This window comes from Gossypium arboreum, chromosome 6 (assembly GCF_025698485.1).
Source record: "Gossypium arboreum isolate Shixiya-1 chromosome 6, ASM2569848v2, whole genome shotgun sequence".
Classification (NCBI taxonomy): Eukaryota; Viridiplantae; Streptophyta; class Magnoliopsida; order Malvales; family Malvaceae; genus Gossypium; species Gossypium arboreum.
Genome location: NC_069075.1, coordinates 135,597,227 through 135,669,315, shown reverse-complemented (window position 1 = coordinate 135,669,315; position 72,089 = coordinate 135,597,227). Strand labels below are relative to the sequence as shown.

Here is a 72,089-nt window from a genome sequence, read left to right as displayed (position 1 = left end):
ATCATGATGGGTTAACCAATCCATACCCAAAATTACATCAAACTCATCAAAAGGCAATAACATCAAGTCGACCGGGAAATAATAACCTTTTACCTTCAGTAGACAATTTTTACAAATTTTATCCACTATAACATACTAGCCTAGGGGATTTGAAACATTAACCACAAATTCAATAGATTTAACAAATAATTTTTTAACAAATACCAACTTTAGACATACATATGAATGTGGAGAACCAGGATCAATCAAAGCAGTAATATCAGTGTTAAGTAAAGAAAATGTACCAGTAATGACGTCGGGTGTGAAAGCATCCTCTCTAGCACAAATGGCATATGTCCTTGCCGATACTCTCGCTTCAGATCTAACTGTAGAGTCTATTGTAGCTCCTCGACTACAACTGACATTTCCAGAAGGTCGAGGCGGTCTACCCCTCGAAACTGGATTACTAGGCTTTGCAGTCTGATCAATGTCTTTTTCTACCCTCTCTAGACAATCTCTAAGAAAATGATCAAGTGAACTACATTTGTAGCATGCCCCGCTTCTCAGTCGACACTCTCTAAAATGAGATTTATTACAATATCTGCACCTCGATTTAGGATTACCAACACTACCCATACTAGACACAGATGGAGTGGGAGATCTCGGATTAAAGCGTTGGGAGCCTTGTTCTTTTCCAAAATACACCGTAGCTGAAAAAGAACGGTCTTGATACATCTTTGATTTCTTTGAAACAGAGAACTGTGATTTTCCCATAAGTCTTTTACTAAGAACTCGAGCTTCTCTTTCAGCCTATTTCTTCTATTTACTCAATTCTTTAGCTTTGTAGGCTCTTTTTGCTAGAACTGTAAATTCCCATAATTTAAGGATTCCTATCAATAATTTGATATCTTTATTCAGCCCCTCTTCAAATCTTTTACACATTTCAGTTCCGGTTTGGACCCATTCTCTGGCATATTTGCTCAACCAGACAAACTATCTTTCCTACTCAGACACTGTCATATTTCCCAGTTTGAGCTCAAGAAATTATTTCCATTAAGGAATCTCTGACTGATATATTTCTTTCTGAACTCTGTTTGAAAGAATTCCCAAGTAACCCCTTCTTTCGGTACCACAGAAATTTTATCGTTCCACTATTGGTAAGCTATATCTTTTAACAATGACACGGCACATTTCAAACATTTAACCAATATGCAAGATATTTCATCTAAAACCCGGATAGTATTCTCTAGCTAGAACTCAGATCGTTTGGGATCATCTTCAATTGATGCTTTGAATTCCTCTACCCCGTATTTACGGATTTTGTCTATTGGAGCTTTACCTGTTCTGGCAGATTCAATACCTGTACCCTGTGGTATCTCGGGAACCGGCAGAGGAGCAGAAGAGGGAGCTTGTTGCACCACAAGGTTAGTTCTCATATATTAATTAAACCATTCATTCATTATTTGAAAGAATGTTGTTTTTGCCTTCTCCCCTCGGCCCTCTGTCCCAGGACTTCTACTGCTATTTTTTCTCTTTGTGCTGAAGCCGGAGCATGACTCTCAGCTTCCTCGGATCGAGCTCAGTCAGATTACATTACTATAAGAAAAACACATTTAAAATGGTTAGAAAATATCACACTATCAAAAATAATTTAATGGCTTGTATAGCTAATCTCGTATTTGCTACGTTGGCCCGAGAACTGACTAAACCGTAGCTCTTATACCAACAAATATAACAGCTCTAACTTGTATTCATCGCCGGAATAGGGTTACGGGGCATTACTGGAGTTTACAGAACATTTACCCCTAAATCTAGTCAAATACTTTTCAAATCTTGAAATTCATCATAACATCCCTTAGATGGGTCCTCAAGGCCCAAAAATAAATGTATTAGAAATGATTCAGGACTACATTGGGAGGACAGGGAACTTTTGGTAAAATCCCTAAAAAAATTTATTATTAAAGGTCTCACGCCTATGTACTAGACTGTGTGTCACACACAGCCTAGACACACATCCGTGTCTACCTATGTGGACAAAAACAAGGCTATATTCAAGCCTCATTTCTCACCCGTTTTCATCTAGTACTTACACCAAATTGTTTCAATACCAACCAAGCAAATTCAATATTGCTTGAAACCATTTTAAACATTCAACGGTATGTGTTTATGCATAATCATAGTTCGACTTTTTAACATTTCAAAACCAAGTTCACACTAGCTATGCCAATAGCTAGGTTTACAACCATATACTTTAACATTAACATTAGTATATTTTTTTTAGCCTATACATGCCATTAACTCAAAATGAAACATTTTTATATACCAAAATGTGATGGTTGATAATGTGATGTGGCTCCGACCTATTTCCAAGCTTCCGAGCTTTCGAACGCTATAAAACAAGAAAAATGAAAAGGAGTAAGCACTTAGTACTTAGTAAGCTCATGCAACAAGAATTAAACTTACCATATATTTCCAAGAAAATTAAATCAAACATGTACATGTCCATAACAATAGAATACTTGCCTAACACATACAAACTCAACAAATGGATTAATCAAATAACATCATATAATTTCAATACATAGATGAATGATGAGCTCATCAATTTCATAATTTCATGTACTTGCCATTTTCTATATTTTTCCCGTTGAATTGCTCAGAATTTCGATGGATTTCTAGCAGTACACTTATAGTGTACAAGTTCAAGTCCGTCAATTCATATTTATCCTTTTCAGGGAGTACACTCTAGAGTCTCATTTCACACAGCGAAATTACCAGTCCAGGCTAAATCCCATGTAACATATGCTCAAAGAGTATTTGTCAGGATTACCAGTCCAAGCTAAATCCTTTTGAGTGACAAAATAATCTATTAAGCTCGATTTGGATTACCCGTCAGGGCTAAATCCTTTTATTTTCCCATGTAACATCATTTTTCAGTGATCCATCGAATTCTTTTTATTCACGGGGATTATTTTTCCTTTTTATCAAATATGTTCAATCATTTCATCATTTACCATACATTAAACATTCAAATCACATTCATGTCACATAAACATACAATTCAAGCATTAAAGAATTCAATTCAAGTTACACGAACTTACCTCGATATTCGTTTGTTAGTAAAGTCTACTAATTCGAGACTTTTTCCTTGCCTCGATCTAACCTCGTATTTGAGTCGTTCGGATCTATATAAATAAATTTAATCATCAATTTCATTCAATTTATATTCTATTCAGTTCAATCTACACTTTAGGCAAAATTATCATTTTGCCCCCTAAACTTTTCATTAATTCCAATTTCGTACCTAGGCTTGAAAAAAAATTCATGCAATCTAATCCTTTACCCAATTCTAACTTGAAATTCTATTAATTCAACCCCTAATTCATCAATTAATTCAACATAAACCATGTCCAAAAATTTACTAACTTTCAAAATGCAACATATACTAAGTAGTATTTTGTTCTAGGATCATAAAAACTCAAATATTACTAGACAACGAGTTAAATTGACTTACCAATTTGAGTTTGAACCTTAAAAATCCGTAATTTTCCCTTTCTTTTTCTTTCTCCCTTTTTCTCCCCTGTTTCGTCCTACCTATTCTGTTTCTTTTTTTCTTTCTTTTCATTTCTTTCCTTTACTTTATGTTTTATATATAATATTAATACTTAAATATTAAGTTAATATATTAATATATATTTTAACTAAATATCTCATATTTTTCCTTATTAAACCACCTCAACCATAATAACGGCATAATTGTCTATTTAGTCCATTTAGTTTTTCTTTAATCTATAATTAAACTTTTACCTCTATCGCAATTTAATCCTTTTACCTAGTTATTTTTAATTCAAACAAATTTACTTAACTAAAACCTAATTGACTACACAACTAAATTCCTAAATATTTATTAAAAATATTTATGAATCGATTTACCGAACGAGTCCACGGAATGTATTTTTTTTTTAGTCATTTCTCTAATTAACCAAATAATCAATAGAATTTTCTTATCAAAATTTTCACGCAACCTTCCTATCATAATATATATCATGCCATAATATTAAAATAAAAATTTCTTTTTAGCCTAGATTTGTGGTTACGAAACCACTGGTCTGATATTATTAAAATTAGGCCGCTACATGGTAACTTTTTTTTGGTAAAATGAAACAAGTTGGAAATTAAACTAATTACACAAGAATACTCGAAGCAAGATTATCTCTTGCTTGAACAACAATAGAAATAGCTAGTACCTTCCTTGGAATCTTTTTAAATACCTTCAGGCTATGATTCACATAAAAGGCCATTTCAACCATGCCATCAACAATTTTATTGTAGTCCCTAGGAATATATTGCAAATCCTCAAGTCCTATATTCACCAAAAGATTATGAATACGCCTAATAAGGGCAAAGTTTGAATTCATTTGAAAAGATTCTTGAATGACCTTGACCACCTCCAGGCTATCTGTTTGAATTATTACTCCAGCATATCGCCTATCTTGAATTAGATCTAAACCATCAAGAATACATTATAGTTTAGCATATAAGACAAAACATATACCCAGATACCTATTATATCCCATAATCCACTCCTCATTTCCATTCCTCAAGACTCTTCTCATTGCAGCCTTTCTAGAATATACTTGAACTGCACCATCAGTACAAAGCTTGATCCAATTCTTCAGCGTTTGGTCTATTGGCCTAGGTACCTATTGCCTAGGCAAGTCCTTCCTGTAAAAAGAAGTGAATTGTTTTTCTCAAATGTATGATACTCTAACTATCTCACTTGCAGTCCAAGAAACCCTCTGAAAAAGAAACAGATTTCGATTATTCGCCATGTAAGTAAACCAAATAGACTCGATCAAGTTACCTCACCAATGGCAAATTTAGCAGAACTATTCAAATTAGACTTAAACCATTGAAGAAGGTCGCCTACAAAGAAACGCCCATTCGCTCTATCCGGAAGGACCTGCCTCCAAATTTCTTTACCTGTACGATAGTCTTTGATAACATGCAAAATATCTTCACTGTCACACCCTGCACCCCACTTAACCCGCACAACATTGGTAAGTAAACATTAATTTAACATAAGTCATATAAATAATGTGACGCTCCTAACCCGAATCCGTCACCGGAATAAAGTTACGGAACATTACCGGAGTTACCGATTCATTTATCAGATATTTCATTAATCCGATATCTTTTCTTTTCCACGTTCAAGTCTCGTATTCAAGTTATCTGGATCTTTATAAAGAAATTTAATCGTCGTTTTCATTTATTTCATGTTATAATACATTCAACTTCTAAACAAAATTATCATTTTACCCCTAAACTTTTAATTAATGACGATTTCATCCTTAGGTTAAAATAAAATAAAATTATTGCAATTTAATCCTTATTTCCAGCCGTTTTTCTCACACAAATTGATAACAACCTATGAATTCTATAAAAGGTCAGAATTTTCCATAATTTCAACACTTTTCAATTTAATCCTTAAAACATGTTTTTCCCCGATCTTGAGCTAAATTAATAATTTCATTCAATTTTGTAATTTAAATAATAAAATAATCCATTTCATGCAAATTGATCATTTCTAACATTTTTTTTTTTGCAAAATTACCCATAAAATTTTACTTTTATTCAATTTAGTCCATGAGCCTAAAACATACAAATTAGCCATGCTAGCTGAATATTCATACATATTTTCCTCCTCCTCCTCTCCATTACACATCCTTAATTTATATAACATGCAACAAGTAACATTATCAATAATTTCACTATTTACTTATGTATATTCAAAACTGTCCATTTGCATCATAGTCACTAAATTATTTATATATTAAGCTACAGAACTCGAAATTAAGATCCGCTAATTTTCCCTGAAACTAGAATTACTTATCTTATTACCATAAAATTTTCAGAATTTTTGGTTTAGCCAATAAGTACAGTTTATTCTTTAAAGTTGCTCCTGTTCTGCTGTCTGACAGTCCCGACCCTTCTTCACTAAGAATTAATTATCTTATCGTACGAGATTCGGATGATGTTCCCGCTTATTTATATTGAAAATAGACTCTTTAAGGATTTTAAACATATAAATTTAATCCCTTAATTATTTTTATCCAATTTTTTATGATTTTCCAAAGTCAGAACAGGGGAACCCGAAATCATTCTGACATTGTCTCACAAAACTTATTATATCTCATGATTTAAAATTCTATTGCTTACACCGCTTCTTCTATAAGAAACTAGACTCAATAAGCTTTAATTTCATATTTTATTCATCCTCTAATTATATTTTTACAATTTTGGAGATTTTTCAAATTTAGACTATTGCTGCTATCCAAAACTATTTTAGTGCAAAATGTTAATTTTCATTTTGCCCCAAATTTCATAGTTCATACAATTCAGTCCTTACTTAATTAACCCCTCAATTAAACTAATTTTCTCAATTAATAGTTTTACTAGACATTATAACTTATTTCATAACTATTGAAATTCAGAATTTCCACATAAAACTCTAACTTCAAACTCTTTTACAATTTAGGTCCCAAACATTCACTTTCTATTCAATTCTTTCAATAAAATCAACATATAAAAGCTCTAATTCTATGTCAAATCATCATATACTTCCAGCACATATTCATAGAAACTTTCAATTTCTTTCATAGAATCAAGAACTAATGAATTCAACAAATGGACCTAGTTGTAAAAGTCACAAAAACACAAAAAGTTCAAGAAATAATCAAGAATTGAACTTACTTGCAGTAAAAATACGAAAAACCAGCTTAAGGGAACTCTTCCATGGTGTTTTTTCTGGTGAGAATGCAGAAAAATAAAGAGAAATCTAGATAATTCCACTTTAGTCCTAGCTTTATTAAGTAAATTTTGCAATTTTCCAATTTTTCCCTTAATTCCCCTTATTTTCTTGGTGATTTCATGCTCTTGCCGTCCAGCCCAAATAGACCTTGAGTCTATTTGCCTTTTAAACCCTCTTTCTTTTATTATTTAAGCTATTTAATCATTTCCCACAATTTTGCATTTGATACAATTTAGTCCTTTTTGTTCAATTAGCTATCAGTACTTTAAAATTTCTTGACGAAACTTTAATACTAACTTATTAACACTCCATAAATATTTATAAAAATATTTATGGCTCGATTGAAAATTCTCGAGGTCTCGATACCTCGTTTTCAATTTTAATTATTTTAATATATATATTAGTACATTTCACTATTTCAAAATTTTTCCCAACTTCACATTTAACTTATACTTACTAAATTAATAATATTTCCTACTCATTTGTCAGATTTAGTGATCTCGAATCACTGTTCCGACACCAGTGAAAATTAGGCTGTTACAAATAATCTAACTCTATGGGGTCCTTCAAATTTCCACAGAATATTTCCTTGTCCATCCTTCGGCCTCCACGACCTTTCTCGTATCTACCAATAAGTGTTTTTGAGAGAAAAGATACCTGTTGAAGTTTGAGCCTAAATGATCCTGTCAAGACCTGTAGACGAATATGGTGAAGGAATACCGACAATACGTCTAATAATTTCCTTCGCGATCCAAAAAAGAAAGAGATCCATATTTCAAGAACCCTCTTCGTTAATTTTCTCACTAAGAAAACAGTCTAAATTGATATTAGCTTGGGTCGATATTCTATGAATCAAAGGGCCTACGAACCAACATCTAGTAGTGTCTCCATTTCCAACTGACCACAACAGATTCTCATGAAGTAAAGGCCAAATCTTGGAAATAGCCCTTCAAAGAAAAGAACATCTTCCTCGTGATATACTATCCAATAGAACCTCTTTCATACCATACTAGATTTAAGAACTCGAACCTATAGAGCATTATTTTGGAGACTAAATTGTACCCCAAATTTATCATAAATGAAATATTGTGGTCTTTTAAGTGTTTAAAACCAAGTCCTCTACAAGAGTAGGGTTGACAAACAGAATCTCAACTGATTAACGACATCTTCTGTTGGCCGTGAAAAGAACCCTATATGAATTGTCAAACGATCCACTCAATCTCATCACACAGTCCTTTTGGAATCATCATGGATTGCATAAAGTAATTAGGAATAGACAATAAAACTTCTCGTGCTCAAGTAGCTCTGCTAGCTATAGATAATTTCCTAATATCCCGTCTATTTAATTTACTGCGGATCTTATCTACAACAAAATACAATGTACTATTTGATATTCTTTCATAAAGGAAGGGTACACCCAAATACATGCCAAGATTGTGCACCTTATGAAAATCAAGAACATTACTCAATTGGGAACCAGTGACATCATTTACTCCTTTAGAGAAATAAATATCAGTTTTTCTACCATTAATCTGGTGACCAGAATACGCACAAAATCTCTCTAAGAGACCTTTAAGGATCATACTTTGTTGAAGATTTACATGCCCAAAAATGAGAAGATTATCTGCAAAGAAAATTTGTGACAAAATAGGACTAGATCTCAATAATCGAATAAGTCTCCAAAGAGCACTATCGATGGCATGTCGAATGTTATGTCCAAGCCATTCTATACATAAAACCAATAGATATGGTGATAATGGGCACCATTGATGGATGTCCCTCATTGGTCTAAACTTCAGCATTGGACTCTCTGTAGCACCCCTAACCCAAATCCATCATCAAAATAGGGTTACGGAGCATTACCGGAGTTTACAAATCAAACATACAGAAAATGCAAATATTCATATCATATTGCATTCATGTTAAAGAAAACAATTAAAATCATACATATTGTCTCTTATACAAGCCCTCGAGGCCCCAAATTACGCATTAAAAATAAATTACGGTCGTGTGGCCAGGCCATGTGACTCACACGGTCAAGACACGCCTGTGTCTCAGGCCGTGTGGGCATTCGAATTAGGGACACTCGGACGTGTCCCAACCCATGCCAATGCCTGTGTGAGTATACTGACTTGAGTCATACGGCCAAACCACACGTACTTGTGCTAGGCCGTATGAACATACTGACTTGCAAACCTTTACATGCTACAAGGGACACACGGCCGTATGTCACACATGACTGAGACACACGCTCGTGTCTCTATCCATGTGAATGAAAATAAGCTATTTTATAAGTCATTTTTCTCACCCAACGAGGCATGTACATTAAGTGAACATTGTACATATAAACAAGTCATATTATGATATCCAAAATAAGTAAAAAAAAAATAATCCTTAAACATATAATATATTCATACATGAGCATATTTGTTCAAACCTTAACCATACATATCTAATTAATCTCAATACTATTTCCATGCTATATCACAAATAATCTCACTACATTTGACCATATTTATCCCATTTACCAACTGACTTGTTTCCATGCCAATACATAACACAATTAACACATACCAACCTTACTATTTCAATCATGTAGTGAAATTAACCATAACCAACAAGATATCTATAGTACCTTAAGTACCTCAAATTCAAGGCAACATTTCTTACCATAATTATCAACCAAATGACATTATAACCTTAACCAAGTAAACATTAGACATAATCCACTAATACATGACATTATAACCTTAACCAAGATATCAAAATCTAGAGATATAACCGTTGGATAGTGTGATAGATCTCCAACAAGCTTCCAACCTGATCAAGCTTTCGATAATCTGTAAAGTAAGGGATAAATAACTATGTAAGCAATGAATGCTTAGTAAGCTTGTAAAAAATTTAAACATAATATTTTCATTCAACAATAAACTTTATATGATAAATACAAAGCTATACCAATACCTCAAGATTTATCAACTACATAATCACTAACTTATAAATGAGAAAGTCTATCAACATCATATATATGTTCATTCCTAACATAATAAGATTTTATAAAACATTTTACACCATCATTGACATTTTCATAAAACTATGAATAAGTTCCTTTACTTATTTTCCATTCTATTTACTAAACATAAACTTAAATAAAAACATCAATTAACTAATTAATATATTTATTCATAAAATAGGTAAGTTCAACCATAACATACATATTTTCTCATATATAAGTACATTGTTCAACTCACCAATCCTTTTTATCATATCATATTTCAATTATGAACTTATCGTTTCATTTGTATAATACCAGACATAAGCATATAGATCAATCATAATCTCAAGCTTGACATAAGCCTAATCACCATCATCAATACACAAGTTAGTGCATTTATGTCTATAACTTATTTTCATGTTTCAAATTACTATTTTATTTTTAATTCTCATACAATATCATCCAATATCAATCATAGTGTTGTTATATTTAATAACCCCTATTAACACAACTCGAACTCGGATGGTTACATGGATCCAACCAATACACTAATTTGGCACCTAATGCCTCATCGGATAAATCTGAAGTAATAACTCTGCCCAGCGCTATATAAATCTGACAGCCGGTGTCTCATCAGTTAAACTGAAGTAAATTGGCACCCAGTGCCTAATCGACTCGAAGTCGAAGGAACCCTGAATTCTTTCAATCCTATGGCATGTCATCTATATCCGACTCAGCCCGATACAGTTAATAAAGTTTAATTTCACTTCCAAATACAACCAATATCCAATTATCATATTTGCACATTATCACATTTACTCACATATATATTACTTTCAATTCAAATAATCAACACATTCATAATTTATATAACAATTCAATTCGTTTCTATTAACTATCAAATGTCAACCTTTTTAATTTATACATATTAGCACATCATTTCAACATCATTTCGTACTATACTCAAATTGCGCATGCTAACATCTTTTATTTGATTAACAATATCCCAATTCACACAATTGCTATATAAATAGCTATTCACATATCAAACCACAATTGTTTATATATTGGCTGTAACGCCCTGAATAATTTATTTCTATATCTGTAAATATCTGACACAAATATGTATCTGCTTCAGTGGTTAAGTGTTCTAGGTGTGTGTGTGAGGTCTTAGGTTCAAGTCTCACATTTGCCAAATTTTGTTATTTTTCGAATCCTAGCCTTACCCTTGTTGAGTGGGCTTATATAAGGTTGTTTGCTATTTTATATTACAATGAGCCTGCTAGTTCGAGTGGTAAGGGAGTTAGTGTGATGGGGGTCCTGTGTTCCAATCTCTGTGCAAGCGTGGATGTTAATTTTTGCTCGGTTGTCTAATAGAGTTTCGATAGAGTTAAAATTCTGAAGGAGTTATGAGTAGTGGGTCAGTGAGAGGAAATTGACGGATATGTGAATATCTGTTCTTTTATTTTCTTTTTCAAAATTTCTTCTCTTTCAAAAATTCCCAAAAGAATCTGATGTTAATTTTTCTTTCTGTTCTCTGTCATTTTCTCCTCCCTTTTTCTTTCCAAAAATTTTGTTTTTATTTTTTGTCTATTTTCGAATTTTCGTATCCCGTATTTTCGGTGCTCATTGTACATTTTCTGGAAAAGATCAAGGGGCTGAGGGTTTCCAATCGAAGCTTTAATTGTGCGAATCACCGTTACTCGTTCGAAGGTGTTATGTGACTTGGGAGTGATTTTTAATCAAAACCGTAACAGTTGTGTTCCCAAACCATGAAAAATTGAGTTTCAGTGAAAGCCAAAAATGCTTACTGTTGACACCACACGGATGTGTGGTCGGCCGTATGGTTGGTCGTGTACGAAACACGGTCGTGTGATCAATGAAAGCATGACTGTGCGCAAGACAAAGGAGTGTGGGTTTTGGGCCAGGCCGTGTGGGCCACACGGGCAAGGCCAATCTGGGCATGTGGGCCCAAATTTCTAAAATTTTCCTTAGGGTCGCACTGGTTATTCCAATCGACTATGGGTCTACCATAGGATCGGTAAGGGCTAACCAAACCCTAAAACTATACGATCTGTTAGTCTGATATTCTGCTCCGTATATGACGCTGATGTGAATGTCTGATTGTTCTGATGTATATATATTGATATTTATATATGAGCATGTAAGCATGATAATTCTGAATATATATATCTGACTAGGGTGGGATTTGAATATGTGGAGGAAGTGCTCTGTATGGTGATCATCACCTATATCCTGGCAGCTTGGCTACACATTATCTTGCATGTGTCGTAAAGACACAATGTGGTGTGTAGGGATGGGTGTGTATTTTTAACCCTATATGGTGTGATAGGATAGTCGGAGTTGGTGTGTAGAGGTAGGGGTAGGACTCTATATATCTGACCTGCATATCTGAATTTGTTATCTGCTTCTATAAAGGACTTAGATCCAAATCCGAATCTGATTGTATATGTGATTTCTGTATGTTATGCATGTTTAATTCTGTTGGGTTACACATTGAGTTTACAAAAACTCACATCTGTTTGTCTATTTTGTTCAGGTAATCCACAGACTTAGGAAGATCGATGCGATGGAGCCTCGTGGTGACCACGACTTTGTAAAATGACTTAAGTACTGGTTTTTATTTAATTTAATGATTATTTTTTAGAGTTTTGTAATAATTGGACTTTCTGGACTGTTTGATTTAATTCTAGGATTTGGATTTTATTTTTACATTTTATCTGCGATGGATATAAAAAACATGGTTTTACTAAAAACGAAGGTTTTTCCAAACTCACGAATGGGATTTTAAGAAACTTCCACTATAAATTACGTTTTGCCAAAGAAATCAATTAAACAACGTTTTCGACTATAGACATAAATGAATATGAGTTATTAAACTGAAACGATTTAACGTAATGACTCCATTTCAAAACACTTTTTCGTAGCACTCTCGAATTCGGCCATAACGCCTAGGCTGGGTTTTAGGTGTTACATTGGCATTAGCCATTCAATACTCAACTCATGATTACATAACTCATGTATCTCATTTAGTCACAACACATCTCATTTTCATTTATGTTCGGGTCAATATTCAATAATTAACAAATCTTTTAAATTCATTAAACAATTTACCTTATCAAGATTTTGCATACGAATAATGACTTACGGATAAGGGTACATCATCAACAGAAGCTCATAAGAGCTTAACAGAAGCTCGTTAGAGCTAATCCACCCAATCACTCCAAACAGAAAGTAAAACACGAAAGTTCGCAACAAATGTTGAACCCTGGTTTACTTGGGTAATATGTTGATATATCCCTCCAATACCACCATGCACCAATTTATGAATGTACTCAAATCTCGCATTCAATCCAAAATAAGTATTAAATTTGATAATATATTTCTAATAATAATTCAATTCCAACAATAGAACATATATATATATATAATACCCATCACCAATTAACATTCACTTTAATCAAAATTGTAATAGCCAAAATTTTCAGTGGTGTCGGAAACAGTGATTCGAGATCACTAAATCCGACGAGTAAATTTAGAAATTTTAACAAATAATAATTATAGGCCAAGCGCTAACTTAAAAGAATTGTTTTTAATTAGTGAATTTTGCGATTTTAAAAGAATTAATCAGGTAAATCGGGTTGAAAATGAGGTATCGAGACCCCAAATTCATAAACCGAGCCATAAATATTTTAATAAATATTTATGGAGTGTTATTAAGTTAGTATTAAAGTTTTGTTAGAAAATTTTAACGTTTGGTTAATCAATTAATTAAAAAGGACTAAATTGAAAATAGTGCGAAATTTATTAAATTGTGATTAAATAGTTTGATTAAAAAGGTGGGATTTAAAAGGCAATTAGACCCAAATTGTATGGGCTGGACGGCTGGGCAAGAAAATCAGCAAAAAAGACAAGGAGAAATAAGGGCAAAATGGGAAATTTTGCAAATTAAACATATAAAACAAGACAAAATTGAAAAATCTAGAGATATCATCATTTTTCTTCAGCAAAAACGCCATGGGAGGTCTGAAAGCTGTTGGTTTTTCATAATTTGACATATGTGAGTTCAATTCTTGTCCTTTTCTTTGAGATTTTTATGTTTTTGTGACTTTTACAATTAGGTCCAAGTATTTAATTCATTAGTTTTTGATTTTATGGACAAAATTAAAAGCTATCATTGATAAGTGTTGGCTGTTTATGATGAAATAAAATGAATTTTAAGCTTTGATTTTGTTGTTTGATGATTTTATCAAGTAAATTCAATAGAAATTGATTTTAGGACCTAATTGTGAAAAAGTTGTGAATTAAGGTTTAGTGTTAAAATTCTGATTTTCAAAGGTTGTGTAATAGTTTAGAATGATGGAATAAAATGTTAATTGAGAAAAATTAGCTTAATATATGGGCTAATTGAGCAAGGACTGAATTATATGACCTGTGAAATTTAGAGGAAAAATGGTAATAAACATCTTGAACTAAAACAGCTTTGGACAGCAGCAGTAGGTTAACTTTGAAAAATCACCATAAATTTTAAAAATCGAATTATAGGATGAATAATATATAAAATTAAACCTTATTGAGTCTAGTTTCTCATAGAAGAAACGGTGTAAGTAATTGAATTTTAAATTATGAGATATAATGAATTTTGTGAGACAAGGTCAAGATGAATTGGGGTTCCCCTATTTTGACTTTGGAAAATTACAAAAAATTGGAGAAAATTAATTAGAGGATAAAATTTATATTCTTAGAATCCTTAATGAGTTTATTTTCAATAGAAATCAACGAGAACATTATCCGAGTTTTGTACTGTGATATAATTAATTTTTAGTGAATAGAGGTCAGAACTATCAGATAGTGAAATAGGGGAAACTTAAATGAATAAACTGTACTAATTGGCTAAACTAAAAATTTTGAAAATTTTATGGTGGAATGATATGTGAGTCTAGTTTCAGGGAAAATTTACGGATCTTAATTTGGAGCTCGGTAGCTCGAATTATAAATAATTGAGTGAGTATGACTCTTATGAACAGTTTGATGTGAGCATTAATAAATAAATTGTGAAATCGTACTTACAAGAATGTTATATACATTAAGGATGTGGAATGGAGAGGAGGAGGAGGAGGAAAATAAATGATATATTTTTATAAGAAAACAGTATGAGAACGATACATATCATGACATGTATATATATGACTAGTTTAAATATGATGCTTGTTGGGTATGAAGTTGGATTGAAATGTCTAAGGCAAATATTTTATTCTGCGCATCTGAAATGTAGTATTTTATAAAGATATGATCTAGCTTTAAATATGAATACTTGATGATTAAGCGAAAAATTTTATGAGAAATCAGTTGAGTTTCGACTTGATTTTAATGTTCATGTTGGGCTTCGAGGGCCCAAATAAAGGTTGTTATATATATATATGATCTCAGAAAGTGAATAGTAATGTTTTGATTAATCTGTAAATGTTCTGTATGTACTGGTAACTTGTAACACTCTGTAACCTTGTTTCGACGACGGATACAGGTTAGGGTGTTACAAAAATTATATAGAATACAGTTCATACAAACTTACTTGGCTAAACTGCAGAAATACTAAGATTTAGGGGCATTTTGTTAATTTTTTATTTTCCTCGATTTTCCATCCGATCTTGATCTAAATTAATAATTTCATTAAATTTATTAATTTAAACAATAAAAAAATTTGTTTCATACAATTTTGTTATTTTGATATTTTTACAAAATTTTCCCTAAAATTTTACTTTTATTCAATTTAGTCTCTGAGCCCAAAACATGCAAATTAACCATTTTTAATACAAACCCAAGCTGGAAAAATGCTCATGAAATTCAAAACATCCCATTTATGCAATAATTTCACATTAAATCCTTGTACTTTTATTAATTTAACAAATTAGTCCCTAATCAAAAATTCATCAAAATTACTTAACAAAATACTTTTAAATATCAATCAACATCTCAAATTCATCATTTAATAACTAAAATTATATATATTCATCAATGGCAACATTCATAATTTTTAATAAAATCAAAAACTAAGGTAAGGTTTAGTTGGACCTAACTATAACAATCTCAAAAACATAAAAATTACAAGAAACGGGTAAGAATTAAACTCACATGAAGCAAAAATTGAAGAACCAGCTTAAGCTCTCTTCTATGTCTTTTTTGAACCCAATATTGAAGAAGAAATGTCTAGAAAACTATCCAAATCTAGTTTGTTTTATTTTAATTTCATAAAAATTACAATTTTGCCATTGAATGGCTTTATTTTATTATTTTTTCTCTTATACCGCCTCATCCATTAAATTTAGGTACAATTGTTACTTAGGTCCTTCTTTAATTATTAATCAAGCCATTTTGTCACTTAAATATTAAGATTAATAAGTTTTACACCTAATTACCTCAACTCTAACCGAGTCCTTCCAACCTACCCAGATTCCCCCTGAAAAACCAATTGCTTCCACTCGGTGAGAAAAATGGAAATCCAATTTGACAATGATGTTATTAGCTTTTGTACAATTAACTCTAGTCTTTAGTAGATTGACGATATCCGATTTATACTTCAAATTATATTCACAAAAAATATACTAAAATTTTATACCAACACAACCTTGATAATTCCATGAAAAATTTGTCATTCATATTCAAAATATAGTTAAAAAAAAAAAAAGAAGAAGAAGAAGAAGAAGAAGAAGAAAGAAGAAGAGAAAACCCAAACCTTAATGAACAAAAGGAGATAGTTTTACGGCCCTTTCCGATTCCTATCACAACTTCCAAGTCACAAACACCCTACGGCCCTTTCCCATTCCTATCAGAACTCCCAAGTCACCAACACCATCAATCTAAGATTTCAAATTTAAGACCATATGTGAATATTTAACTTAAATTTAGTATAATTTAAGTGTCTAAATTTATTCCAATTTATGTAACTACATTTGAGAGGGTTAATGATATTGAAATGCAATTAAAATCAGAAGAAAAACAAAAACAAAATTGAAAGAAGACGAATTGACATGTCTGGCTTTTCGAACATGTGAAAAAATAGCAGTGGAGAGATTGGCCAAGTGTCAATCTTGATGGAACATCCACCCACTGGCCACCGCCTCACCATCAATCAATATCTCTATATAATTATTTTTAATAAATAAGCAAACAAATAAGTATTTAAAAAAGGTAAAGATAAAAATATACATATTTTGATTGGTTTAAAGAAGGTGATGGATGGATCACTCTGGTCGGTTCAGTTACCATTATAGTTAAGATTAAAATTATTCAAATTAAATAATTAATCTTGAATTTAATAATTAAAATATAAATTATATGTAATTTTAATTTGATTAATTCAATCAAATGAATATTATTAATTTATTTATTTTATATAAAAATTAAAATTAAAAATAAAATATATAAAATTTAATTACGAAATATTTGAATTCGAATAATTTTTAAAAATTTAATTAAATTCGATTAATTGAGTGAAGACTGTAGCTTTGGAGTTTCTACAAATTGGTTTAAATCCCGAGGAAAAGAGGTCGGCGTTGGCTGCTAATAGCATTGTACTATGACTGCTACAAAGTCTCCGGCAACAATTGAAACTAATTATTAATAATCTTCAAATAAAGAGGTGGCTATGATTTAATCCACTCAACCTTACTTTACCTAACGTTCACCATATCAGTGACCAATATAACAACTTATGCCCCATGCTAATAATTTAATAAATAAATATTTATATTAATAATAATAATAATAATAATAATAATATGTTTGATTGAATTCAAAATTTTGATTTATTTATTAATATTAAGTCTTCATTTAGTCCAAAATTAGGTAAAATTCTACTATTAGATCTTATATTTGTGTAAATTATGGATTTAGTATATGTATTTTAATTTAGTCAATTTTAATCCTAATCAAATGATAATAGTTAAATTTATTCGATTAAATTATGTTATTAGTTATGTATTATGCTTAAAGTAATAAATTTGTCCTCGTTCATCAATTGGATCATTCTTAGTGGTTATATTGTTTGAATTTTAAAATTTTAGTGTTAATGCAAATGTCACTTGTTAAATCTATTAATTGTTATTTTTTGTAAGTAATTTGTGAAAATAACAAGCAGACATAGCATTACACATGTGATAATATGTTTGACACATTAAATTTTAAAAATATCGAACTTCACTTAATGAATTTAATAGTTATCATTTGAATAAGACTAAAATTTTCAAATTCTAAAAATAGAGGTATTAAAAATGATCAAATTAAAATACATGTGCTAAATCTACAACTTGCGCAAAGTAAGAAGTCTAATAGCATAACTTCACCTTTTAATTATAACGACTAAAGGTGAAGACACATTTATCCGTGTATTTATTTTGTATAATTTTAAATAATTTATTTTTGTAAAATTATCTCATAACAGCAATTCATTTAAATACATTATATATTGTACAGGTATATATGTACATACACAAAGAATGATCCACTTGTATTAATATAAAAATAACTAAGCTTTTTATATTTTTATAATTATTTTAATTTTGAGTATCTTCTATATTAGTTTTATAATCTATATTCGAGTTTCATGCTATACTTTTCTTCAAGATTTAAATATGTATTATTTTATTAAAAATATAAATTCTTTTACTTTTTATTTTTATTTTAATGGACATGACAGTTTGTTTTTTTCTTTTTGATATAAGTGTAGAAAATTCATTTTAGTGTTTGGTTCATTTGATGATATTTTCAATCATAAATGGTCTTGGAATTTTATCGTTTATTTATTATTGATTTTGAGATTATAGTATAAGGGCAATTTTAGATTGAGTGGTCTATTTAGTTGTGATTAGTGTAAAAATAACGATAATAATAATGGTAGAGACTGTAATAATATTATAATATAAGATAAAAAGAGAGAGGTTAAACCACTATATTAAAAATAAATGTCCATCAATCAAGACCCTAGACTTTTAAGATACGTAGCCATTGATGTTAAAAAATATTAAATTGAGTTTCAATTTTAACAATTTTATTATTTTTAAATCCCATTTTACAATCTTAGGTTTTCATTCATTAAAAGTTTGCTTTTTATTCTAAATTTTTGTAACACATGTTTCATTCTTTTCAAAATTTATTTTAAAAGGCATGCTTATAATTCTGTTTTTAAAATTTAAAATTTTCAAGGAAACTAAATTTCAGCATTGTTTGAATAAAAATAAATCAAATTGAGTTTAAAGGTGTAATTAAGCTAACTTAAGTTAAATTTAACCATTAAAAATTAAAATTTCCATTCTAAGTTCTTTAAAATTTGTAAAGTTTAAGTTAATATAAGAAAATTTACACTTTAACCCTTTTAAGAATAATAGTATTACAATAAAATCTTTACTAAAATAATTTTATAAATCAATATAATAATTAAATTAAATTTTATTTCTTACAAAATTTATAATTTAACTTTCTTCCTCTTAAAAGATTTTCTAACCTTGTCCTTGGTTTCAAAAATTGGAGTTTTGACTTGTAATTATGTAAGTTTTATCTTATTCAAATCTTAAAAAATCCTTATTATACTTTATTTATGTTTTAAGGAAAACATGTAAATTTCAATTTAATGGAATTCATTTAAAGCTATGATTTTAATGAAAAGTTCATTTAATTTTATTAAAAATTTTCATTTCATTTGGTGAGGTCCATATTTTCAGTAACATGAAGAATATACACTATTCTAAAGTGAAAATTTATTCTATTTTTAGTTAATTTTACATGTTATTATTTTTATAAATAATATTTATTTTTTCAAGAAAATTATTTAAAAATATTTACAGTTAGTATTAGAGTCATTTTTTTACCTATCTTAATGTTTCAAATTTTAGTATATGTATTGAAAGATGATCGAGTTAATAAAATCGAGTCTTAATCAGGTTGGGTCGATGTAACTAAAAGTTGAAGATAATAAAAAATGACATTTTGTTAAAAAGGGAATTGTAATATATTAGATTTTAATTTACGGAACTTAAGTTAGTGGGTAATTTTATTATTTTTAATTCACAATACAATAACAGTTTGTTTGGTTGAATTCAAGCCTGATTCAATGGATCCACTACAATGCACATATTTGGTTTATTGTAATCTATTACTACAGTCGGGTTTGTTTAGCTCTCTATTCCCTCAAAACACCAAATTTCATTCGTTGCTTCCACCACTAAATTGCAATTACACGAACTAATGAATAAAGAAAAAAATCATAACCTGTCATTATTGCCCTTTACCATTCTCCCTCACCAAGCAACTCAAGCCATCACACCCCCAATCCTGTCTTCTCATTCCCGTTCGATTTCAAATATTTTCTCTTCTTCTTCTTTTTTCCTTTTTATATCTTCCATTTTTCTTATTTATTTTTTTCCTATAAGATTTGTGACCTTTGTAAAGTAGAAGGATTAACTGAGGATGAGCATTATCGTGCGTTGAGCAAAATTCCAAACCATCCAATGCATATGCTTATTTCTTTAGTCTACCTTCTTCTGTGCGATTGGAATGATTGAGAATATTTCTTTCTGACCATTAAAAATCATGGTTGTGTTGGAGATGTTTTGATAAATTTTTGCATATGTAATATTTGGATGGCATAATGACATGATAGAATGCCACAGACTGTTATAACTGTTTAATGTTGTAACGTTGTAAAATTTAAGGTATAGATTATCGCATATAAGCTACCGACATCATATAACTTTTTGTTAATGTATGAACATTATGTTTAGATGTAAAATATAGTTCTCAATCTATTTATTACTTCTAATATTTTATTTTTAGTTTAAAAGATAATTAAATTATTTGTTTTGATACTGATGTTTTAGCACATTAAATATATATATTGCATTTTAAAAATAATAAAGTAGACTATATATTATTTTATAATATTATATATTGTGATATTTATTAATTCATATTTTAATAATAATTATATTAAGAATGTTATTAAATTGTATATTATTTTATTAAATTGTATTTAATAATAATTATGTTAAAATATTTATTGCTTTTATTAAAATATATTTAATAATAATCTTATTAAAATTTAATAATAACAATAATCATCTACCTAAATAAAATTCTACTAAGGATACTTTAATCATTTAAGTATTTTTCTTATACTATTATAACATCTATACTATTTAACCAAACACAATAAAATTATTACAAATTCATTCCATTCTATTAAACTAAACAATTAAATTATTAATTATAATTTTACTCCATTATAATTTTATTTCATTCACCCAACTAAATCTGGTGTTAGTTTCCAAAACTGTAATGATTGCACCCTTTATTACTTGCCTTATAAGAGACAAAATTTACTTGGTGTAGTAATGAGGAGGGAAGAGCGATGAGTGGTTTGATAGGGCCTTGGTAAATAAGGAATGGGTGGAAAACGATGCTAACACTGTAGTTTTCAACCTAGCGACTGTAGGGTCTGAAGTCTGAACCACTTTTCTTGTAATTTCGATTTTATGAATAAAAAGGCTCTTAGAAAGATCAGGGTGTCTAGAGCTTTGAGCCTTGCATAAATAGTCCATGGGTCCTCCTCCTTATACAAATACGGAAGTTATAAAGCTGTAGGAAGTTACTGGAGGAATGAAGTATAAATGAAGTAGGAAATAACGGCAGGAATGTTAAGCCCCTACTGAAAAAACTATCATATTTACAAAGAAAGGAAATTTTAAAAGGTGTCTGGGAGATGTTTAAGGAAATATAAAAGTAACTCGAGGAAATTTGGAGAGGGGAATATTGTAGTCAATGAATTGGTAGTTAAATCAGTCAGACTATTAATTTATTAATTTAATTAAAAAATTATTAAAAATAAAAATATAAAAATATAAAATTTGAGTCAACTGCCTAATTCAAAACTCTTCTCTAAATCAATATTTTAATCAATTTTCAATTTAATAGTCTGATCGGTCGATTTAATCTAATACAAACAAAATGGTTAAATTAAGGAATGAAAATACTAATATTTTTCACTAAACTTCATTTTTTTTGTTTTTTCACCCACAATTTTGAATTCAACCCTAACACCTCTTTCTTCTATCTTAATTTATTTCTTTCGAAAAAAAATTCTATCTTAATTTTTTAAAATGAGATAAAGTCTGACTTTTATCATAATTAGTGCATCCAGTAAATATAACTTTTTCATGTGGGAATTTAGAGGTTTTTTTCAAAGTAGGTTAAATTATGATCCGTGATATTATTAATTAAATAAAAATTTAAAATTAAAATTTAATAAAAATTAAATTAAAAAAAGTCATCTCTCAATCTCTCTCTCTTTCATCTTCATCTTCCCTACCAAGAAATTTCTACAGATTTTGAAGTAAACTATACTTCAAATTTCTTCCATTAAAACAAACGTTCACTTTCAATATTAAAATAAACCCTCATATTTTTTGCCATTAAAATAAACTTTCATTTTCAATATTAAGAACCCAAAATAGGAAAGAGAAAAATGACCAAAAAACAAAAAACCATTTTCTCCATTTTGAGAGTGAGACAAGGGGTTTTTATTTTCACAAATGGCTAAGAAGATAAAGATAGAGAAGATGATAAAGGAAAAGGAGGGACAAAGAAAGAGAGATGACTTAATGTTAATTTTAAATATTTTATTTAATTAAAAATATCACGTATCATAATTGAATTGATTCAAGTTTTTTTCAAAGGAAATAAAAAAAACATAATTTAAATAGCCTTAAAGAAATGGTACATAAATAAAATAAAGTGAGTTTAATGAGAATAGACACCTCACGGTTAAATGGTTAAAAACGTCGTATAGCATAATAATTTAAAACATGAAATCTTATCTTATATCAATTAAATAAGCCTTGAAAAGTAAATTAATTTGTTAATACTTAATGCTTAGTGGTGTCACACCAAAATTAAATATAATCAAATGTTTCTTTTCTTCTAAGATTACCCACTTTAAAATCCTTAAATAATCATTCCTTTTACTATCATAAAATATTTAACTAAAGTATGAAAATATTAAAATTATTAAATTGAAAAAATTATATATATATAAATTGTCACATAGTTTTCAATTTGTGTTTAATGTTTTAATAAAATTATTAATTTTAAAACTACCAACAACCATTTAACTTATTATAATCTATCTTCCTTTAACTATCATTATATGTTAGGGCATGTTGGAGAGCTGACGAAGAGTGTGGCTAGTAGGTTCGAGCTGCATTTATATAGAGGATTCAACGGTGGCAAATACAAAAATTAGAAGGGCGCCATACATGTACTATCGAATGTATGACTCAAAACCACTAGAAATTGGATGTCAAAAGTATCTGCAACTGCTCCATGCCACTAGTGAAAGATAGCCCAACCATTCATGTGTCAACATTGATTGCGGACATGCAAGCCCGGTTCCAATACAAAGTGTCATACAAGAAAGCATGGTAGGTGAAACAAATGGCAATGAAGCAGTTGTACAGCAACTGGGATGAACCAAATAATGAACTTCAATGGTGGATTTCAGCGATGGTGGAGTACATGTCAGGAACTGTCGTAGACTTGCAAACGTTGACTTACAAAGGCCCGAATGGACAACTTGAACGAGGGAGAAGAGTTTTTCACCAATTGTTCTGGACGTTCGATCCATGTGTTAGGGTATTCCACTACTGCAAATCGCTTGTGCAGGTTGATGGAACGTGGATTTATAGAAAATACACGCAGATACTACCGATTGCAGTTGCATAAGACAGTAACCGAAATGTTCTATCGATCGCCTTCGCTATCGTGGAATTGGAGAACTCTAAATCGTGAGAATTTTTTATTAGGAACTTGTGAAGGCATGTTGTTAGGCAAGGCAACATTTGCATTGTCTCCAATAGATCCAAGGGTCTTATTGCTGCGATTTGGCAATTCTAGGTTTTGTGGAGATCCGTCTACTGCATTCGTCACATCGCTGTCAACTTTCACAATGAATACAAGAACAAAGACTGGTACAAACAAATCATGAACATTGGTACGAATATCATAATTAAAATTGTTTTTGTGAATATTTTGAGTCCATTTACTAAATGAAATTGTAACATTCACAGGGTACAAGCTGGAACCACACCGATTCAAGCATAAGATGACGAGGTTGGAGACTAATATAGTGGGGTACAATCCTTCTCTCAGATAGTGGTTGAGTAGCATGGAGCCGTGGCAATATGCTCAATGTTTTGATAATGGCTGCCAATATGGTCATATGATGACCAACCTTGTTGAAGCTATTAATTTCATATTGAGGCGAACATGTCACTTACCAATTTCATCAGTTTTCTCAGCTACGTTTTACAGGCTAGCAACTCTGATGCCAAAAATGGGGTTTAAGACAAGCAAAATAGATGGAGGTTGGACACGTACACGTCGAATATGCCAGGAATGTCATGAAAGTCAATGCTTAGAGGGCAAGGTTGATGTGTAATACCCCTAATCCACATCTGGCGCTGGAATAGGGTTTCAGAGTATTTTCGAAGCTTATCGATCAAACATGCATAAATTACTAACATTTCTTATCCTATTATGTTTAGGTCAATAACCAATTAAACGCATATATATTGTCCCTTATTCGAGCCCTCGAGGCCCAAAATACGCGTTATACACAAATCGGGACTAATTCGGAAACTTAAAAAGTTTTTCAAAAAATAATAAAAATTTTCAAAGCTACAGGGTTCACACGGCCAAGCCACACGCTTGTGTGCCAGACCGTATGCCCTTTCGAAATGGCCTCACGCGCCCGTGTGCTAGCCGTGTGTCTTACACTGTCCAGTCACACGCCCATGTAGACTCAGAATGAACATTAAACAACAAGTTTACCATTCCCTGCAAGCTTGGACAATAAGCAACTAAAAAATCATTTATTTGACCAATTCAAAACACGATCAAACACATCCAAATTATATCAAAACATACATCCTAGGTGCCTAACCAATGTACCCTCATTGGTACCACAATTATATCATCAAATCATATCATCAAAGTATCATTCAAGTCTAAATTATAAACATACCTAATTTAATCCATTTTACCTAGCTTGTGAACACTTACACACCAAATTAACATGCCAAAATAAAACTTCAAAAACAAACACATACATATATATGTATACCAAACCAATCTTAAGTTTATAACCTCATTTATATTCAATCCACAAAAAAACTATTAATTAGACACCCTGGGTACATGCCGACACAAAAGGATAAATATCACCATGTTTGAGATCGGGATAGTTGTTAGATGCTGAATCGACAATCAAATTAAGTACCTAACCTGCGTATGGAAAACAAACTGTACGTTGAGTAAAACTCAATGGTATTTCTATAATCCGAATATTTAAAGATAAGAATTTACAATATACAATAGAAATATAAACACATATTAATATTTATTTATTACAACAATCATATCATATTTCATTTATTTCAAAAATATCTCAATTCACATACTTGCTATATAAATAGCTTTTTCACAATTTATTTTCAATTCACTATTTCACTTCCATTTCTCATACAATGCCATGTCAATATCAATCATAAAATTTTATTATTTATTTACTCTTATTAACACGACTCGAACTCGGAGGGATACACGAATCCAACCAAAACACACCAGTTTGGCACCCAGTGCCTCATCGGATAATTCAAAGTAATAATTTGACACCCAGTGTCTTATCGATTAAACCGAAGTAAATTGGCACCCAATGCCTCATCGAATTAATCTAAAGTAGTAAGTTGACACCCAGTGTCTCATCGACTCAAAGTCGAAGAAATCCCTAAAATCTTCCAATCCTATGGCATGCCATCTATATCTGACTCAGCTCGATACAATTAATAGGGTTTAATTTCACATTTCAGATATAATCAATATCCAATACTGATTTTTCGTATAATCACATAATTACACATATATTCATTTCAATTCAAAAATCAATCCATTCAATATATATATCTACTAATTCAATTCATTCAATCAATTAACAAAATATAAATTACTCACCTCAACACTTACCATATACATTAAATATAAATTACAACAATTAATAACTAGTTTCGGATTATAGAAATATAAACCAGAAATTCCGAGCTATTCCTTGTCAACTTTATCTTTTCCTTTTTTAGTCGAAGATTTTGGTACGACGTTAGCTACGAAATTAAAACAATTAAAAATCATCAATACAACACAACACAATTCAATTTCATATTGAATATTTCCTTTTTTTCTCAAATATTGCCTAATTTCCAATTTAGTCCCTAAACCGAGACTAACTTTAATTCTTCACATTTAATTCTTTATTTTCATGCAAATTCCATTTTAGACTAAATTCAACTCCCTATTTTCACATAAATTCATAAATTTTAAAATTTTCACAATTTAGTCCCTATTACGCAAAATTTACTATTTGTTTTACAATTTAATCCTTTTTCATTTCTAACTTAAAAATCTATCAATTTAATCCCTAATACTAAAATTATTCAACATAGACAACACCTAAAACTCAATACTTTCTAAAATTTTGACATGGGTTAGGTAGTATTTAATACCGGGATTTCAAAAACATAAAAATTACAAGAAAATAGACTAAATTGACTAACCAATTGAACTTTGAACAATTGAAACCTCTAAGTCCTTCGTCTCTTTCTTTCTCTTTTTTTTTTTCTTTCCCTTTCTGTTTCGTTTTTGTTTTGTTTATTTCTATTTCTTTTTCTTTATTTATTTATTTTTATTATTAATATAATATAATATATATACTTAAACATTAACGTAAATATATTATAATATATATTAACTTTAAATTTTATAATAATTTCACATTATGCCACCTCATTTATAAGTAAAGTCATAATTGTTTCTTTGGTTGTAACACCCCTAACCCATATTCGTAGCCGGAATAGGGTTACAAGGCATTACCGATCAATCACAACATAAATCATACATTTTCACACAATCATCAATCAAATATAATCACAATGTCTCTTATAAGGCTCAATGAGACCTTAAAACGTTCTTAAACGGGGTTTGGGACTAAACAGATAACATTTGTAAATTTTGAGAAACTTATAAAATTTTCAAGCATTCAGGTGTCACACCCCCGTGTGAAAACAGGGCATATATACTGATGTGCACCACACGGTCGGAGACATACCTGTGTGCCATAACCGCAGGAAATCTGGAGGGGTTACTTACTTGGATCACACGGCTAGCCATACGCCCATGTCTCAGCCCGTGTCTCACACATGGCCAATAGACACGCCCGTGTATCTAAACCATGTCAAACCTGCGGGGTACACTAACTTAATATCGAAGGGCTACCCCAGGGGAGACACGGCCGTGTAGCATGACCGTGTGTCGTACACGGCTAAGACACACGCCCGTGTCTCTATCCTTGAGGACAAAAATAGACCATTCGCAAGGCAATTTGCCACCCTTTTTCATGATCACCTAAACAACCATATTGGTACCAATTCATCATACAATTAAGCAATCTAAACATCCATTTCAATACACATTATAAGCCATTTCAAAATCAAGCATTTTTATACTCAAATCAATACCATTTGTACATTCAAACACATACCATCTAGCATGATTCATTCTTCATTACTCACCAATTCAATCATATACAAAAGTACATATCATACTTATCATTACAACCTATTTCAATATGTATTTTTACTACCATCTATCACAAACAAAGCTTAACTCATAAATCATCTATTAGGCATTCATTTATTAAGTCCAAATTCATGCTTTTCATAAGTAAATACTGATCATATACCAATTGACCAAATGATCATCTTGAACCATCACCAATCATACCAAATTATGCCATTACACAAGGCAAATTACACACCAAACATAAGTCATTAATAAGCCATAAAAAATGGCAAAAACATCACCAAAACCTTTATCAAAAAGACTCAAGCCTATACATGCCATATAACCAAGTCATATAAGTATAAATACCGAAATAAAAAACTGGATAGTGTGATGTGATCTCTGCTGACTTCCAACCTGAGAGAACGTCTGAATCATTATAAAACATAGAAAAATAACACAAAATAAGCTATAAAGCTTAGTAAGCTCATACGGTAATAAACTCATACTATTAAATGACTGTATTTAAAACCATTATTCAAATCATGATATAATTCATATGATTGCACCATTCTATCTCGAATTCATGCACACAGTTAATCAAGATTTTCATGAGTTTATTCATTCAAAACACATATGGTTTGAATACTTCTTATCAATTCATTCACATCTTCATATGCATAAACAATTATATATATAAACTTTATTTAATTCAATTTCCATCACTTTTTCTTTAGCCAAGTGAATTATGCGAAATATCATCAAATAACCGTATTTCGCACACTATGTGCCATATGTATATTTAGTTGAAACAAATATAACTCATATCTCACATATCATTCAATTCATACCTCATTATAGCCAAATAAACACATTTTGGCATGAATGATTATTGTTTTATGAATCACTAAACTAGACAACAATCACGAATAAGGCAAGCGCACCTATAGAATGGTAGTATAGTATGGTGAGTTAGGAATATTGTATCCACGAGGACTAAAAGTACTAGTAATAACTATCTTTCTATTATTTAGCCTATAATTAAAGGGATTTATTTTAATCTAAAATTAACTAAACTAATTGACTAATGAACACGATAGCGAGTGAAGGAAATAATCGAATAAACCAATGATAAAGACAGTATCCAAGGAAGAATCCACCTAGACTTCACTTATTATTCTGACTCTGAATTAAACGATTTATTCACTTGTCTTGATCCGTAGAAATCCTTAAATTATGTTAATATCTCTTTCGAGACTAAGAACAACTGACTCTAGGTTGATTAATTGAAATCTCTTTCTAATGAAAACCACTATTGTCGCATTAACTCGGTCTATGGATTCCCTTTTAGATTTGACTCTAATCCGGCAGATTTATGTCGTCCTATTTCTAGGATTGCAATCAACTTCGCTTAATTATGCTAGATCTACTCTTAAACAGGGACTTTTGCTCCACTGAATAAGCACATCAAACTTGGATTAATATCCTAAAAATATTAAGGCAATGATTAAAAGCACATAATTAAGAACAAGAACAAGTATTTGTCGTGTAATTCAAAAAATTAAATAATAAGATTCATCATAGGTTTCATCCTCCCTAGGTCTTTAAGGAGTTTAGTTCATAACGTAGAAGAAAAACATCTCAAATTTAGAAAAACAACACGACATAAAAAAACCCAAATAAACTTTGAGAGAAATTTGAATGGAGATCTTCGATCTTGAAGTGGATCTGCTTTCGAGATGATTCCAACGGCTTTCTTCAAGTAATTTCTGCTTTCTACTCCATTGTCCTCTTAGGTCTTCTTCTAGTGTGTTTATATAACTTTAGAATGCTCAGAAACCTTAAAAATTGGCTTTTTCTGTGTGTTTGGGAAACCAAGAGCAATATCGACACGGGTTGCCACATGGGCGTGTGGCTAGCCCGTATGGCTCACATGGGCATGTGCTCTGCCTGTGTGGAAATGGTCTTGGCCGTGTAGATCTTTAAATCAGTCTGTTTTGTCTGTTTTTGGCCCGTTTTCTACTCCTTTTGTTTCCCTATGCTCTCCTAAGTATAAAACATGAAATTAAAGGATTAAGAGCATTAAATTCAATAAATTAAATAATAAATCATCCAAAAACATGCTAAGCATAGGATTAAAATGTGTTACTTTTATGCTTTATCAATGAAACATAATTATACATTAATCTTTCTCATTTCATATACATGATACACTAAGAACTTACCAAATTACCTTCATTTGATTCTCATATAGGTTCTGTACGTACCTGTATCACTTAATTCGGTTGTACTTTCATTTTCATCTTGACTTTGCCCGTTGAACCATTCGGAATTGTTAATGATACTCGGAAATCACAATAGCTCGTACAATGTCATATCCCCAATATGGTCTTAAATGTTATCATATCTTGGTGCCACTATCCTAGACAAGGTCTTATACAAAATCATATAACGATGCCAATGTCCCAGACATGGTCTTACACGTAATCACATCTCGAAAATCCTAATGTCATGACATTTGTATCCTATACTATTCCTAAGGTTCGTACGGGACTTTCGTATATCATAACTTCGTCGATTCTTGCTCGTATTCATGACCATTCATCATTTAATTCAATTCAATAATAATTAAGCATTTATAACACAATTTAAATACGTTTATTAGCATATGAACTTACCTCATTCGTTATAACGACGACTTGGGTCGACTAATCTGATACTTTGTTTTCCCCTGTTCTAGATCCGAATCTCATTTTTCTCAATCTATATAATAATAAAATTTAATTATTTAATTATTAATGCATTCAATTTAACACAATTTACACATTTTAGCAAAATTACACTTTTCCCATATTATTTCATATTTTTGCAATTTAGTCCTTATCATATAAAACTACAAATTCATACAATTCAATACCAACCCATGCTAGCCGAATTTTCCTTATATTCAAAAACCATTATAATCATCAAATTAATGGCCATAATAGTCCACTCATATAAACAATGGTCAAATTGTCATGCAAGTGGTCCACATTTCCTTTTTATAGCTATTTGATTCATTTAACTAATAGAACTCATATTTTACGCCTTACACGATTTAGTCCTTTTTACCGAATTAAGCACTCAAACGGTAAAATTTCTTTACGAAATTTTCACACGAACATTCTATCATACTGTAAACCTTAATAAAATAATAAAATAAATATTTTGACTTTGGATTATGGTCCTGAAACCACTATTCTGATTAACCCTGAAATCGGGCTGTTACATTGGTCCATTTAATTTTTCTTTAATCTATAATTCAACTTTTATACAATTTAGTCCTTATACCTAATTACTCTTAATTCAAGTAAATTTTCTTAACCAAAACCTAATTAACCACACAACTAGCTTCGTAAATATTTTTTAATAAATATTTACAAGTCTGATTTATAGTAACGGAGTTTCAAAAATGCACTTTCTGACACTTGTCACTATCGGGTCGTTACACAATGAATGCAAAACTATATTCCCGAAACTTGAAGATGTTTCGGGTGATAGAATACATCGGTCATCGCTCGGGGACCCGGTCAAGGTCCTACGAAGTTTATCTCCGAAACAGATGGTGCAAGTACGAGAGGTTCCAAACACTTTGATACCAGTATGCGCATGTGGTTGCAGCATATGCAACCTTTAATTTGAATGACACGATAATGTGTACACGCTTGAATGTACATTGCGTATTTGGGGTAACGAGTTCCCCGTATTAAAGGATGAATTGACGTGGGAAGAGCCCCCGCCTGCGTTCGAGATATTGCCAAATAGGTCACTACATAGGAAGCTCAAAGGTCGATAAAAAACGAGAAGGATTCAGAATGGCATAGATATTAAAGAAGAGCTTGAACCAAAGCTTTGCACCATATGCAGAACAGCCGACCACAATCGAAACAAGTGTATTCATTTTTCTCCTTTTTTATTTATTATCCTACCGGTTGATCTGAATCTCAATCTATACAATAATTTATTTCAATTTATCAGTTCTAAATACCTTATAACATCTTATTTCATGTATATGACTTCTTACTTTATCTTTCCGTAATTACCCTAAAATTTTGCATTTTCTTCAATTTAGTCCCTAAAATCAAAACTATAATATCTATTTTGAAGTTCACCCTTGTTTAACCCTACAGAAATAGTAATTACAAAATTTCATGTCAAATCCAAAATATTTTCATTTTAGTCTCTAAACTCAAAACTAATTAAATTCACTTTACAAATTAGTCATTAATCATTTCTAAACTTACAAGCAAGCTATTGAACATAAAAAACTATCAATGAAAAACTTTTAAAACTTTAACAGTTTTATAATTTAATATTTGGGGTAGCTAAATTAAGTTGTAACAATTTCAAAAACATAAAATTTATTAAAAAAAGGCTTGGTGGTGGAGCAAAATGATGATGATGATTTCCTTTATTTTATGTTTTATTATAATTTAATTTTTATTTTAACATTTAAATTCAACAAAAGCTAAACATTAACCGTCCACTAAAAGGATTGTGTTTTAATTACCACTGAAAACCCTTAACAATCTCTAATTAAATCTTTTAACAAAAAACAATCAATAATAGTTAACTTTTATAGTTTTTACGATTTAGACTTTATATCTTAATTAACCATCCAATCACTAAAATTTTTGGACAAAAACTCAAACCACCTATATAACCACTTTGTAAATATTTAATAAAAATATTTATGGGCTTAGATTGTGGAAACGAGTTCTCGATACCTCAATTTTCAAAACCACTAACTTTAGGGTCAAACCACTTATACTTTAACTAACTGTTCAATTAACAAAGATTACCATATCAAATTTTAATATAACACTATATTTGACTCGTAAATATTATTATTTATTATTTACAGACTTACACGTTGAAATTTTAGTCTCAAAACCACTGTTTTCAACATCATTGGAAAATAGTTTGTTGCACATTCTGAGCAAGAGATGTCACCTATGGACACTGAATCTAATTTAACTCAAGCATCAATATCAAGAATTAAATTTAATATAATATACTCATTTGAAGATATTTAAGTCTTTTTTAAGCTTACTTTAAATTTTGGTTACAGTCTAAGGTTGTTCGGGTCTTAATCGAGGCAAAACAGGGCAAACAATGTCAATTTCATGACACTAGGATATGTGTATCTCGACATTGAACCAATGTTGCGACATCAAGATGCTAGTGTCGCGGTACGAAAGACAAAATACCCATTTGGGTCTCCCCTCCTTCAATATCACAACATTGGAGGTCGGATATTGCAACAATAGGCTGGTATCGTGATATCGAGCTTTGGATATCGCGATACTGAAGACAAAATACCTAGGACATCTTTACATTTCCTAAAAACAAGTTATAGTGAATTTATATTTGCCGTTATAGTGAATTTATATTTGCTCGTAGTTTTTTAATCCTTTTTAGAGGGATTTTCCACATAAATATTTGTGTTCGATCTTTTCAATTTTATTCAATATTTTGATTGTTCGTTGCTTAATCGAGTTTATCCCCAACACTTTTCGACAAGTAATGGAAGTGATTCCCTTGATAATTAGTAGAATAGTTACTTTCTCATATAGATGAAAAGTAAAAAAATATATACACAAAATTAATTTTTTTGTTTTTTTTTTGTGTATTAACTTATTAATTATAAGAAAAACACATTAACAATTAGAATCAAAAGAATCACAATGAATTGAACATACCAAGGTAATTTTTTTAATAAATTATAAGAAGTGGATAAAATTCTAATAGTATCACTATTAGCACAATTTAAACTCAAACTTAAACTACATATTAGATGTTGAACACCTTTTACTAATAGAACAATATACAATATTGCAAGGTAAGGTGTTATTAAAGAGGTAAAATTGAGAGAGAGAAAATGAGTATCAAATTCAAAGGCAGTGCGTCAATCTGTCTCATTGGAAACCGCTACGCAAAGTGGTGGGCCCAAACACTGCTGCATTTCGATGCCTTAATCAACCAAATCTACATATTTAATTTCTTACATCCATATTCTCCCACGTGACTATTTCTCTTAAACCACATGCTTAATTCTCTCTCTCCTTTCTGTCCGTCTTCTCTTTTTAAAAAAAACTCTGGCTATCCATTCTTTCTCCATTCATTTTCTTTTCGGTCTCTCCAAACATGTATTCTCTAAAATCATATGTTTTGGTTTTAAGCTTAATCTTTATTCCCTTTTTGGCTAACAATTTTCTTGTTTTTGTTAACTCCATAACTTCTTCGTCTTCTTATTCTTCTTCGTCCGGTAATCAATACACCACTTTTTTCAACGCTATATCTTCTTCCACCAATCCCAAGGCTTCCTTAAACTCCGGTAAGAACCAAACGACGTCGTCTCTGAGATCATCCAGCTTCTGCTACGTATGGGATGTGACCTGCTCTGAGGAGGTTTTGGGCCTGGCCCGGAAGCCCGACAACGTCGAGTGGATTAAAGGGTTGAGAAGGAAGATACATGAGAACCCTGAGCTAGCTTTTGAAGAGTACGAAACCAGTAAACTCGTTCGATCCGAGTTGGACCGTATGGATATTGAATATAGGTACCCTTTAGCCAAAACGGGTATTCGGGCTTGGATTGGAACCGGTGGCCCGCCCTTTGTTGCCATCCGAGCTGACATGGATGCCCTTCCAATACAGGTACATATACTTAGGTTCCTTCTCTTCTTTTTTAATTTTTATATTTGTATACATCTATGTATTTTATAACTATATACTGTATACTTTTACATACACACATACGTAGACATACATGTATACGTGTAAAGGGTTCTGACTTCCGGTAGGTGGTTCATGATCATTGTATTCATTTATTTAATTTGGACTTTGTTAGTTCAGAAAGTTTTAGGATTTTAGTTTAAGATTTTTGTATATGAATTTATTTTCGTAGGTTGGATATGTTTTAATTTTATTTTACATTTTTTGATAACATGAGGACAAGAAATGTACTTTTAAATTAAATAAGACAAAAAATAGAATGTACAGTTTTCAATGATAAAATTATCTTAACATAATGATAAAAGATCTTAAAATAAATTCAATTTTGTACTTCAAAATTCAATTTTGTACTTGGAAATTCTAAGGAATCTTAAAGACTTGTAGGGTAGTGGTCCCCCATTGAACCCTCCAAGTATATAATTTGATTTTTTTTATATATCTAAATAATTTAGGAAAATTGCCATGCCCTCTTTTCACTTATGTGGAGTAATTTAATTTTAGGAAGCTGTAGAATGGGAGCATAAAAGCAAAGTTGCCGGAAAAATGCATGCTTGTGGCCATGATGCACATGTTGCAATGCTTGTTGGTGCTGCCAAAATATTGAAGAATCGTGAACACCTTTTGAAGGTAAAATCCAAGTTCTAATCCCTTCTTACGCATTGAATGCATCTAGTTTAAGTGTGTATATCTCAATGGCAATCAATTTAGATGCAAAGCTAAAGCAACAAGTTTAAACAAACTCAAGATTAATCCAATTGATAAATGGGTAAAGAAAAAGTACAAAAAAAAAATTGACGACCCATTTAGGCAAGAAATGTAGTGTTGGCTGGTGATAAATGGAAAGGGCACCCAATATTTGTTTCCTAGCAAACTATTTGACCCTCGACCATGTGTAGCCCAAAAAAGCATGTGATGGTTACATGTTTCGTTGTTTTTGTAATCAATTCTTTCACACATTTATCGCTACCTTTCGCCTTTATCTTCATTGTCATTTGGTTGACTCACATTTTTCCCTCTTTTTTTTTTTCTACCCTTTTCATCGTTATCACAAGAATTCTAACTTAATAATAATGTTTTCTGAAAAATAAATTCAAGCAATATGATTTTTCAAATCTTCACCCATAAGGAAATGTATCCCTTTCTCATCACATGGCCTGCTTCCCCTTTACATCCCAATCAAAATTGATGGATTGTTTAAGTTTAAAATAGATGATGATTTAACATAATGGTTCTTTACTTAATCTTTTAGTCATAAAATTGAGGTTTGATCTTTACAATTAATCATCAATCGTTTATCTTTTAAAGAAGACTCACGATAAAAAAATTAATCATTACAACTAATTATAAATATACTAATTCCAACCAATAAACAACCAATACCCTTATATACATATTTCTTAAACTAAAAGATATTAAATGCTTTAACCCGATTAACTTTACTACTTTCATTTATATCAAATGAAATTTACCATCAAACATGGGTTGCCCGTTGACTCATGGCTACATTTTAGGAATTAGTGTTTGAATCTATGCTCTCTTTTTTTTGGGAACCCCTTTTCGTCTCATGCTTTTTGGAACACTTGGCCATCTTTTTCATCTAAAAAATTTGAACCTTTAGAGGTCAAGAAAGGGGGAAAATTGCTCCTTCAAAAGGGGAAAATAAATTAAGTGCTAAAATCGAATAATAATTTATTTTTCCTTCAACTTTATAATAAAAATTATTTTAACTTTCTATTTAATTTTTTGTCTGGTATACACATAAATTGTCACGTAAATATTATGTTAGTAATTAATCAATTTTTAATATTTAAAATTTTAAAAATATTAAAAACATTAAGAAATTATTAACATTATTGAAAAGTATAAAATTATTTTTAAATGGTAGGCACATGGATGCCACATCAGTAAAGTTAACAAACATTAATTTTTTGGTGCATTTTGGGGTTGATTTGACAAACAATGCATGTTTAAGGGTTAAAAGAGATAAAAATTAAATAAAAACTAAAATATATTTTTCTATAAAATTGGAGGGTCAAATAAATAATCTTTGTTTTCAAATTGTTTAACCATATATTCTTTTTATATATATATATATATATATATATATAAATTATAATTAGGATTAGGGGTGAGGTTGTTAGGGATTGAACCCCAGCTCTCATGTCACAACACAAATACTCTTATTGCTAAGCCAAGAGATTGTTGGCAAGCATATATTCTTATAGTTATCACTTTACAACCTATTAAATAATAACGTATCATTCAAAATAAAATTCTTAATAAGATCTAAAATAAAATTAAGTAGATTAAATTTTTTTTTAAAAAAAAAGAAGATATCATGTTATTTTTAGTTTATTGAGTAGATAAAATTATAAACCCTACAATGCATCAAATATTAGCTTAAAGAAATATGTTTTTAATTAAAGCATGATAACTTACTTTCCATCCTATGCCTACCTTTATACATGGGAAGGAATCTTGATCAAGGACATAAAGTTGTGTGGAAGAAGAATAAAATTTTCCCTAATGTTTTGTTGTACATGTTGATAGAAATTCCTGCAAGTCATAGTTAAAGCTTGTTGAAAAAGACAGTATATCAATAAGATATATTCTTTCTCTGGATTCATGGCTGTGTATATATTCGTATTGAATACGGATACAGTCCAAATACATACAGCTGGATGGATATTCATATATTATGTCTCCAGACTGTGACATAAACCTAAGTTGCTTGCTCAATAATGTCCAATCTTTGTCCTCATTTGTATAAAATCATTATTTTATGTTTTCTCTTTTCCTTCCATCTAACCACGTGTGGTTAATTTGGTTTTTTATCAATCAAACCAACATTTAATATTATAAAAATCAATCAATATTTAACTATTGTTACATTAAAAAAATATCTGCATTTTCTATGAACAATTTGTTTGGTCGTGGGAAGCTTTAAGAAGAAGACAAAATGGGATAATTTATTTATACAACACTAGCAGGTTTTATTTTATTTTCAATTTTTACTTTACGCATGCTTGCTATTTGTTTTTGTTATTATTATTTCTCAAATAAATTGTTTTATTCACTTAATTATTAAAAATTATAAAAATAATTACTTAATTATTAATAACAATAATAAAATATTACAAAAGATAATTCAACTATTCAATGTTTGTTTTTTCCATTATCAGCTGGTTAACATAAATTTGAAAAATCCAAAATTCAAAGATTATTGAGTGATAAAAAGGCAAAAATAAATAATTAAAAAACTATTTTATAATTTTTTATAATTGGGTGAAAAAATTTATTAGTGTAATTTACTACTAATAATGACCAAAATTCTAATATTTCTATCATAGTATTTCTATTTTCTACCGTATTTGTTCGTATTATTCCTTTTAAGTAATATGTTTAATTAAATATACTTTGGGTGTCTAGGGAACTGTGATAGTGATCTTTCAGCCGGCAGAGGAAGCCGGAAATGGTGCTAAGCGGATGATCGGAGATGGGGCATTGGAAAACGTAGAGGCCATTTTTGCAGTCCATGTATCCCACGAACACCCCACGGGTATTATCGGCTCAAGGCCTGGTCCTCTTCTTGCCGGCTGCGGCTTCTTTCGAGCTGTTATCAGTGGAAGAAAAGGCCTTGCCGGCAGCCCCCATCACTCCGTCGACCCAATCTTGGCTGCATCAGCTGCCGTAATTAGTTTACAGGGAATTGTTTCTCGTGAATCAAATCCATTAGATTCCCAGGTCTGAGTTTTGTTTTATAAATTTCTCCAACTTCCAAAACATGGGGAAATTTTTTTAAACTTGTTTAAATCTTGTAATGCAAATGCATGCAGGTCGTCTCGGTCACTTCTTTCAATGGAGGCAATAATCTTGACATGATCCCTGAAACGGTGGTCATAGGAGGTACTTTCAGGGCTTTCTCCAACGCCAATTTTTACAATCTTCTCCAAAGAATCGAAGAGGTTCGTCGCAGTTTTCACTTTTAGATTTGGAGTCCTTATTTTCACAATTCTAACATTCTTCGACATGGAAACACACACAGGTAATCGTCGAACAGGCCAATGTTTTCCGATGTTGGGCGACGGTCGATTTCTTTGAAAAAGAATCAACAATCTATCCCCCAACAGTGAATGACGACCGTATGTACGAGCACGTAAAGAAAGTGGCCACTGATTTGCTAGGACCACCAAATTTCAGGGTGGTCCCTCCAATGATGGGTGCGGAGGACTTCTCCTTTTACTCCCAGGTAGTTCCGGCAGCTTTCTACTACATCGGCGTAAGAAACGAGACCTTGGGATCGACACACACCGGTCACTCGCCGTATTTCATGATCGACGAAGATGTTCTTCCCATTGGTGCTGCGGTTCATGCCACCATTGCTGAAAGGTACCTCAACGAGCATGGCTGAAAAGGAAAGAGGCTTTATATCTGTGGTTTATTTATCCCCAACTGGGTTGAGCACTGATTATTGAGAGAATTGGCAATGCATGTGCTCTGGTGATTTTGATCATAGTTAGGGTGGTGGAAAGGGCAAAGGTTTTCAACTTTTGGCGATGTAAAGAACTGAGCAGAGGATGCCATGCTCTGCTCTTTGAACTTGTAACAGTGTTAAATGTTTCAATTAATGCTACTTTGCGTTCAACTCTATTTCTGTTCAGAGCATTAAGATGCTTTAACCAGGCAAATATTTTATGATTTATTTAATGCAACCGACTATATTACCTCGGTTAAGATGAAATTTGGTAGTGATTGGCTGTAAGGAGATGGGCTCTGGGCTCGGGGTATCTCAGGTCTTCTTTTCTTTTTTTTGGGCTCCTTCCAATGTATTTCTTCTCCCTCGTATGAAGCTTATGAATAGAGAGAAAAAATTTAGACATTCAAAAAAAGAAAAAGAAAAATTGAGCATTGTTTGAATCATGGAAATTTAAATATGAATTTATTGTAAAAATACTATTCAATTTTAACTCTATTGGTATGGATATTGTTGTGAATGTAGAAGGATACAGATTTAAGTGTGTTGAAACTCATTATCTCCTATTTATAAGTTTGAGAAGGGGTTATGAATAATTTTAGGCATTGTTTAAAAAATAGTCAGATATAGTCCTAACCTATAATGAGATTGTCAACAAATATTATTATTATTTTTAAGTTGCTTTCAAGTGATTTCAAATTTCTTTATGATATGAATATTTTATTAAGTGGATGTCCATTAACATTAACATAAGTTTTGATGTACTTTAAATTCTAATAGTTATTATAAGTATATTTGTATTTCTTATGTCTACAAATAGAGACTTTGGAGAAGCTTTATAAATATTCTTATTGATTAATAAGATACGCTCTCTTTTGCTCTTTATTTTCTTTGTTCTTTACTCTTTGTCTATTTATGCTACTTTCTTTATAATTTTATTTTTTGTTAGTTAGTTAGTGATAAAAATAAGGCTTAATGACAAATTTGGCCACTAACGTTTATATGTTTTATCAAAATTGTCCTAATTGTATTTTTGAGCCTTTTTTTTTTTGCCATCAACCTTTATTCTTTCTTTTTTTCAAATTCCTTTTTTAAATAGATTTGATGAAAGTACTGTTAAAAAAGTTAACGGATGATGTGGAATTTCATATGTGGAATATTTTTAATGAGATGTAATTTATTACTTAGATAACCAAATAAAATAATTACGTGTGGAAAATAAATAAATAATTCACAATTTTAAAAAATAGCTCTTAATTTAAAGAAAATAAACATAATTATTTAAAGAAAATTTCAAAATGAATGCACACCTTTAGTATTTTCGGTTTGATTTATTAATTATCTTTTGAATCCTCTCAGTAAATAAACGTATGAATTAATTTTGAAATATTTTTAGATGATTTATTAATCATGTATAATTTATTTATTTTATTATTTTTCACATGTAAAATAATAAATTATATCTTATTAAAAATATTTCATATCATTCCGTTAAATTTTTAACGGTAATTTCATTAAATCTAGACAAATGATTGTTCATATTCAAATGACTAAGCTTTTTAATTTTTATTTTAAAAATTTCTCGATATAGCATGCTGCATATCATCTATTGACGGTTATCGTCAACCACATCAACGTCATTAGCGATTATACCGTCTCTCAACTAACTATTTTTGTTATGCATTTTTTTTTATCATTAAAGACTCAACATGATATAGTTTAAAAAAAAAAATTCAATTGATAATTAAGGGTCCTTTTAACTCTTAAGCATATATATGAGAAATGTTGGGCTACAGATGTGGAAGCTCAATTTCAGCTATTCCTTTGGACTCTACTAAAAAAACACACATTATGTTGAAATTTGATGTCTTCATTACGAAGTACCAAGTGAAGCCCAATACAATACACTTTTACCTTTTATAAAATTTGATTTCATTTTTGCTTTTATATTATAGAAATGATGGAGATTCATCTTCTCAAATCTAAACCCAGAAAGGCCAAATTTGATCGCATGTCCCATCATGAACGGTCTGGTGGGTCTTAGTATTACAGTTTTGACAATGAAAAAGAGATAAAGTATAAAGAAACAATGTATGAACTTCAGCCAAAATATTGGACTTTGTCATCTAATTTTCTTCTTCCTTTTTTAGGAGAAGTAGTCAAGGGATCTTTATTCTTTACAACCTCAAAGCAAGAACTGAAAGAGATGACCTCAAAATTCAATACCATGTGACCTGATTTGGTCCTTTTGTGGGTCCATCCATTATCAAAGCCTAAAAAGAAAACAAGAGATTTTGTTGAAGAACTTTTGTGGATTTTCACGCATGAAATTTGATAATCATGACAATCATGGGTCTTTAGGTGAAAGCAATTTGTGTTTTTGGAACAATATCTGTTTTTTTTTTCTTAATTTCATTAGCACGTGAGATGAAAATCTCAATAATCTAAAAAATAAGTAAAAATGTATTTAGAAAAGGTTATATATTTTGAAACCGAATGGCCATTTTGAGGGCATGGCCTTGTGGTGGACTGCAAACACCACAATTGACATTTTAAAGGTAATCAAATAACCTTATTGTTTCGTCAATCATTCTAAGGCATGCGGATAAATGACAATGTACCTTTGTTTATGGAAGCCTAAACTTGGATGGTTATGCAAACTTTTGACATTTTTCATACAAATCGATGACGTGTTGGGCCTTGTTTTCCATGAGGGCATATTTCAAATATTCATGACCCACACTTAAGCTCTGTTTGTTTACCAATAAAATATTTTCTAGAAAATAATTTATTTTTTTGGTGTTTGGATAAATTTGTGTAAATATTTTCTGCTTTTGGTAGATTTCTTGAAAATATTTCATAAAAGTCATTTTAAATTAAACAAATGTATATTTAAGAATTTATTATTTTTCATTGTTTAATTGAGTTTATTATATATATATATCTTAATAAATTTATATTTTAAATTGTTTTTACATATATTGCAATGATCAAATTAAATATATAATAATACTCAATTATTAAGCTAGAATATTAACCGTCATAAATTGAAAACAATCAAAGTCAAATAAATTATTTCTAATTATGTTATAAAAAATAAAAAACAAAGATTGAATAATTATAAATTAGCTTCCAAGCTACAATTAATACTAGAAATCAATAATATTATCCAAATGCATAATTAGTAGTACATCACATGATAACAACAACATTGTCCAAGTGCATAACTAATATTACACCACATTAAAGTATCAATATCTTCAACCTTGAGAAAATTTTTGAAGCCAAATTTTTCAATGCTTCTTACTTTTAACTAAAAAAGCTTTGGCCTCGGATTCATGACTCACAAGATATCAAATACACTACAAAGGAAGTCATCATCAAATCCTTCTACCTCCAACGGCATCACTTCTTAGTAAAGATGTGGTGTCTTATTTGCAGTAAATTGTTCCAAAGCATTAGCAATTTTGCCAAGTTGTTCACCCACAAATTTAATTTGTTCATCAATGACATTTTCTTGAGCATTTTTCTTTTACGTTTAGATATGCCAGATGGAGATACTTTTGTTCTTACCTCTTCAATCTCTTCATTGTCGCAGTCTATAGGCACTGAATCTTGGTTACCATAATCCAAATCTATGTCAACAAATGTTCTGGTAAAACTCCCTATTGCCATATCTTTGCCAACAACCAAAGCCATTTCATCATAATGATCAATGCTTTTATTCAAAAACGGTTCATACTTCTTGTGTGCATGTTGGATATTATACACAATTAGAATAACAAGCAAAAAACAATTGAAATATACTTAACATATATGTACATATATTACCATCATGCTGCATCATATGTCGTTCTATCACATGTGATCATTTTCATGTTATCATCCCATCCAAAACCACTTTCGGCCCGAATTGTGCATATAATCCGCCACTAGTTTTTTATAGTCCTTAAATGATTTTCACATGCTTCGCATCGAATTGGACTTGAAATCTTTTAGAAATAGTTACGACAACTCGATTAATTGAAATTGCTTTGAAAGTCTTAGAAGGCTTATTTCCTTTTTGGGCCTCCTCTGTTAGAATTTCAAGAAAAAGATGTTCTATCGATTTTGTCCACCTAAATTGCTTGGAGGTCCCTTCTTTGTTGCCCTTACATTAATAATTGTCATTGTCAATCATTTCAACATCCAACAAGCTTAAAACATAATAAATTCAATATCTAACAAATTCAAGATATAGTAATTTCAAAATCCAACAAACTAATTTCAATATCATTATCCAACCAACATTAACAAAAAAAAATTTAATACTAAAACATACATAACATAGAAACAATAACCCTAAACCCCAAACCTACATAATATTTCTAGCCATATAATCAGTCTACATAGTTTGTGCAATTTCCTCTTTCTTAGCAGACCGTTCTCTTGCTTCTTCTCTTTCTTCTTGCTCCTTTAGAGTTGGTATTATCAAATTAGACTCAGGCTCCTCGTATAATCCTTGATTAAGTAAATAACTAGGATCAACTCCCATTATATGATTATGAATGATACAACAAGCCAAAATTATATCTACTTGAGTTTAAAAATTCCAAAATGGTTCAACATCTAATACACAAAATCGTTTTTTCAAAATCCCCAAAACACATTCAATAGTGATTCGCAATAATGAATGACGAATATTAAAGAGTTCCTTTTTTCATTTTCAGGCCCTTGAGCACTAAACTTTTTTAAATGATATCGGACACCACAATATGGGGTAATATATCCTTTCAGATGCCATATCTAGTATCAGTAATATAATATTTACCTGCAATTTTACAAAACATAATTATTATTAATAAATTATGAGCTTACTAGAACTATTTGATATTTAATGTTAATTATTACCTTCTGGAATTCTTAATCCTCTTGGGTGTGAAAATTAAAATATGAGAATCATGTGCACTACCTTCCCAACCAGCTAGAACATAGGAAAATTTCAAATCAAATGTAATGGCAGCCAATACATTTTGAGTCGTCCCCCCTTTACAGCTATGAAATCTTCCTTGAATGCTAAGTGGAACGGATGCACGGACATGAGTTCCATCTAATGTTCCAATACAATCTTTAAAATAAGGATAAAACCTTGGATTGTTTCTGATTTCACTAGGAGTTGACTCATTAGGTAATCTAATAACTAGTTTATACAATTTCAAAATAGCTCTCAATACAACCTTAAAGTAACAGTGAATTGTCTCAATTGATCTATAATATCTAGATCCAATCACTCGAAACCTTACATTATGATCAATTATATTACTACTTGCTCCCTAATATTCACCGATTTAGTTTATTGTAACAAATCATTCCTACTAAGAATATCACACAAATTAAAAAAGGCAATCGGTCTTATCCTTATCACATCAATACAATGCTGGTCACCACTATATAAAATACTATTAATATAATTTTCTCTTTCATAATATTGATTCACACGAGGGTGAGAAGTAATTTCCTTCCTAGTTTTTAGTTTTTTAATCCAAAAAGCCCTAAAAGCTAAACTGAAGCCATGACTTTAACAATTGCACTTTGATCTTGATTATGATCCATCTACACAAAATAATGCCACACAAATATTTGATCACTACAAAAATGATGCAAGCTTTTCATAAGATCACATATATGATTAAAGTTACCATGACTAAAGTGCATGCATACATATATGAAATTTTATCAAGCAATGATAAGATAATTAATTAGCTGTCTAAATGAGATTTGCTGAAAAAGGAAATTGGATTAATCCAACTAAACTAATAATTAAAGTAGAACCCAATCACAATGTTCCATTTTTTTGGCATCTTATTCATTTCATTACTAAAGCAAAGGTAAAGAAGTAATAAAAAGATAAAAGATGAACAAAACAAAGGCTTCCCGTAATAAGCTACAAAATTTATGGTTAAATCTGTGATATAATAAGATAGTAGAATAATCAGAGTTCAAGCAATTCCCTTGAAAATGGAGTCCTTTAACCAAAAAGAAAATGGAGTCCCTCAATTTTAGTATTATATTATTTATTATCTCACCTTTCAGAAAGTGTTTAATTTAATTTAATTTATTTATTATAACTTTATTTCAAAGCTTTGACTTCAATAAATTAATTATGTCAAAAGGGTATTGAACCAAAAAAAAAATACAAACAAACAAACATTCTATTAAATACAACTTGTATTGGTTGCAAAGAGTTAGTTGCTTGAAATCAAACTTGAAAAAATTGTTTTTAATGGAGAAAGGTACTAACATGCATAAGGATTATTGGATGTCTTTAAAAGCATTTGACTTTATCAAAATGAAGAAAAGCTGAAAGTATATATATTCAAACATAAATTTGAATATAAATATACTTTTTTTTTCAAAAACTATTAAAAAATCTGAATACATATAACAGTACTCAGGCTTTGAAAAGAGAACGGCTTTGAAGTGCTGGTGCCAATCAAGTATAGCAGGTAGTTAAATGTAAGTAGGACGACTTTATGCTTGCAAATCAACAAATAAGGAAGTATAATGCAGCAAAGACATACTAGAACTATAATATAAGTTAAATAATTTTATCTAATGGAAGTCTGTCAAGAAACTATTGTAGAATCTAGACTAGAATCAAACCATTGGAAGCCATGACAGACAACTCAGCATGAGAGCCCTAACTAATCATAGCAAAACAAATAAGCTAGTATAGAATAACACACTTATCAACAGACTTACTGAATCCTAGGTTGTAGATAGAAACAGGTTATTAATCAAAATAAAAGAGTAATAGGAAAACAGACTATGAAGAATTCGTGAAAATAAGCAAACATTAACTATTGCGTGTAAAATTTCCAAACCACAATCCTCAAAACAACAAAAAGAAAAAATGAAAGGGGGGTTATGGACCTCCATTCACTACTAATAGTCATTTTTAAATGCTTACAAACGTTGTATTTGCAACTAAATACTCAAGGCATACTAAAGTTATATGTATAATACTCATGGAAAGATTTCCAATAAGAGTACCAGTTAGGATTGTGATATTATAAACATCAATTTATCTATAGACTGATGCTAATGGGTTATAGAATAGACATCAATAATAAAGAAGAATCAGAAGCATGGAAGAGCTAATCCTTAGTGTTACTTCTAGACAATTTATCAACCAACTTGTTCACCACATCCTAGCAATGTGGGCCAAAATAGGCTTGCTTAGTGATTCTATCGCACCCAAAATTTAAACTACTTATAGTCATTAAATTATTGAACTTAGTTCCCCATCTTAATCAGTTTCAATACCATCATGCATCAGCTAAGCATAGCTATCTACAACAAGCGATCTCAATAACCAATCTACAGAGCCACTGCCTCCTACTAAAAGGAAGGAAAAAAGCTTTTACTTCATAGAACTTTTGCTTGTTCTGTTGTTAAACAAAACATAAGTGCCTTTATACATTTATGCTTAAACTCAATCGAGTATGGGAATTGCAGAGGTCTCTTCACTCTTTTTTACTACAAACAAGCATTTATCTATATAAGCTACATTTGATATACTCCATAATCATGCTTATACCTCTAGTGACATAGCTCTAACAACTACAACTACAACTAACACTACAACTACAACAACCATCAAATTCTTTTAATCTTTACTGACCAACTAAATTCATTAGAAAGATAATTTCTCTCTTGATGGTTACATACCTACTTATTTTACCACCCACCTATGCAATCATGGCTTCAGCTTCTTTTGAAACAACTTCATTGAGCTCAAATCAACATATATCTATTCAGATCACATAGAAAAAGAAAAAGAGAAACTCACAAGTGGCCATGGAGAAAGCAATGAATTTACAGAGTAACTAAAATACAATAACTTTGAAGAAAAAAATAATCAAAATAAAAGATAATGATATACCTTGATAGGATTAGAAAGCTAGATTTAGCGGTTTCTTTAAAATGCAGACTTGGTAAGGACAACAAGATGACAAGACTTGGATTCGGAGGTAAGGCCAACAAACAAAGATGAGGAGGAGAGGCAGAGGCTAATGGACAGAGAGGAAGGAGAATGGCTGCTGTGAAGAGAGTGAAGGAGAACGATAATTTCACTTCAGAAAATCAAAGAAAAAAATCATACTAGAAAGTATAACAGAAGAGCAAGCATAAACTTCAAGGTATTAATTAATTCAAGACTTGACAAAGAGTGATGCAAAACCCAGAAACATAGATGCAAAATCCAAACAGATTCTTCAACAAAAAAAAAGGAAGAAAAAGATTTAAAGGAAATTGAATGAAATAAAGGCAGATTAAATAAAGCATAAAAAAGTTACCTTGATTGAGATTCAGGAAGGGAAGTGGATGAAGAATGAAAGAAGGAGGAAAGAATTTATGGTGAGAGTGGAGGAAGATGGAAAATGTCTTACAAAAATAAAATCGGTAAGACTTTTTCCTTAAAAACCCATTTCATTTACCCGTGTTTTAGAAAATGTTTTCCATAGTAAATTATTTTCCGTCAAACAAACACCGTAAAATAAGGAAAATATTTTCTGAAAAATATTTTACTGGCAAAAAAACAGAGTCTTACTTTAATCATTTATTTTACTATTTCGTCAAATCTTTAGTGTTTATGGTTGCAGTATGAGAATACTTGATGTAGTCTCGTTGAAACTTATTGTGTTTTGTCTAACAATTAAGAGACATAGGGGTTTTCAAAACCATTTTATATGTTGTGCTAATAGTGTAAAAGAGAGTAAATTATTGTACTAGAAAATTACACTAGGTTTAGTTCCCAAGAAAGATTGGAGAGGTCATAAACAATCTCACTTAAAACACAACCTCTTAGACAGAATCTCCCTACAATTTAATTTAATAGCACAATATATTACTACAATTATACTTTACAAAATATTGAAAGAGAAATAAAAAAGCAATAAAGAACACTAGAAATTTGACAAAAAATAACCCCTATTTATAGTAGTACAAAACATCCATAACTTTGTATTTTTAAATGTGAGATTGTACTATTTCAACAAATCTCCACCATAACAAATTTCTACATCTTCAATCTCCTTGCAAAACAACATTTGATAGTTTTTTTCAAATTTCAACCTTCAAGTTTTAACATTAATTAAGTCCAAACATAGTATGAAACTTGACTACAGTCACAACCTTAGTCATCATATTAACAAGATTTTCAGTGGTTAAACCTTTCTAGATCTTTACTCCACCTTATTCCAAAATCATGGGTTGTAATATCAAACTTTACTCCACCTTTCTAAACCTAGACATTTGAGTGAACATAATCCAAGAAACCTTTAGTATCATAGATTGCAGTCCCAATCTTCACCATTGTCTACTTCCTTTTGAAACAATACTCACAGAAATCCACTTTATAAGTTCTTACTCATTTCAGTAATCCTTGATTTATGAGTAATTTCAAGGATTTTTCACCTGTATGCCCCAAGTGCATATGCCATAGCTTAAGTGTCTCTAACTCCCGTTTAGTTGATGACGCATCAATTGTCCCATTAATTATATACCTAGATAGCGGTATAGGTTGTAATTCTTGCGGACCCTCTTTATTACCATGCATACACCAGAAATAATCTTCATCACACTACTTTAGTTCTTACTTCAAAACCTTTTGATTCCAAGGTTTCCATAGAAATGAAATTCTTCATCAAATTCGGCACATAACAAACATCATGTAAAGTTATGACTAATTTATCATGATTTATTAATTAAACAAAACCAATCTAATATGTGGTAAGAGGATTATAATTTGTTGTATAGACATCTCCACCCTTTAGTTCTTTAAAATCGAAGAACTGTTCCAAATGAGGACATAAATGATAGCTACAAGCTAAATTCAACATCCATACAAATGACTACTTATTGATGTAATAAGTGAGAGATCTGAATCTTCATCTTCACACTCAATAACATTTAATTCTACTATAGTTTTTCCTTTATTGAATTTACCATTATTTTTCAAATTTAGGCAATCTTTCTTCCAATGTCCTTTTTCTCAACAGAAAGCACATTCATCTTTACTTAGTTTCCCTTTTGACTTGGATATCCCCCTCTGTACTTTACATAGGGTGTGTAAACAACCCGAACTATCAAAGCTTTTGTATGTCCAATTAAATTTCCTTGATTTTCTTTCTTTCTCAGTTCATAACTTTATAAAGCTAAACATACTTCACTAAGAGATACATCAACCTTTCCTATAAAATAGAATAGTTTTGAGGAACTCAGACTCCTTAAAAAGTAACCCCAACAACATCAAAGTCAATCTTTATCTTTGAAAGTCTCATCCATATTCACTGCATCAATGACTAATTTATTAAAACCGGTGATGTGGTCATTTATAGTGGTATCTGAAACATAAGTGAAGCGAAACAACTTTTCATCATGTGGACCTTATTGTAACACCCCCAAACTCGGCCTAGATGCTATGGCCGAATCTAGTGGTGTCATATGTGAGTGCTTTTTAGAAAACCTTAGCAAGACAAAGAAAATCGTCCAATTTGTTATCTTTACTTAAGTCGTGAAATCCTTAATCCAAATGTTAAGTGAAAACATTTCATTAACGTTGAAGCTAAAACTATATCATGCCCACCAAAATAAACCCAAAAATAGTTCGTGACCAAAACTATATTAATCCCAAAGCATATATTTAAATAAAGCAGACAAAATAAAATGTTACTTAAAAATCCATAAATGTCTACCTGTGGTCACCATCGAGCCTTCCGTCACACCGATCCATCTACTGCTGAGGATTACCAGACAAAAAAATAAACAAAGGGATGAGTTTTCACAAACTCAGTGTGCACATCCCCACAAACAGCATGCATACAAACAGATTACAGAATATAGTTATTCAGCCTTAGCCATACAGATATCGCATGCATAACAAATCAGATATCAGAAATATCATGCCCACCAACCCTGCACACCATCTCCGTCCAACCCATCACACTATGTGAGGATAAAATCGACTCACCCATCCTTGCACACCATAAATGGGGATATAATCGACACATTCAACCCTACACACCATAAGGTACCGCATCGCAGCACATATCATAAGTATGCAGTGTAGCTGCCAAATAATGGGCTTATGAAGCCCTTCAAATACTCCCTTCACTTCGTCTGACCCACCTCAATGCAATGTATCATACAAATAAGGCATGCTGTAATGCAGACAAACAGATCATACATTTATTTACAGAACAGATCAGATAACCATGCTAAATATATCATGCGAAGACATACATCACAGAATTAAGAGTCTAGATAAGGCTTACCGACTCTACTACAGGTCACAGTCGACTTGGGCGACCTGTGCAACCTTATAGAACATTTCAAATTAAAGGGGCTCAAATGCCTGTGTACCTTGCCCGTGTGGCCCACACGGCCTATTTGCCTGAGTTTGTGCCTCGCACGTGACCTACAAGCCATCACACGCCCGTGTCCTTCATGCTTATGTGGCATGCGCACCGTCTGGTTCGTCGAACATATAGCCATGTATCGCCACACGGCCTCCACAGGGCCAGTCCACACGCCCGTGTGGCGTCGACAGTTTCGATTTTGGCTTTTATTGAAACCCGTTTTCTGTGCAATCGAGGTACACCTGGTTTTGATTGAAGTCTAACGCAATCCCGAGCATTCCGGAACCTTTAAAAAATTCAAAAATTCCTCGCTGAACAAAACGTCAATTAACAGCCCCCTGAATCCCGATTATCCCCGAACCGTGAAAACAATTGTTGACGTGAGATAAACTTCTAAAACGAGTCCAAGAACTTAAGGAAACGACAACAATAAAGGTAGGCAAAAATAAAGAAATCAGCAGCAGTATGGAGGGAAAAAGAATGAAGGAAATTTCAGCAGAGAAGAATAGGGAAACGTCAGAATTCTGGGACTTTTGGGAAAACTGCACAACTACCCAAAAAACTCCTGATTCCATCCACTCCTCCACTACTTGGTATCACACTACAACTCAAATTCCTTCATGACAAAAGCAGTAAAAATTAATGTCCCAACAACGACTCGAACTCGGGATCTCAGGCATAATCCCTTGCCACTTAACCACTAGACTAGCTAGCCCATTCTGTTAGGTATTGACCAATAAATTCTTATAAACCCGTTAACCAAAACCTAGGTTTAATTCTTATAAAAACCAAAATTTTAGCCCAAGTTAAGGCTCGAAATTGGGACCTCCCAAACACACCTCAAAGCACACAACCTCTTAAACCACATATATATATACCAAAAAGATTTAAAACAAAAGTTTCGATATTTCCATGGTTAACAACCACAAAAGCCAAAATTACAGAAATTTAGGGCGTTACACTTATTTTGATTGTTTTTCTTTAAAAAAACTTCTAGTTCCAACCACAACTTATTTGCAGAAGTCTTCTTTGAAAAAATATACATCTGCTCTTAAAAAATGCATGACCAAATTGTACCACATGTCAAACAATTGATAGTCTTCCAATATTTCTCCTCCACACCATTTGGTTTCTTTTTATCAATGACAATGTCTAGACATTGTTAAAAGAGAGCATCTACAACCTCACTTTTCCACATACAAAAATGACTTGTGCCATCGAAGATCTCCATTGCCAATCTCATATTTTCCACTTTCGATCTTGCCCACATAGACGATGTTGAAGTTTTCGTTGTTGTAGATGTGGATCCATTTGGATTATCCACCATTTCAGCCATAATTGTAATAACCTATTTTTTAGTGGTGTCAAAAATGGTGGTTTTGAAACCTCATTTCTGATGTTTCACAAGATTAGTATTCAAGTTTATTAAAGTTTGGTCACTTTCTGTCAAATTGATAGTCAATTAAGGTATAGAAATTAAATTGTAAAAATTAATCACTATAGATTTTTAATTAACCAAAGGACTAAATGAGCAATTATCCTTTTTTAATGTGACAACCGATGGTGGATGACAAATGTAACCCACCAAATTTGTTAGCTATGTTTAAGGTTAACTTAATTATGTTTAATTAGATTAATTAAAAGTTAAATTAAGTAGAAAAGATAAATTTAAAAGAAAAATAAAGACATTTTGTTCATTTTCTTCTTCAAACTTTCAAATTAGCATAAAGGAGAAATAGGGTTTGGAAGCTTTCAAACTTTTGACCTTAATTTGGTATGTTCAATTTAGTCATTTTCTTGTAATTTTTATGTTTTTAAGGTAATGAGAGCTTGATTTAGCTAGCCCATGTACCAATTTGTAAAACTGTTAAAGTTTATAAAATTTTCCATTGATGATTTCTCGAAGAAATTTGTATTAAATTGTTTGATTTAAAGCTTAAAAGTGAAAAAGGATTAGATTGTAAAATTTAATTACTAATTTTTTAACATTAGGACTAAAGTGTATAGAATTCAAATTTGATGTGAAATTTCTATAATTATTGATAGTGGATTGTCCTAAAAGAATGTAATTGAGATCAGTTTTGAAATCGAAGCTAAAATTTGAAAGTTATAGTAATTTCAGTTTTAGAGATTAAACTGAATAAAATACAAAAATTTAGGGGAATTTGAAAAGTGAAATTGAATTGATCCATGCATATGATAGAATATTATAAACTATTTGGAATTAATAAATTGAATTATCGTATAGATTAGGAATTGGATCAAATAAAAAATACTTGGGGAAAAGATAAAATTGTTGAATAGCCCCTAATGATCCACCTTAATTGTTGATTTTTCTAGGTAAGTTCATATGGTATGATTGTATTTAAATTGTTATGCATTTGAATTATGAATATGTGTGTGTTTGATTGTAATTTGAATTGTTTGCAATTTGGTACAAAAGGTGAGATATGGACTAAATTGTAAAGAAATGGTAATATGTGTTAAATATGCCCGAGTGAACGTAATATATGCATGCTTGTACAGGAAATGTGAATTGTACGAGATATGAGATTATATTGAGATTATTACAGATTATATTGTGATCCAACATTTGTTGTAGATCATCAAGTATTGAATGTCTCTATGAAGCCCTTGTGTGGTGGAGGGACATATTGTTATACAATTTTATAGATGATTGCCTATAGGCTTTGCACTTTGGTGCGCTAGTGTGGTGTAGTTACCCATGTATCCAAATCTGTTCACTTGAGTTCATTGGGCTAAAAAGGTTAATAGAAGTGAAAAATGGCAATGGAATTTATGAGTTTGTTGTCCAATTGATTAACTGTTGATTTGATTATGGGACTAGTTTTGAATTGGATTGTTATAGTTTGAATTTCCATTTGATGTCATTATATGTTAACTCACCTTATTGATATGTGAATTGCTATGTTTAAGCAAACTTTTCCAAGTTGAATAACTTATTGTACCAAATTGTAAATTGAGGTAAGTTGATGTTTAATGCCTATAAACTTATTAAACATTTGGTATGCTTACCCCGTTTGTTTTTATTTTCCCTTTTAAATCATATTGTGGAACTCGTCAGGCTGGATCAACTCAAAGCTCACACTATCCAATCACCTATACGGTAGATGGTTAATCATTTTGGTCCTTGGGTTTGTGGCATGTATATATAGTAAAACCTCAATAAATGAAAATTCGACAAATTAATAATCTCGATTAAATAATATTTTTTTCAATCCCAACTTGGCCCAAGGGGATAAAATAATAACCTTGCTAAATGCATAAGATAATAATTTTAGAAAAATCCTTAAGGGCCCAATGAAAATATAAAATAATAATTCATTAAATATACAGAAAATTTTATATACAATACATAAAACTAAAGTGCTTTCTAGAAAAATCTTATTTTTTTCAATTTTGTTCTTTGCTAAAATATGCATCTATAGTTACTTCTTCTTTTTTGCATGTGAATCAAATACAATTTCATCTTTAACTTTTAAAAGGGCATAAACCAAATCTAGTATATTCTTCTTGTGTTGTATTAAATAATTCTTCAAAGTATCCACAGCTAGAAAAGCCTATTTGGGAGAAACATGTGGTAAAACACAATTGTCATCTGGATCTTACTCATCATCAGCTGGCACATCCATTACTCATTAAATAATTTCTTCATCTGTAGGTGACTCCCTCAAAGATTCATTTTCACTTGGATAATTCAAAATTTGCTCAACATCTATGCCATTCTTGTAGTGTAATTCATAAATTACTTCTTTTAATTTATGAATGCCTTCAACATCACCAATTTCTTGTTCGAGAGGTATATCCTCCTTGGATCAAATTTTGCAATGTCAGAAACAATTTGCAATAGCTGTAGGCTTCATATCAATATTCCAAGTAACATTAATAAAATGAATTGCATCCAATACATTAATATTTTTAGGATTTATTTCTCCTTTCTCGTAACAATCCAAGATGTTAGAATAAAAGCGACGCCGATAATAAATCTTAATTGCTCTGATAATTCCAGCATCACATGGTTGAATTTTTTATGTCGAATTTGGAGGCAAAAAGAATAATTCAACGTTTCTCAAGCATTCAATAACTTTGGAATGGGCTGGGCAATTGTCTACTATAAGTAACACCTTTCTACTAATCATTCTAGCATCAAACCATGAAACAAAATCAAGTAATCCAATCATCCATTCTTTTTTGTTGGCTCAATAATGACAGTTAAGATTGTCAATATTCACATGTTTAAAGCATCTAGGATTAGTATACTTACCAATAACCCAAAGAGGCACTTTATCTGAACCATTCTCATTGTAGCAAATCACAGCAGTAAGTCTTTCCTTGTCCTTTTTTCGTACTTCTAATTGCTTTGTAGCCAATGAATGATTTGCTTGCAAACGATAAAATAAGTCTGTTTCATCCATATTATAGATATCCTTCCAATCAAAATCTTCTAATTTAGCTCTTATTTGAGGTAAAGCATCTTCAATATTCTCCATAACAACTGAACCACTTTCACCAAATCTTCTATAAGACTTAATCCCATGTCTTGCCTTGAACCGTTCTAGCCGACCAATTGAAAAGTTGAACTCGGAATTTGCATCACCACACATTTTTTGCAGAAACTCTTTTGCTTCAGTTTGAATCATTTCTCCAGTCATGTTTACTTTCTTTTTGTAACACTCCTAACCCATATCTGTTTTCGGAATAGGGTTACGGAGCATTATCGGAGTTTATAGAAAAAAATAATTAATTCATGTCATTCACTATTCATATTCTAAACCAATCATATTTAATCATATTGTCCCTTAAATGGACCCTTGAGCCCCAATGTATGCGTTAAAAACAAGTTGCGACTGAATCAGGAACTCAGAGAATTTTTCGCGAAATTTTAAAATTTTTCCTTAGGTACAAGGCACACACGTCCGCGCGGTTAGGCTGTGTGGCTCACACAGCCAAGTGACACACCCGTGTCCCATGCTATGTCCAATTTAGAGGGGTATACTGACTTGCATAATTAAGGTGTAGGGTTCACACGCCAAGTCACACGCCCGTGTCTCTGCCCGTGTGAAAATACCTGAGCATTCTGTTTTAAAATTTTTAAGATGCAAGGGACACACGGCCAAACCACACGCCTATGCGCATGGCCATGTGTCACACACGGATGAGACACACACCCATGTCTTTGCTCGTGTGGACAAAATAAGGCCATTTCCAAGCTTTATTTCTCACCCAAATTTATCTTGCACCTACATTAACATTTTAATACATTCCCAAACCAATTCAAAACATTTAAATCAAGCCAAAACCAATTCTTACATCACATATTTTCAAGTGACCCATTTACCAAATTGGTCAAATATTCATTTAAGCATATTTATACCTAATATGTAATATCAATTCAAGCACAAAACACATATCAAGATAATATGGTCTCATACACACATACATCAAAACATACCATCACTAGCCATTCCAGCTGCTAATTACAACCAAATATTAATATGCCATCATTTGGTCAATTTAACCTATACGTGCTATTATACCAAGGGAAATTTTACTAATTATACCAAAATGAGCTGAAGGATAGTGTGATCTTGCTCCGACTCGCTTCCAACCTTTATGAGCTTCCGAGTACTATAAAATAGAAGAAATAAAATAGAGTAATCATATTATGATTAGTAAGTTAGTATAACGGAAATCAACTTACCAATCATTTATATTTAAGATAAGCATACAAAATTTATCTAAAGAAATTTGACAATTTGCCTATACACATATAATCTCAAGAAACTTGTTAGATATTACATATAAACATCAAGAATCAAGGATGAGCTCATCATGTAATAACTTTCATAAACATATGCTTTTAATATCATATTTTCATATAACATGTACGTTTCTATAACAAATCATCTTAAGTTCAATTTAACCATGTCAAAACTTTACCCGTTGAATTTATTTGAAATATCGATGGATACACATGTAGTACACTTGAAGTGTACAAAACTGTAATTCGTCAAGTCATATTCAGGGGTACCCATTAGGGCACATAATCAGGAAGCACTCTCTCGAGCCATATAAGAGGATGCTCATGTGAGCCATGTAACGAGAAGCTTATCCGGGCTATAACAAGAAACTCATAGGAGTTTAAAACAAGAAGCTTATTGAGCTTAACATATAATTTCGAAGAGTTATTATTAGAGAGCTTCGAATAGCCAAATAACAGGAAGTTCAAGCAAGCCATATCAGGAAGCTCACAAAGAGCTTATATCAGGATGTTCATAAAGAGCTGCAGCATGTTTGCATTTTCTGCAGGATCCATACCAGTCATATAACAGGACGCTCACAAAGAGCTGCGGTATGACCACAACACATACCGGATTAATGCCGATTAGGATACTCGCAGGAACCATGTAACAGAAAGCTTGAGAGGGCTTATAACAAGATTCTCCCTAGAGCTATGGTGTGTCTACAACATATGCAGGACCACAACTACTATATAAAATCCTATATCCATCGAATTTCATTTATTCAAACGAGACTTATTACTTTTCGGGATTTATTAGACATATAATCAATTTCATACATGAAACATTTATACAATTTATATATACAACATTCAATTTAAACATATTAATATACATAATTTAGTTACACGAACTTAGCTTGATAATTGTTCATGTTTGTAGGCTACTAATCCGATACTTTTTATTTTTCTCGATCCAATTTCGAACAAGGTCTATCTAGATCTATATGAGTAAATTTAACTCATTTTAATACAATTCACATTCAATTTCATCCCATTCACATCCTAGGCAAAATTACCATTTTGCCCCTATACTTTTAATAAATGACTATTTAGTCTCTAGGCTCGGAAAATGAAATTTATGCAATTTAATCCTTATTCCAAGCCTAACTAAATTTTTCATATAACAATAATAATCCATGTATTTCACAAAAATCAAAATTTTCTATAAAGTTTACTCTTTTTAGTTTAGTCCCTAAATCACACTTTCATGAAAATTTCCTTTACAAAAGTTGTTTATCCATCAACAATATTTCATTTTCTACCATAAATTTCAAAATTTCAGCATACTTATCCGTGACAAAAATTTTATACTTTGATAACTTTGCAAGTTGATCCCCAAAATAGATAGATTAGGTTATTACGATCTCGAAAATATAAAAATTACTAAAAACGAGACATGATTACTTACCCAGTTAAGCTTGCTTGAAATTCTCTCTCTTATTTAGGGTTTCCATAGAAATTTTGGGGAAGATGATGATATGAGATTATTTTATTCATTTAATTAACTTATCATCCACTAATTTTTCAACTTTCCAATTTAGTCATTTTCTTTTTCTAATTTCCCATGGATGAATCATCATAAATATCTACTAACTTTTCTTAATGGCCTATTTGCCATATAAGGACCTTCAATTTTGATTTCCATAGCTATTTGATCCTTTTAGCTACTAGAATTTAACTTTTGCATTTCATGCAATTTGGACCTTTCTATAATTAAATATGAAATTGGTAAAATTTTCTTATCAAAATTTCCATACGTTATTCCTATCATAATGTAGACCATACAATAATATTAAAATAAATTTTCTTTCTAACTCAGATTTGTGGTCCTGAAACCACTGTTCCGATTTCACTAAAAACAGGTTGTTACACTCTTGATATTGGAGAAACCACTCATACAATACATTCTCTAATTCAGGATATTTGACTAATTTGTGCCTTTTAACATTGCTATTCTTTATCTCTTTTGACAAATATTCAGATGACTTTTTAATAGTATTTGATATTGTTGATTGGCTAATAGATAGATCAAATGCTTGTTGAACCCACTGTTCCAAATCCTTTTTACTTGAAGGAGACTCATTTTTGTACTCACATAATGCTTTTCTCATCTCAACTGTAAACATAGACTTTTTTACACCTTTCAAATGGGAAGCCATGGATGAAAAGATTATATGAATTACAATATTTTGATACGTACATGTGTTAATTTTGTATGTAGTACTAATATGTCAGTAACAAAAATAATGCAATACAATGTAGTAGTAGTAACATAACAAAATACCTATAATCGGATAGATTTGACCTCTTCTTTGTACTTTAAGTAATGTTAGACGTTTATCTCCTAAGATACAACAACAAATGATCTTAGAAGTAGCACAACAACATGGATTAATTGAACACACTTGTCTTTCTTTATCCCCATGAGGAATGAATTTAGAAGAAATTTTTTATATTAATGGTTTTTTATGATGTGTTTTGGAAGTCTCCTAACTTGGCTTTATATAGAGGAGAGGAAATGAATGAAGGGATTTAGAATAATTCATGAAGAGTTTTGTTGAAAAGTTAATATATATAAGTGAAAAAACACAATAAATGAAAAGATGCAATATTAAACCAAAAGCAATGAATCTATTCACCATGAGATATAGTTGTTCAAAAGATACAACTGTTTATCAAGTGACAGAACTATTCTTTAATTCAAGCATCAATTTCTCATTCATCACTCAACAATTTTGAGTATGTTATATAGAATATAAATCCATTATTTTCCAACAATCCCCCACATGAATGAAATTGATGGATCAATGAGACTTAAAGACTTGAAGAGGTGATAAATTCTACATACGATATTTGCATAGGATAGGTAGGCATCAACCGTTGAACCTTCCGTTGTGAAATTATATCTACTTTACTAGTTGACTAGTAGATGCGATGTTCTTGAACTGTTTTACCATTTGTGTAAACGATGATATGCCTCACACAAATACCTCACTGGAAAGATTTTGGTTCACATTGGTATGTTCATATGACCGTGAATATTCTCCTAGTTCTACAAGAGCTTAGAGAACTATGCCCCAATAGTCTTCTTGAAGTGATCCTACTTCACTATCACATAGGTAACTTATGTTGTTTATTTCATCGAAACACACAATGGTTACTAAAAGCATTGCTTTACGTTTTCCACATTTTACTCATTGTTTTCATCATAGGAATAGACTTGGGATAAGAACTCCCATAGTGACCTCACAAGGTCTATACAAGTAGGTTATCCCACTGAACCTAAATCTTGGAATCTCTAGTCAACTAGGTTGGGTTCTCCTTCCCATAGCACCTTAAATATTCATGGGTTTTAGTCTTATTCCTTTTGACATTTTATCAACTTGATCTGGGTTTAACCCTTTGGTTAGCGGATCCTCAGTGTTATCTATTAATCTTACAAAATCAATGGAGATAACTCCAGTTAAGATCAGTTGTCTAACGGTATTGTGTCGAGACACATGTATCTCTACTTAATATTATACATTACATTCTGTGCTCTATCAATTTTTGTTTGGTTATCACAATATATGCATATTTTGGGCACAGACTTTTGCCATTCTGGAATATCATTTAAAAACTTTCGTAGTCATTCTGCCTTTTCTCATTGTAAAAATATAACCATTTGTATTTTTGTTATCATGAATATCAGATATCCAACTAACATCGGAGAATCTTTCTAACATAGTAGGATCTTCAGAATAATGTAATCCATAGTTTTGAGTATATCTGAGATATCTTAATACCCTCACAATCGCTTTCCAGTTGTTCTCCCTTGGATTGCTTGTGAATATGCTTAAACTGCTTACAGTGAAAGTAGTATCAGGTCTAGTGCAACTTATAAGGTATATTAGACTCCCTATGACTCTTACATACTCCACTTGGTTAACACTTTCACCTTTGTTTTTTGACAAATGTTGACTTATATCTATCCGAGTTCTGGCTACACCATATCTTGTCTATGTAGTGTGATCGAGTCAGTAAGAAACCTTCAGATGAGCTTTTGATATGGATGCCCAAAATTATGTCAACAAGTCTTATATCTTTCTTGTCAAATCTTGAATTTAACAACTTTTTGGTACGTTTTACCATTTCATTGTTACTTCCAACAATGAGTATGTCATCAACATATAAACATAACATTACACATCCATCAACAATGGTTTTGACAACACACATTTGTCACACTCATTAAATGTAAATCCATTTGATATCATGACACTGTCAAACTTTTCATGCCATTGCTTTGGTGCTTGCTTAAGTTCATACGAAAACTTCACCAATATGCAAACTTTTCTCTCTTGCTCTAGAGCTACATGACCCTCAGGTTGTTTCATGTAAATCTCTTCATTAAGATCTCCATTTAGAAAAGCTATCTTAACATCCACTTGATGAACTGTTAGATTCTGCAAAGTGACAAAACAAGTATTATCCTCATAGAAATTATTCTTGATACAAGAGAAAATGTATCAAAGTAATCAATACCTTCATTTTGTTTATAAGCTTTTATAACCAATCTGGCCTTGTTAGCAATTGTTCCATCTACTTTCATTTTTTGTTTGAAAATCCATTTAGAATTTAGTGGTTTAATTTCTTGAAGTATATCCACTAATTTTCACGAAAGATTTTTCATGATGAAATCAATTTCACTCTTGATAGCATTTTTCAAAAAAGTGCTTTCAGATGAGCATATAACTTCACTATAAGTTTGAGGTTCAATCTCTAGCATATAAGTTAGAAAATCTAATCCAAAGGACTTTTCCACCCTTGTCCTTTTACTTCTTGGCTCTGTCTTGACTTCAACCTCTTGTTGAAAGACTTGACTATCAATAGTCTTTGAAGTTCATTTTTTTTTTAAACTTAATCCAACTTCCGTAGCCTTATAAGGGAATATATTTTCAAATAATGAGGCATTTTTAGATTCCAATATCGTATTCTTATGAATTTCAGAATTCTTTGATTCATGCACAAGAAACCGATATGTACTACTATGGCGTGCATAACCAATGAAAATAATAACCACTATTTTAGGACCTATTTTCATTTCCTTTAGTAAAGGAACCACTACCTTTGCAAGACACCCCCACACTTTCAAGTAGTTGTAGAAAGGTTTCTTGCCATTCCATAACTCACATGGTGTCTTATTTTTTTCTTGTGGGGCACATTATTTAAAAGGTAATTCACAGATAATACAACTAGCTTCCTGCCATATGTTCTGTGACAACTCAGAACTTCCTAGCATTGTACTTATCATTTCCTTTAAGGTTTCATTTTTTCACTATGCTACTACATTGGATTAAAGAGAGTATGGTGGTGTCACTTCATGAATAATACCATGTTATGCATAAAATTTACCAAATGGTTCAACATATTCATCACCACGGTCAATTCTCACCCTCTTAATTCTTTTATTAAGTTGGATTTCAACTTCTTGCTTATAGAGAACAAATTTCTCTATAGCTTCATCTTTGCTTTTAAGCAAATATACATGGTAATATTTTGTGCTAACATCAATGAATGTAATAAAATATTTATTCACTCCTCTAGTTTGAATAAACTTTAAGTCACAAATATCACTGTGCATTAGATCAAGTGGTTCAGTATTTCTTTCAACAGATTGAAATGAAGATCCTGTTAGTTTTACTTCAACACACGTTTCACATTTATGATTATAATTAATGTGAAATGAAAGAATATGCTCTAAGTTAATTAATCTATGTAAAGTAACAGAATTAACATTTCTGAGCCGACCGTGCCATAAATCAAATGACTCAAGCATATAAACAGAAGAAGCATTATTATTTTTCATAGTATTAGCTTTTACAAAGATAGCATTGAGTTTCCACATATCATTTAATACATATCCCCTTCCCACAAACATTCCCCCTTTTGAGAAATCTAACTTCTAGGATTCAAATACCATCTTAAAGCCATGCATACTTAGGAGGGTCTTAGAGACATAGTTCTTGTGTATGTCAAGTACATACAACACATTTTAAAGTTTTAACTCTTTGCTAGAAGTTATCTTCAAAATCATAGTGCCTTTCCTATTAATCTTGGAAGTTGCAGCGTTGCCCATATAGAGCTTTTCCCCTTTCTCACAAGGAACCAACTTAACAAAGAAGTCCTTGTCACAAAAAATATGGCGTGTGGCACCAGTATCAAGCCACCATTCTCTTGTATTTGAATCAACTAAGTTAACTTTAGAAATCATAGCGCAGAGGTTATGATCATATGCTTCCTTAAAAATATTTTCCACAACGTTGACCTTGTTTGTTCTAACCCTTTTTGGAAGCCTACAATCAAATGAGTTGTGTCCCATCTTAGTGCAATTAAAGCATTTTCCTTAGAATTTTGGCTTCTTGAAGACATCACCTTTTGGTTCTAGTTTAGACCCAATCTAAGAATGTTTTCTTTTCTTGGAGTTCTTCTTGACTTCTACCACGTTTGCCTTGGCAAAGTTAGGATTGGTTGCTTTGTTCATCCTTTTAGCTACACCTTGATTGTCTTCTTCAATTTGAAGTTAGACAATCAGATTTTCCACTGTCATTTCCTTTCTCTTATACTTAAGATAGTTCTTGAAGTCATTCCAAGTAGGAGGAAGTTTTTCAATAATGACTGCCACCTGAAATGATTCACTTATAACCATCCCTTCTGCGAGAATACCATGAATGATCAGTTGGAATTCCTGCACCTGATTTACAATAGCTTTAGAATTAACCATTACAAAGTTTAAGAACTTGACAACTAAGAATTTCTTAGCACCAACATCTTTAGTTTTGTATTTATGGTCTAACAATTCCCATAATTTCTTATTTGTTTTATTGATACTGTATACTTTATAAAGTTCATCATATAAACTGTTCAAAATGTAGTTACAACATAGGAAATCAGATTTGTTCCATGCTTTGGCAATGTTGAATGTGGTAATAACATCTTCCTCATCCTCTCTAAAAATAATAGGATCATTCTTCAGAAATTTTTCCATATTTAACATGGTCAAATAGAACTACATTTTCAGTTACCATGTTTTAAAAGTCTCTTCAATGAATTTCGTAGGCTTTTTATTATGACTTATAGTCACAAGTAACGTTTGGCTCTTAGCCTAAGCTTGAGCAACGACAATCTCCTCAACCTTTGAATTAGATGAGTTATTGGATGTATGAGACATTTTTCTGTATTCAGAATGAAGAACCAAATATGTGAATAAATTAAAATCCAAAACAGAAGTATAAACCAACCTAAATAAGTTATAATGGTAATCTGTACGCTTTAGATTAAAACTACAACAAATCGTTTGTCTTAAGATTGTAAGAAATTATAATATCTTATGCAGTATTAATATGTCAGTAATAATAATAATGTAATACAATATAGTAGCAATAACACAATAGAAAACCTGTAATCTGACAGAGTTGAAAATTAGATGAAGAATTTTGTTGAGGCCTGTATGAATAGTTTTCTTAAGACAAATTCGACCTCTCCTCGGTGCTTTGAGTAATGTTGGACATCTGTCTCTCAGAATACAACAACAAACGATCACAATAATAGCACAAAAACAGTGATCAATCGAACACAATCTTGCCTTTCTCTATCACCATGAGGAATAAATTTAGAAAGAATTTTTGATGATGTGTTTTGAAAGTCTCCTAACTTGGCTTTATATAGAGGAGAGGAAATGAATGAAAATATTTAGATCGATTCATGAAGAGTTTTGTTGAAAAGTTGATAGATATAAGTGATCAGACACAATAAATGAAAAGATATAATATTAAACCAAAAGCAATGAATCTGTTCACCAAGAGATACAATTGTTCAAAAGATACAACTGTTCACCAAGAAACAAAACTATTGTTTAATTTGAGCATCAATTTATCATTAATCACTCAACAATTTTGAGCATATTATATAGAATAGAAATCCATAATTTATTATTCAAAACTTCTATTTTATCAATAAAATAATATGCCTCAAAGTTCTAATCTATCCATTATTTTCCAACAAATTTAACAAGGTTCAAAAAATTACACCTACGTCCTCGGACACTACCAAATAAGGAGAAACAAACCTTATTTATAGTAGTAAAAAACCTCCACAACTTTGTATTTTTTTTATATGTGGGATTGTGCTATTTCAACATTATATGCATTGAACTGACCCAATTGCTCAAAGTTGCGAATGAAACCTTTAAGGAGAGACAAACATCAATTCTTTGTGCTTCCTCATAAAGTAGTGGGAAAAGCTTTATATCCAAAACTCCAAGAACAATCATGTAGTTGTTATGATGCATTAAAGTGCAGCTAGATCCGTGTCTCCTTCATAAATTTCCTTAGGGAATTTGAAGGTTTATGGCAAATAAACACTTGTTATCTCAAGCACAGAGGGGTTATTAAAACAAGATACCTAGTCCATATATTCAGCCTCAGGTGTTAAAGCTTGAGTGTCTCTTCTTAATGCCTCTATCACATTATGCAATGTTTGTTGTTGTGGTGGAAAGAATTGTTGTAGTCAATAGTTAGGTAGAGATTATAAGCTTAACCTTAGGCATTTAGAGAAGTAGTAGCTTCGTTATGTTGGGTATAGAACTAGGGAAAGGGTTGACATAACCTCAACTCTCCTATAATCTCAGTATCTTGGAAGAGTTGTTCCTTATATTGTTTACATTGCTATTCATGTTTCATGTTCTACAACATCATTTGATCCCTTAGATCTCTCATTTGTTCTTGAAGCTCTTGAAATTGTTGGGAGCAAAAGTTAAGGTTCAAGTTTGGACTTTGGGCAATATGTTCATGAAATGTAGGCATTGGGAATATGTTTGGTGAGGAGGAAATGCAACGTTGTGTGTAGGTTGTTGATGATACCCATTTTTATAGGTGTTGTTATAGAGGTTGTAAGGACAAGTTGAGTGAGGATTACTTGTTTGGATAACATGTAAAGTACCAGGATTGATGGACACAATAGGTTTTCGTGGGTGTTCTCCCTAGGATGACCTATATCGTCCACACTCATTGCACTAATTTTTTAAGGTATAAAAAAAGGAAGAGATGGAAGATGTCAATTCACATGGTGGTGAATTGCTAAGAGCCGTTAGAGAATAAGAAAGATTTATAGTGCATTAAGGTGGATAATTGGATAAGAACATCTCTTCTAAGGCCAACAATGGGTATTTATGGGCGAAAGTGACTTTCCATTGGCCTACATTTATCTATCATAGCTGGCAATTTAAAGAGCAAAATAGCCTTCCAATTATGATGCGATGTGATTAACATGAACTAAGTAAGACTTCATATGTAATCCATGAAAAGAATAGTCCAACACTAATTCTTGGTAAGGTGAATCGAGAAAACTCCATGCCCTATATGCCTGCGAGATTTATAATCAATAAGGTGACGTCTTTTAGCTAAGTTGTAACTGATGAGCTCATGATTCTGTAAAATAAAGAAGACAAAATATGCTCTAATGATGAATTGATAACAATGCCATATATTTCCTAAAGGATGTTGCCCGTATTTGAAATTTGAACTTGCTATGGTTGAGTTTGGCAAAACGAGAAACTTTTTTTAGGGTAATTTGGTGATGTAATTTCATAAAATCAAATGATTCCCAAACTTTTACGTTAGCTCTTTAAATTGGTCTTAGAAGTATACGTCTTATCTAAACTTTATTTTAATCACTTCAATCATTTTAGCTTTGACTCTGTCGTCGGTTCAATTTAAACCGATAATCATGGATGATTTTGTGTTTGCTTATTACCCCACTCCTTGTTTCTTGGTTACTAGAATCTAATTTAATTTTAGGATAAATTGTTGGTTCAATTAAAATGTATAGTCTGAAGTCAATTCTCATCATTTATAGCTTATTTTCAAATTTATTTTGATTATTAATTATTAAAATGCTCATTATAATTTATATGTTAAGATTGGATTTAAATCTAGAATTACGACAACTCATCACAGCACCAAAGCTTTTGCTGTTATTGTTTCCCTTAATAATACTACTCTTTTTACTGTAGAAAAACTATTGTTTTTTTGGAACTTACATTAAACTAGGGTATTATTTTTTTAATAACTAACAAATTAATTCAACACGTTAGAAAATGACAAGTAGTCATGTCAAAAGAAAAAATCTTAATCGAGGTTTTAAAATTAAATTATAATCAAATTAAATAGATTATAAATACTTAATTTTATCATTCGACGAGTTAAACGGTCAATTCAATGATAATTTATTTAACAAGACTTTTATAATATATTTTTAGTTAAACAAACTCTTAATCTATTATTTTTATCCATGAAACCCTTGATTTTAATATTAAAATAAAAATATTTTTGATTTTTAAATTAATATACATTATTGATGTGAAGTTTATTAAACAAAAATAAAATTAATATTTTGAATTTTTTTTAAAGTGTTTACATATATAACACACTCAAATACTCCTTTAAAAACTTTGTACATATAATTTCTACTGCATCAACAAGAAATTAAATAAAAGTTTGAAATTTAAAATATTTTTAATATTAAAATAAACTATTTTATGAATAAAAATATAAATTAGAATCAAAAAATAATTTAACAATCTGTTTAAATAAAATGTAGTAGTTTAAAGTTTTTATATATTAGCTGATAAAGATTTAAGACACTGAATTAGAAATGGATAATTAGCAATCTCCCACCAATCTTTGGATCCCTAGTTTCATGGGAAAATGAGAAGAGCAGAAAACATCCTTTTATAGTTAGCAAATATGAAACAATGGTAAATAATAAATATAAAACTAATTACGTCATAATTTCAAGTTAAAGTATCAATAAAGTCAAAAAGAAAATTTAAATGCCTAAATCCAGGTACTGCCGTATATATTAACTCTATTTAAAAATTCTACAACCAAATAATTTCATTTAAAACAATTATACTTTAAAGGTGAAATTCTACTCAGAATTTTACTTTTTTGAGAAAAGCATTTCATTAGTAAAAATTTTTACTTTTCATCCTTCTAGTTTCAACCCATTTAATTTTTCATTCAAAGCCTTAATGTTTGATTAAATTAACACCATTTTTTTCAATACAATGGAACATATTATTACCAATAAAATAAAATAATAAAATTTAGCCATTAATATTTACTCTTTTATATTTTTATCTTAGTTCTTTTTTAAAATCACTTTGCTTTCAACATTCAAAATTTAATCAATTTGCTTTTCTAACATAAAAGTTGACTAGACCGTTATGACTCTAACAATATTAATGTGATAACTCACGTGATAATTCACATGTATTTTATAGAAATTAATAAAAATATATTTAAAATTTTAAAAAATCATAAAATAAAATAAAAATCAATAATGAAGTATATGTAAACCGTCACACAGACAATCATGTTAATGCTATTAAAATTTTAAAAGAAACTTGATATAAAAATTTAAAACTAAAATAATCAATTAAGTAAATGTTAAAAACTAAATATATCATTGACCTAAATAAATTCTCTAGCTTAAATATATATCTACATATACTATATAACAATATCTTTTTCCATTTTAATTTCCTTTCTTAACTATTTATTCCAAATTTCTAATCTTTGAACATATTGAATTTAATTTTGCAAAAAAAAATATTATATGTTTTAGCCATAGCAAGCAAAGAAATTCAAAATTCAAAGATAGAGGATTAAAGGAGAAAAGACTAAAAAGATAATATTTAGAATGGGAAAGAATAAGATACCTTACTTTTCAATGCTTTTAGTTGACATATTTAGATATTTCTCATTAAATTCACATGATTCCAATTTGATATTTCCCACAAATCAATTACCTTAGAAAAGCTCAACAAAAGTAATTTATTTTTTTAACAATGTAAAATTGTAATATTTATTTTGGGAAGCCAATATATTATTCTATATATATACATACTAATTAGATTTGACTATGAGTCGGGTTAATGTAGAATTTTAGGTCTATTTTTAGATTCGGGCCAGTTCGCCTAAAAATGGGCCTAAATTTTTACCCAAGCCCAAGTCATATTAAAAATGCTAAACTCGAGCCTGACTTGGCCCAACCGTAATAATTTTTTAGATTATTTTAACATAAAAATAAATTTAAAAATATAATACATCAAATGCAATAAAAATATTAAAATAAATGCTTCCCAATAAATTGTAAAATACAAAAAAAAAAAAAAAAGTATAGGCATGTGATTTGGGCCAAGTCGGGCAAAAAAATCTACTCAAGACTTGACCAATTTAAAAAACATGCTTTATTTTTTTGTACAAACTCATTTTTCAGAACTATATTTTTTTTTAAATTCTCTCACTTTTCAAATAGACTTTTAGGTTTAGACGGGTGGCTCAAACTCATAAATGGCTTAATACTAATGAAATTTTGATAATGTAGATTGAGATTTTAAAGATTTAATATTTCAAGTTTAACTCTTTACATAAATAATGTGTAAAGTTATATTTAAATTTATTCTAATTTGAATCTATATCAACAAATAAAAATCATTCTCACCTATATTTGAATCAAATTTAAATTTTAAAGTTGATATTATTAAAAGAATTTTACCTTAATATCATTTTGATCCGAATAAAATTATACTTAAACCGTAAAACATGCAAAGATCCGTATGATTATAAAAAAAAATAAAAATGTGATAACCAACAAAAATGGAAAAAAGAAAAAAGAAAAAAGGAAGAAGAGATAGGCCAATTAGGGAATTACCTCATTACAAAGGGGGATGGGATAGTAATGAAATGAGAGGGCCATGGAACTTTAATTTAAAAGGGGGACCACATTGACGTGTGAAACTTAATTTGAGGTTTGTCATCAACCGTAATCATGCCGTAACTAAATACTAATTAAAAGCATTCAATTTGATTCTGATTTCGTATCAAGTGGGCCCTACCCTCATCTAAACTATATATTCCCATCTTCTTTTTCTAGATTTTCCTTGCAACCTTTATTCATGCAAGTCTAATATATTTATAATAAAAAACATTTTAGTTAAAATCATAAAATACATATATTATTATTTGTGTATTTTTTATTTTTATATGAAAAATATAAAAAGTAAAAATACTTTTAAAATAGTATAATTTACTTTATACAATAATAATATTTTAGTCATCACTTAACTAAATTAATATTCGGTTGGTTGATTCGAGATATCAACTTAATCAAGGATTAATATAAAGTATAGTTATATGTACTTGTCTTTTATCTGTGTGATGCACAAGAATATTATATATATAAATTAAAACTTATTATTTTTATTTTTAAATATATTTATGACTGATAATATATATATAAACTAATTATTCTACTAAATTTGTTAAAACTAATCAATGATAATATTGATGAAATTTAAAATAGATACTCACATATCAAATCGAATATATGATATTTTATTGAATAGATAGAAGAAAAAATTACATAAAAACTATTGAAACTTTTGAAAAAAAGTTGAAAAATTTTATGGATATTAAAATAGCAAAAGGAAATATTGAACATAGAAAATAACTCATAAAATTTAATATTTATGATTGAAAATAATAAGTTAAAAATAAAAATATATAAAAATAATAATTAAAGTCTGCTTGTTAGCAAGTTTAGGTTTTTCTCTCTAAGTCCGTGACTATCGAACCAAATGCATCCGATAGAGGTCTATTGCTTAGATGGGGATCATTTTGCCCATGAAAGCTGGCCCGATTCAAGGAACTATTGGAGAAGCCTGTCAGATTGAAGCCTGGTTGGCCCGATAGTGAAAATATGGCAACTTAGGCAACTGTGGTAACTAATCTTAAAGATAGAGGGAATCATATCTTGTAAGATTAGATAGGATTTGATATGACAATATCTTGTAAATCCCTTAAATCATGAGATATGGTTAATCTCGTCCGTCGATGTAAATGTATCTTGACCGTCGGTTTTGGGGGAGCTCAAGTATAAATAGAGAGCCTCCCCCTCATTTGTACTCACTCCATTCATTGTTTCATTATTCTTTGTGAATAAGAGAATAGAGAGCATTTACTCAAACACTTTGCGAACGTCCCTTTCTGTTGTTCTTTGGTAGTTTCTTTTGGCATAATTTTGCTTCTGCTGTACGAGTTGGTGCCTTGGAGGAGTTCTTAAGGAATCCTCATTCGAGTAAAGGCTGACTTGGGCGAGTTTGGACGAGCAAATTGCCTAATGCAGCACGGATTGCGAGACGAAAGGTCTAGCCCCGTGACAAAGTAGCACCATTGAAGGTATTCTCCGATTTCAAAATTTTTAAAGTTTCGACTAAAGAAAAAATTGTGAAAATCTTATCAAATAAAAATTCTATAGAAGACGAAATAGTAAATTTGAATCTTGTTGACAAAGAGGAAGAATCAGTTTAAGGGGAAAAAGACAAAGATGATTGTGAAGAAGTGTTCAATTTATATCGAGTAGAAAGGGTTCTGACAAACAACGTCGTACACTTTTCGTCAATGAGGAATGTTATAATAGAATTATAGCATCCACTAGAAGGGGTCTCCATTATAGAGATCGAAGAAAAAAGAGTTTTGTTCCGATTTTACAATGAGATAGATCTGAAAAGGGTTGTAGATAGTACACCCTGGTTTTTCAACAGGCACTTGATTATTTTTCATTGATTGATGAAGGGAGAAGACCCGGTACAAGTTCCCATTTTTCACACTAATTTTTGGGTGCAAATTCATAACTTGCTGTTGGGATTTATGTCTGAAGGGATGGCACGACAGTTGGGGAATTTCATCGGGGAATTCATAAAGTATGATGCGACACTAGTAACAGAAGCAATAAGAAAGGTCATGTGCATTAAGGTTCGACTGGATGTTCGGTATCCACTGAATAGGAAGAAGTGGATCATATATGGACAAGATAAATATACTTACACGAATTTCCAATACGAAAAATTATCCATGTTCTGTTTCTTATGTGAGAGGCTAAGGCATGAAGAGAGATTTTGTCCTCTTTGTTTAACCTTGGGTTCACCAGAGGCAGAGTTTTGGTGGGATATCTCACTGAGAGCTCCACCAAAAAGGGCAACATCAGTTACAAGTAGATGGTTGAGGGAGGAATTGAGGGAGGTGGGTACGATTGGAATGTACATGGACAAGTGCAGTGATAGAAGGCATGTTGAGGATTCATTTGTTGATCAATCTAATAAGATGAGAGATAAAGGATTAAATGATGATTTGAATAGGAGGTTTAAAAAATGAGGCCAAGTAAGTGAAGAGCATAGATATGGGATAAGAGGGGGATTATATTATAATGAGATAAAAGAGATGGATACGAATTTGGAAGATAGACTGATAGGTTTATTGGATAGAAATAAAAAGCAATGAGTGCATCAAATGAGGGACAAGAAAAATAATACTTCAATGGATATAGAGTTGAACATTGAAAAATCGACAACCGCTAGTAAATAGGCTGGTCGGTTACAATGAAAACCTTAAACTTGGAATATCTGTGGTCTAGGGCAACCACGGACAGTTAGAAGTCTCAAAAAAAGATTGAGACAAATTCAGCCTCATCTTTTGTTCCTTATAGAAACAAAAGTTAGTTCGAAAAGCACAGAGGAGATAAAAAAGAAGTGTGGTTTTGTAAAAGAGACAGATGTGAGTGCTGAAGGATTGAGAGGAGTACTTTTACTAGGATGGAAGGACGATTTATCTATGAATTTAAAAAGTTTCTCTAAATCTCATATAGATGTTGAAGTGATTGAAGAGAATGGAGAATCTTGTTGGAGGTTTATCGGTTTCTATGGATCCCAATGGAACACTTGAGGAAGGACTTGTGGAATATGCTTAGGCAATTGAAGAAAAGTAGTCAGTTATCATGGTTAGTAGTAGGTGATTTCAATCAAGTGATGTTTTCATTTGAAAAAAGTGGGGGATGGTTAAGAGAAAAAAGATAGATGTCATCTTTTAGAGAAGTTTTGGAGGAATGTGACTTAAGTGACTTGGGTTTTTCGATACAATGGTTTACTTAGAAGAAGGGAAGATTGCTGGATAATAACATATGAGAAATACTTGAGAGGGGGTTGCAAACTCAGCATGGTGGGATAACTTTACAGGCTATTTGGTGTATTATTTAATTCATAGTTTTTCAAATCATTG

General features: G+C 30.9%; 1 protein-coding gene and 1 pseudogene across 1 annotated transcript; one reads left to right on the top strand and one right to left on the bottom strand.

Moving 5' to 3' along the window:
- The first annotated feature begins 33,514 nt into the window (after positions 1 to 33,514).
- Positions 33,515 to 38,976, top strand: LOC108484463 (IAA-amino acid hydrolase ILR1-like 6). The gene is made up of 5 exons (XM_017788254.2): positions 33,515 to 34,157; positions 34,737 to 34,862; positions 37,665 to 37,979; positions 38,072 to 38,200; positions 38,281 to 38,976. Exons 1-5 carry the CDS (start codon positions 33,648 to 33,650, stop codon positions 38,644 to 38,646), a joined length of 1,446 nt encoding a protein of 481 aa, XP_017643743.1. The 5' UTR covers positions 33,515 to 33,647; the 3' UTR covers positions 38,647 to 38,976.
- Positions 38,977 to 53,944: 14,968 nt separating this feature from the next.
- LOC108486081 (CENP-B homolog protein 2-like) lies at positions 53,945 to 54,781 on the bottom strand (annotated as a pseudogene).
- Between the last annotated feature and the right edge of the window lie 17,308 nt (positions 54,782 to 72,089).

Bases quoted from the DNA above. Each gene is read 5' to 3' on its own strand.
- LOC108484463 (XM_017788254.2), top strand. From the start codon at position 33,648: ATGTATTCTCTAAAATCATATGTTTTGGTTTTAAGCTTAATCTTTATT. The intron at 34,158-34,736 runs GTACATATACTT...ATTTAATTTTAG, and splicing joins TGGATGCCCTTCCAATACAG to GAAGCTGTAGAATGGGAGCA. The intron at 34,863-37,664 runs GTAAAATCCAAG...TTGGGTGTCTAG, and splicing joins ATCGTGAACACCTTTTGAAG to GGAACTGTGATAGTGATCTT.